General features: G+C 33.1%; 1 pseudogene; it reads right to left on the bottom strand.

The window, feature by feature from the left end:
* Nucleotides 1-26,049: 26,049 nt before the first annotated feature.
* Nucleotides 26,050-49,255, bottom strand: LOC149535760 (floricaula/leafy-like protein; annotated as a pseudogene).
* Nucleotides 49,256-72,089: the final 22,834 nt, after the last annotated feature.

The raw sequence follows: 72,089 nt of genomic DNA, 5'->3' as shown, positions 1-72,089 counted from the left end.
CGAGATGTGTATGAACCATCAAAATAAAGCTTCCATGGGGGTTGTTCTTCAATTAGGCAGATATGCTCATCTCAAAATTCTGTGATCAAAGGATATGCATCTATTAGAGGTGCATCAGCTAGGTGATCTGCTATAGCTTGCCCTTTGATTGCCTTTCTATCCACATACTAGATGTCAAATTCGCTAAGGAACATAACCCATTTGGCCAAATGGCCTGTAAGTGTTGTTCTGTTGTGTTGTCTTATGCTAATCCTCTTCTGCAATCTTGATTTGATTATACCCAAAAAATCCATCCATGAGAGACAAAATTTCACGTCCAACTATAAGATCTACAATCATATCTATGTTGGGCAAGGGAAAATCATCTTTTGGACAAGCTTTGTTAAGATCTCTGAAATCAGTGCAGATTTTGATGTCACCAGAAGGCTTAGTGATGGGGACCATGTTGGAGATCCACTCTGAATAGTCGATAGGTCAGATAACCTTAGCAACTAACGTTCTTTCTAACTCAGCTTTGACCAGTAATGCCACCTTGGGGTGCATTTTTCTAAGCTTTTTTCTGACGGGCTTGATCTGTGGATTGACTGCAAGATGATGAACTACAAGCTTTGGATCAAGCCCTGGCATGTCCTGGTATGACCATGCAAATCAGCCAATGTTCTCTCTTAAGACCTCAAAGAGGAGATCAGCTTGGTCTTGTGATAGGGATGTAGCAATGTGAACAAGCCTAGGGATCTCTAAAGAATCGATGTTGACTTCCCTAGTATCCTCAATTATAATAGAAGATATCTCTGGTCGATTATATTGAGGAGGTATTGCTAAATCCTCATGTTCTGCATGTGGCTCTGGATGTTCTTGCTGAGGGGTTCTCTTCACTGCCTTAGCTAGTCTCAGATTCACCTTAGTTCCAGTTTTGGGTGTATCGAAACTAGGTTGGGGATTTTCTCCAAAATACCCCTTGGGATCTAGCTTGTAGATATAGGCAGAATCTAGCTTTGTTTTCTTATGAGGAGTTTCGGCTCCCATAAATCTCAGAAGTGCTTCCTCTAATGTGAACTCATCAATGTGTATGATGCTTGGTTGGTCCCAATCTATAAGTTGTGGATGGGCGAGTGGTAGGTCAATGAGGTGGATGGATAGTTCTTGGAGAACAGAGTCTCTGAGGGAGATTTGGTCTGGGATATCATTGTAGGCTCTCTTTTCAACTTCCTCAGGAATGTCTTCAATTTTGACAAGGTCGTTGTGACCATCTGTATTGGTGCCCTCACTTGTGGGTATGCCAAAGCCAAGACCTGACTTTGATTCCCACTTGTGTGCATTGATGGGGCACTGCATGCTTCTTTCTTCTGGTCCTAGACCACCACCTTGATAGTTCCATTTGTTAGTGATGAGCTTATGTTCTTGGGGATACTTCTAGCTGAAGTGATCAAGGCGTGCCTGATTCCTTTGAGGTGCATCCTTATGTAACCAATTGTTGATATCTGGAGTGAGCTCCTCATGAAGAGGGATTTTCGAGGATACAAAGGTTGTTGGGCCAAACTATTTTTATTGAGGAGGTAGAATCTCCTTAGCTTTGTGATATGTCAGTTGTCCATGGGCATGTGGATCAAGTGGGAGTGCCCCAAAAGCAAATGCATCCGACAGACTATACTCTCCACAGCCCTTGTTATTGATCTTCACGGTAGATAGGGTAGAGGCGAGGATGGTTTTTGGGTCATTACAAGTGTGGGATGATCTGGCAATGGATGTGCCGATATCAATTCCAGGGAAATGGTTTGTATATGAAGCTTCAACCGCATTGTAGTAAGAAAAGGGTTCTGGATTGGCATGGATTGTTACCTCAGTTCCTTGATGTGGAAATTTGATGCACTGATGGTAAGTGGATGGAACGGCTTTCATGGCATGAATCCATGGGCAACCAAGGAGGATGTTAAATGGTAGGTTTAGATCAATAACATGGCAGAGTGTCTCATGGATGACTGACCCAACCTTGATTGGTAGAAAAATAGTTCCTTCTGTGGTTCTTTCCAAGTTGTCATAAGCTTTGATGGTGATAACCTCATTGATGATATCTGCTTCAGTATACCCAGCTTGTTTTATAAATTTTAGGGTGCAAATATTCAAGGCTGATCCATTATCTATCATTACTCTTTTCATGGCAAAATTGGATACCATGATGCCTATGCGAAGTGGAAGGGTGTGATCTAGCTCGACCACAGGTATGTCGATGGGTTTGAATGATAGGGCACATGAGGAGGATAGGTGTCCAACGAGATTACAAAAATCATTAGTGTTGATATCTGAAGGGACACGAGATTCTATGAGAGCACTATCAAGGATTTTTTTGTACACAGGACTAGTGAAAAGAAGTTCTAAAATGAAGATTTGGGCTGGCATGTTCCCTAGGTGTTCCAAGATATTGTACTAGCTTTTTGAAGGAGCTGATGGTGCTAGTGAAACTGGTGGGCCTGCGATGTTAAATTGTGCTCTTCGAGTGGTGATTGCACGCTCATTGTTTGGTCCTTAGATATTGATAACATTGACAAAAGGCTCTTTCTTGGATATACAACTTATGAGGCTACCATAGTCTATGTAGGATGAAATGTGGTCATTGTTCTTCCCATGCTATTGGTTTGGCTGGCGGTTGTTGGTGTTATTGTTCTTGGCTTGGATAGGTGCTTTTCCAAGATTTTGGTTGTTGTGAGGAGGAAAAGCATTTTGATAGATCTATAAGCCTCCATTGGGAGAGGTTTGGGCACCAATGGTGATTTCTTTCCGATCAATGAGGTCCTGCACATAATCTTTCAGTTTCATGCATCTGAGGGTAGTGTGACCTTTTACCCTATGAAATTTGCAGTACTCATTGTCTTTGTACCATGCAGCTTTGGATTGGCTTGGGTCAATTTGCTAGGTAGGAGGAAATTTGATGAGGTTTTCCTTGACTAATTTCTCAAAAATGACATCCAAAGGTTCACCAAGGGGTGTATAGTTTCTAGGTGCAGGTTGGAATTTGGACTTTTGTCCTGTAGCTACATCGATGGCATTAGCTTGATTGCTAGACCCTTGAAAGTTGGGTCTTGGATTGTGGTTTTGATAGCTTTGGTTATTCTACTATTGGTAGTTGATAGCTTGCTGATTGTTTAGTTGATATGGTGGGTTGGATTGGTTTTGAGAAGGACCAACAATATTCACATGTCTGGTGTCAGTGACGCCATCTGTTGCAACATGCTTGTTTTTGTTCCAATGCCTAGACTTGTCATTGGAATGTGATTAATTTTGGTTAGCTTCCTTGTAAATCTTCACCACACCATCTTTAATGAGTCCTTTCTCAAGGATCGTTCCTTTCTCTTTGATATCTTTGTAGGTTTGCAAACAGTTCATTGTCATGTGGTGAGCCAAGCTAGGATGGGCATTATCAATAAACATTTTCACCAAATGGTGCTCTAGAAAGGTGCAAGATATGCGGGTGGTAAGGGTTTTCCATCTTTGCAGATATTTGGGAAGGCTTTCTCCACCTTTTTGCTTAGTGTGGACAAGATAACCTACTGATAGCTCTGTTTCAACAAGATGGGCATATTGGGCTACAAATGCCTTAGATAATTCAGTAAAAATTTTAATTGTGCCATAGGGGATTCTATAAAACCATTCAAGAGCTGGTCTGGCCAAGCTTTTGGGAAAGAGATGCAAGAGGAAGATGTCATCGTATGCCATTTCTTGGCAGTGCATGTAAAATTCTTTGATATGCATGACAGGGTCTCCTTTTCCTCTGAATTTGTCAAACTTTGGTGTCTCAAAATGCTTGGGAAATGATGTCATTGTAATGGCTCTGTCAAATGGGTAAGGACACACATTCTCAAACTTGAAGGTTTTTGGATCATTTCCCTCTTGGATGTTCTTCAAAGCTATTTTCATGGCTTCCCATTCTGAATTAATGGGTGACATCTGGGGTGCCCCCGCTGTAGGAGTGCCCTGAGGTAGGTATGTGCTAGATGGGGCAATGGAATATGGATGGCTTTGAGGTATGGGCTGGTAGGGATTGTACATGGCTTGGGAAACTGAATGGTGGATGATGGGTTGCTGAGGTGGAGATGGCACATATTGCTGCATATGTTGCGAGGCTTGCTGCTGATATTGGATTTGAGGTTGGGATTGAGAAACATAAGCTGGTTGTGGGATAAATGGATTGCTTTGTGGAGGTAAGGTATAAGATGGGTGTGAAGCTTGGGGAAAGGATCGGGGAGCTTGTGGAACTTGACTTTGGATTTGAGGAGTTTGACCAATATACGTGGGTTGTGCCCCTATTTGGGACGGTGTCTGCATGGCAAAAGAAGCCAAGTAATTGGTGGTTGGTGGTGGTGGATTTCCTCCTAGAAGTGGCATAGAAAAATAGTTGGTAATAGGAGGTAATGGATTGGTTGGTGGTGGAGGTGGTGAGAATTGAAAGCTTGGAAATGGAATTGATGGGGTTTGATAGCTTGGTGGCTGGATTTGAAAGCTTGGTAGAGTGGTGGCAGGAGCTTGGGTCACTTGAGAGCTTGGCAGAACATTAGTAGTAGCTTGTGGGGTTTGATAGCTTTGTGGAGTGAGGGTAGTAGCTTGTGGATTTTTGGCTAATGGCATTGAGCTCCAAGGACCTAGTGGAAATGATGGAATTGTGTTTTGAGCTAAGGTAAACAAGTTGGGGGTGATGAAGGGTTGGTTACTTGGCCCCATTGGTGGCATCCCAGTTGTATATTGCTGAGGTTGGCCAAGGATGCTAGCACTAATTTGGGAGATGGGTGGATTTGGAAGGCTGGGTTGGGGAGAAGCAACAACAATAGTGATAGGGCATGAACGGTGAGGTGTTTTGGGTAAAGGGGGTATGGAGCAAAGAGGTATGAACCAAGGATGGAGTGGTGGTGGTTGGGTTGGCTTGTGGCATCGAGATTTCAACTTGGGTGGATGATGGTATGTTTGGGTCTGTTGGATCATATGGATTGGCTGGAGGCTCTTCTTTTGGCATATATTGAGGATAATTTGGATCATAAGAGCCTATGGGTGGTGGTAGCTGCCCAAACAATGGGTGAGATGCATCTAATAATGGAGGGGGTCTTCCAAAGTCAAAAGTTCCTACATTGTCCCTTCGAAAATTAGCCATGATTGTCTCTTTGTTCTTGTCTATAATGGTATTTATCAATACTGCATTTCCTGGTTGGTTCATGAAAGCTTCAATGTCAGTAGATGATGGCATAGCTTTCTCTGGGCTGAAGGATGGCTGAGTGCTCAAGGGGGGTGAGGTTGTTCGATCCAAATGATAGGGCTCCATTGTTTCTTTCTTCTTGGCTAAGTGAGTGACGAGTGGCATGAAAAATGCTCCTAGGGATGAGATGCAACAAATGCTGGTGGATGCAAAAGGGAGGAAGGCTTTTCTATGCAAATGATTTCCTAGGTTGAGGCAAAGCTATATGACAAAACCTAAGGAGGATTGGGTTGGGGATTCTAACTTCAAAGATATGTTTCCAAAGCACAGAAGGTCTTCTTTCCTATGTGCAAGCTTGGTGGTGATTGTGTCAACTTAAGGATAGACTGATGATCCTTTAGGAAGAACACGAGATTGACCACTTATGGATCCCAACCTTTAGCTCAAGATGATGAGGGATAACAAGTGGCAAAGCTAGATTACCCTAGACAAAGCTTTATCAAAGGGATAACCTTGGTGAGATTGATGGTTTTGAAAGATTTTAGGAATGGCAAACTTTTAGCAAGGTGACAACAAATTTTGAAGGCTTGGATGTGAAGATTTTGGATTGCTGGCTAGATGGTTTGGTCCTAAATGAGATGGATGAGCTAATAATTCTTAAGGGGATAACCTAAGATGGCTGACTTTTCTACAAAGATGACTCCAAGGTGAAGCTTATCCAAGAAGGTGTGGAGAAACAAGGGTGTCTAATCATAGAAATCATGCCTAGTTGGTAAGGAATAAGCAGGATTAACTCCTGGATGTTGGCTAAATTTGATGGTGCGCTCTAACCAGGCCTCTTGAAGTGCTTCATCGACAACTTTATCCTCTGCTTTGTGGAGTTTGGCAATTCGAGGACTTGGTGTTAGTTCCTTTCTCTTGGCTAAAAGTTCTTGGTATGCCTGAGATGGCTTGAGTTTGACTTTGTGAAACTTCTGTTTGGGTTTGGGTTTCTCTGACATCAATTCCTGAATCTACTTAGCTTTGAGAGATCTTGGTTGTTTTTCTTCAACTTGTTCAACTTCTAGAATAGGAAGTGACTACGCTAAGTATTCCCTAAGCTAGGATTAACCAAGTTTGTCAAACATGCATTCAATAAGTAAAAGACCAAGCAATAGATAGAAACAACCAGATAGAAGTTTTGATTCCCAGAATGTGATACTTGTGCCAAGGAGTGTGTATGTTTTACAAATGTTTCGATCAGTCACTTCAAACACATTAACATCTTAGATGGTTGTCTACAAGGCTAACAGTTGGTTTAGCTAGTAAGTCCTCGATATACCCAAGGTACGTGAGGCCCAAATTTTTAGATGAAATAAAAAAGATGTCACACAGCTGAGAGGAGCGGTAACCCACTTCTCCTCTTTCACTTCTCAAGGGTATAAAGTTCCTTGATGCTTAGCACGAGTGACAAAATCTTGATCCCAAGAGAGGTGTCTTTCGATTCACCTCCCGGTTCTTATACTCTGTCGGAATGCTGGAGTTGAGGTCATCCAAGAGGTGATGAAATCCCCAAGAAGGCCTCCTAAAAAGAAACAAGGTTTTGGATCCTAATCTTATGCACCCAAGATGGCCTCGAAAGACACCAAGGGGAGAGAAGACTTGGATGACCTTGGGCTAAAAAACATGCTTGTTCTTTTTACCAACTGACTCTTATGTGTGCTACTCTAGACTTTGCAAGCACTCATGTTTAAGAGACAATGTTCAATTCCAACTTTAAAATGCACCAACAAAGAAAAATCGAGTGAAGAATGAATACAAGAAGAAGAGTTAGGGTCAACAAAAAAGTAAACCCGCGCGCCCGGATGCCCTCCACGTCAAGTATCAATTAATTTTCTTTAAGGCTTTCAAGAGTTGGTGTGATTTTTTTTTAAGCCCAAAACAAAGATGTGTGAGATTCAATTTCAAGCACGCGCCCAGAGGCCCTCCACGTCAATAGTTGTTCAATTTCAGTGCCCAAACTTGAAGTGTGATCGATTTAGTCTAGAGTTTTGTTCATTTAAGGATTTTGATAAAGTTAAAGCAAACGTTCAAAGACCAAGTGAGTGAGTTAGATTGTGGAACATTTAACACCTTTTTCAAGTAGACCCATCCCCATAGATGGCGCTAAGATTGCAACCAATGGTTGAATTGACGGGTGATTAGAAAAGAGGTGAGTCCAAGGAACTACTCAAATTGATTTTTGCAAATTTGTATTTAACTTAACGAAGTTTCTTAAATGTCCAAAAATCAAACTTTGCATGTGGAAAAGAGATTTGTTTTGTTCAATTTTAAAAGCTCCAAATGAAGTGTTTGATATTGTAATGGTTAATTGATCCTTGGCATTCAAGATTGGATTTTTTGTTTTAATCATGCATTCAAGGAAAATTTGATTTTAATCCATGGCATTCAAGAGTGTGTTTAGCAACATGCATTCAAAGACAAGTGATTAAACATTCAAGTTTTTTCCTTTGAGCATTCAAGATTGAGATTTTGTGTGTTGTTTTAAGAACTTTGAAGTGATTTGTTTTAACCTTAGATCATTCAAGATTGTTTTGCACTCAAAAGTGAAAATGACACTTTGGACTTTGGTTTTCATTTAAGATTTTGTGTTCTAGTTTGCATATTTTAAGCCCAAAAATGATATTCCTAGATTGTTTTGATGCATGAAAAACCTAAGAAACATTCAAGATTTTGCAACAAGACATTTGTTTGGAACAAATAACAAAGCTTTTAGGACAATTTTTGGAAACTATTTAGGACTCTTAGTTTTCATGAGATTTTTAAAATATTTGCAAATGAGGTTCATTTTATCCTTGATTGATGCTTTGAGTTTGATTTAGATTTTAGTGTGTACTTAATGTTGATTTTGAACCTTTTGAAATGGAAACTTGAAGTTCTTTTTAAATTTCAAGAAATGAAGTGTTCCTAACTTTGCATGAATGCATCTAAAACCTTGATGTTGCAAGGATGCAAATGATTGAATTGGTTTAGTTTCACTTGTTAAAAGGATTTTTATTTTTTATTTTTTTCGCAAATTTTTAGTTTTTAATGGATTTAAGTATGATTTAGGGGTTCATTTTAAGCACTAAAAAGAAGTGTGTATGATATTTCTTCCTTAAAAAAAAATGGCCAAGATCTCTCGCAAGAAGAAGAAGAAGAAGTAGATGGAATAAGAAGAATATAGACAAGAAGAGGAAGAAGAATTCCAAGTGCTTTGTCCACCTATAAGTTTGAAAAATCTGCAAATACTATGAGATAGACTATGAGTTCCTTTGTCTTCTTCATGCTCATGTGGACCTACAAAACCAATTTATGCAATCCTATCAATCACAAAAACAAGCAAAATTAGCCAAAATTAGCAAATGAAATACAAAACTTGACTAAAAAAGCTAATGAAGATGACCCATGCGGGGTCCCACCGGGCGTGCCAAAATGTATATGAGCAATGTTAATATGCTAATAGAAACCAAATTTAAATAAAGCTTCTACAAACTAAAAAAAATTCATAAACCTCAAGATAGACTAAGATGAGCTCTCAATTGAGAATATGAGCCATTAATGGGCTCTCTCAATGAGAAGCTCTCTTGTTGAGTAGCTTTGTCTAAATAGATAGTATGTATGCTCAAGCTTTATGCTTCAAAAAGGGCTTCAAATGGAGTTAGAATTTGGGTGTGAGTGTATGGTTTTGATGCAAAATGACATTATGACTTTACTTCATGGATTGTGTTAAAATGGCTTGGGAGAGGATTCCTTAAATAGGCAAAGGGCTTGAGGGATCAAGAGCTAGGATGCAAGGATGGGAAAAAGCTTATGGAAGGCTCAGATTGCATGAGAGGAGAGCACATGGATTGTGCTTCCTTACAGCCAATCAGGGAGTGACACATGTCACAGGGTAGAGAGGATGGAGGAAAGGGGAAGGATGAGTCAACAAAGGAGGCTCAAGGGATAAAATCTTCATAAAGACCCTCATAATGGCTTGTAAGAGAAATAAAAGGGCTTGGAAGAGTCATTTATGGCCTAGTGGGCTTCACAAAGTTTTATGGTTGAGATATTTTGAGGGAGATGAGAGAAATTTCGACTTGGGCTTGATTAGGATGGTTTTAAGCTTGCTTAGGATTGTGCAAATGATTAGAGGATGGATTAGGATGGTTTAGGATTAGCTTAGGGATAGGCAAGTGGATGGCATTTAATGAGGGTGGGTGAAGGAGGAGATATTTGTTAACTTTTGCTTGGGTTAGTAAGTCTTAACCCATTTTTAGGGAATGTGACAAGGTTAGGAGGGGATTAGGATTAGGTTTAAAGACATCTTCTAGAAGAGTCTAGACTTTGGATGAGGATAAAGACTTTCTAGAATAGTCTAGAACTTCCTAGGATGAGGATGAAGACTTTCTAGAAGAGTCTAGAACTTCTTAGGATGAGGATAAATTAGATGTTAGGAAATAAATAAAGTTTTATTTATTTCAAGGGTTTGGGTTGAGGAGATATTTATTAAAATTTTTTTAATAAACATGAGGATTAATATTTAATCTTAATTAAATATTTTGAGTTGGGATTAGGGGTAGGAAATGATGGGATTAGCCTTTAATCAAAATTAAAGAAGGATTAGGAGATTTTGGAAGAGGTTAATGATCTTAAGGAAATTGGCCAAGTTTTGGGCAAAAAAAATTTTATTTATTTATTTTGGGTTTTTTGGTCAATTTATTAATTAAATAATTAATAAATAAGGAAATAATGTTTAAATAAGATTTAAACATTTTTGGAAGGGATTCCTTAATTAAATATTTTTAATTAAGATAAAGGGATTTAATGGCATAAAAATAAATTAATTAATTAATTAATAAATGATGATGTCATCAAGGACTTTTTTCAGAAAATAAAAATATTATTTTCTAAAGGATTTTTAGGTGTCTATAGTAGCATCCTTGTCAATCTCATCTACCAATAATATAGTAATGGTTGTTGAAGTCTTATGAACATTTATCTCATATGGTAATTGTCTCAACCATCTAACCCTTAGAATGGCTGCTTGAACATAAGTATAGTCAACATCTACTAGGAAACAAACATCATTATAATGTTTCTCCTCTAGAGATATAGGAATTATTAACCTCTGCTTCATAGATTTCTTGAAATATTCAAATTAACTAGTCATAATTGAATCAATTTTTCTTCTAATTGCTCAATTAATTCACCTATTTGCTAGCTAACAGACTGACTAGACTTCCAAACCACCTTGCCAAATCTAGGAAATGTGTTTTGCATATAAAAGAATGTACAGATAAGGAGTGAACCAAACTTACATGAAGAACTCTTTTCCTTTCTAGTAACCTCTAGGTTTTTAGATAGTTTTTGAAGTTGTAGCTCAGCTAGGTCATAGGAATGATATTTCTTGATGATCTTGTAACCTAGGTCAATGGCAATGCATGGAAGACTATTGAGTTAGCTCGACTAGTAGAATATATGTGCTATCACTCTCACTATGAATACAATAATATGGCCTTCAATTGTATCAATTTATAGTTCCCTCTTGTTCCATATGACTCCAATATTTTTCTCAATTACTTCTTTTGCATTGCTCCTCAATGTCTTCAGCTTGTTTAGGGTAGAATACCTTTTTCACTATGTGAAGGATCCTCTTTGATATTCTTATAGGTCCATTCTCTAACCCATAGCTTATTGTCATGTATTTAGATTAATATGATCTTTATCCATTCTATTTTTTAAACTTGTGGAAAATCTAGGGCATGTGTTAACTATTTTTGCTCTACGATTTTGTTTTATTGTTTAAAAACATTATTCTCACACAACTTCTAATAAGTCTCTTTGATTTCTAAATCTTCAACTTCTCCAACCTTTCATGTGTAACAACACCATACATCCTAAATCATTAAAACCTTGGGTAGAATAGTCAATAATGCACCAAATGGATCTCCTTTGTATATAATCTTTGGAATAGTGTAAAATCATGGTTGTCAAACATCATTACTAATCAATTGCACATTGGTAACCTCTTTACCTTCCCTTCTTACTCCCGTTGATAAACTTGCTTTCATATTTCACTTGGTAGGGTCTGCAAAATGTAAAACTTGGCATAAGTGAAATACCTTTCAAATCAATGTAAAATATAGTGTAACAGTTGAATATGGTATGCAATTACTAGAATCTCTTTCTCAAGTTGCCTTTGTGCTCTTCAATCTTTTGGTAAATGCAAATGCCTCAAAAAATTGAGTATATAGCCTTCAAAACCTTTCAATTAATGCATAGTGCAAATACACTTGCAAGCTCAATCACTATAGGGTTTTCAATTCACTCAACTATCATAGCTAGCTCTACAATCACTACAATACCTTATTACTCGACACTTACTGCAATACTTCTAATACTTGAGAACAACACAAAATATAAAATAATGATAGAATATCTCTTTGCTCTAATCATGTCGTTGCATCTTGATATATGCTGATAGATCCTTTTCATTACTTGAATTCTTGGAACTGATGTAAAATATATCATTTCAAATGTCAGTTCCGCACATACCTTTGGTTTCCTAGTTGGGGGTGATGTGATCACCTGATCCATTGGATGAAGTGACCTCATCTTGGCTTGATGTGCTACAATCTTATTTATTTCTCCATATCATGTTCATCATCTTGGCTTGATGTTCTAGAATCTTATTTATTTCTCCATATCTTGTTCATCTGCATATTTGTCTTTTCAACATGTACCTTTGGTTTTCCTTTTCTCGATGAAGGTGACCGAGTTGGGCAGTTTCTGCTTACATGAGTGGTCTTAAAACAACTAGAGCATACACAATCATTCAACCATCTATTTTAATTATGTGTGAAATGTGTCCTAATGTAATTTATAGCAACATGACCATACTCACAAAAATAATGATACATATACCTTGTATTGTAATCCCAATCATAAGAATTCCCATGATGATGTACCTTAGTTTGTGTGTTTGATGTCCACTTGGGTTTGGATCTATATTCATATTCCTTGTGTCCAAAATTTTGATAGTTGTAATAGTATCCGTCAAATCTCAAAGTATTGGTGGTCTTTATCCTACATTCATGTGCTTGATGTCCGTGCTTCTTGTAGTTATGGAAATGTCTATTGAATTTTTTCTTAGGGCTTTGACTTCTAGTGTTTCTCCTGCAGACATTGTTGTGTGACCCAATTTTACATGGTGATGACAAGTGGGATTTTTTTTCCCTTATTTTCCCTTTATTCAACACTTCTAGATGATAATGCTTTCTCAATGGTAGAATATCTCAATCTAGTAATGTCATTGTTTGAGCTTGGTGCTTCCATCCATTTTTCAAAATACTTTATGGCTTCACTAGACTTGTTAATATTTTCCTTTTCTATCTTCAATTCATTTTGTAGTGGGACATTCTATGTTTCCAAATTTGTAATCTCAATGTCATTCCTATTCAGTTCTTGATTTGCAAACATCATTTGATTCATTATATCCAATTGAATGCTTGATAACTTTTACACATCTGATGACTTCTCCTCAAGTGTATTAGCTAGTAGTCTTTTGTCTTATTCAATCATGACTATATCTTTTTCAACTTTATTTTTCAATTTAGTTGTCTCATATAACAATACTAACTAAGTTTCTTGTTCCCTTTTCATATTCCTAACTTTTTCATTTAGGGCACTATTCTTTTCCATCAGATTTGCAATTGCTACATCAAATTCATTTGAGTTATTTCAACAATATAGTAGTGTCTTCATCTTTGTGTTGAGTGTCAATTTGTTGAATGGCCAATTCCTTTCTTTTCTTCAATAACTTGTGCAATTCATCTCTTGCCTCCTTAAGTTGATATAGGGAAAGCTCTATTTCAATCTTCTGGTTCTCAATAATATTTCCCAATTTGTAGACTTCCATCTTCAAGATCTTACCTGCAAAGCTATCAAGCTTTCCTATCTAGATAAAAAAGCTCTAATACTTATTTTGGGAATAAAAAATGGAAAAGTAAGTTCTAAGAGGGGGGTAGGGGGGGCAATTCAACACTTAATTTTTTTACCTCTAAAACATTTCACCATACATCCATCTCATAACTTAAAATGTAAACTAAAATAAGTAACAAATCATCACATCCAAAGCATGAAATAAATCAACACATAACACATAAGATTTTGGTTACCAAAAAACCCTCCAAAGAGAAGGTAAAATTGGGTTGGGGGAGACACCCACAAATCTTCAATACTGTAGTTGTAAAGCATGGCCTATTATGGCTACAAAGTTTTGACCATAATCTATGATCTACCTTGTGAAAGGTCTGCCCTATTAAAGGCTTACAAGACTATTAGATCTCACCTTATTAGGATATTTACAAAATCGTATTAGGACTACTTTATTAAGAGATTTACTCTGTATCACCTGTTAGAACATTGTTTCTTGATGTCAGACCTCCCCTTCACTGGTTATATCTTGATCCTCCTAATCTAATCTATTTTCTCTATCATTTTATTGTCTATCTTTGTTCTTCTTAAATGGATTTTGCATTATAGTTCCATAACTTAGCCATAATTTCCACCATGAAATGCTCTCTATACTTTTAGTATTCCTCTCCTTCTGCATGTAATGCTTCTATTCAAAACTTCTTTGCATTCATACTCTATAATTTTCTAAGGGACCACTCCTAAAGTTTCCTATACTAATCTAGGGGGTGCCGCATGCACAACTAGAATAATATCCTAACATTCCAATGTCCTTTCCTACCCATTCGAATAGTAGGGCCATCGGCCCTATAGAATAGTAGGCATCGACAACAAACTTTGAGAGCGATCTCCCTTTACAGTTTACCTCATTAAGTAGGCATTATGGAGATGGGTAAGGTTAAAATCAGCATATGTGGTCGATACTTATTGATGCCTAAGTCTTCCCTTTATCTAATTGGTTGCATGTACTTGCATAGGGATTTGTAATATGAATAGATGCTTATTTCTTATTATTGAAAATTCATGTTCATGTCGGCCAAAAATGGTTTACATAGAATTTTGTGCCATAAAAAATTTCTATGTCAAAGATTAGTAACTCGACATCAATAAACTCTAATGCTTGGCCTTCACTTTGCTCTTTATATTGATACCCAGTTTCTAAATAACTCAACACTCACTCATTCTTGACACCTAAATCACTTAGCAAATATTGTTTGCTTGACTCCTTCTATTTTCTTGGTACTTAAGTAACTCAACAAACATTGATTGCTCAACACATACTAGTGCTTGGCACTGACTGTCATATTACTTGACATGTATTGTCTGGAAACTTATGCTAGGCATACATTGTGCTTGGACTATTCTTTACTAAATAATGACTAAGTGTTTTGTCACTACTTTTTCAAAACCAAAATGAGATTAATGATAATTAGATTCAACACAAGTCACAAATTGTAGATCTCAAAAATAAATCTAATTAGATACCTAACAAGCAAGGTAATACTATTAATTGGGATTACAACACAAACATTACCTACATTGCATGTAGAAGGTATGGTAAATGTTGAAATCAATTATTAAATTGTATATAGCCATTAGTGTGGCACAAATGTCACATTCTATTACTAGTAGTAACCTAGCTTAGAAAACTTTAGTATTAGCTTAGCAAGATTCAAAAGGTACCAAGTTTAGAGAACAAGTGTAAACCAAGATAGGTTAGTCAATGAAAGATTCTTGTGTTAACCAAGTCAAGTTGGTCACCAAAAGGACTCAGTGTTAACTGAGTCACTCACTTTAAGTGTTCCCTGAGTAACAACAAAATAATTTTGTCAGTTATGTAATTATTTTTATTCAACCTAGTGGATGTTAATTGTTTATTTGAAAGGATATTCAAGACAAGTCAACATTGGGTTTCATATATATGAAATTTCAAGTTGTGGATTAAAATATGAAAGTATGAAGCAGATAATAAGATGCAAATTAAAAGGGATATATGATTAAGGGAAGAATATCCAAGGAGCTACAAAGGATATTTTGATCTAGCAGGATCCAAAGGATAAGCCATAATAGTGATCTAAATCTACAAATTAGTTGCTTCATCAATCAAGACAATCATTATTACTCTCTAACATTTGTAGTAGTGATGATATCTCTTAATATAGTTGACTTAACAATCATTTTGTAAATCCTCTAACAAGGTGGCATTTCTAGATTGAAGTGTCTTAAGACCTCTAACAAGGAAACACCTAAAATGTGATTCAAATCCTTTAACAGGGTCACACCTAACATTGTGTTTTGTAACCTTTATTAGGTTTGGCTCCTAACAGGGCTCACTTCAAAAGAGTGAAAACTTGTAACTAGTTGCATTGGTGGTTTTCCCAAATTTGGTTTCAACATTAAATATTAGTGTATCATGTCTTCATGTTATTTTCTTATTGCTTTATCTTTCTACAACTAAGTTACTAAAGGTTAATATAGATTCAATATCTTAAGATTACTTTGTTAACCAAGTTATAGTATATATCTAGTTTTAACTGAGAAGTGCAAGGTTTTTTCTTTAAAAGAAGTTTGTATTGAAATCTAAGGGATTTCAAATTATTTTAGTGGTAAAACATTAACCCCTCCCCTCTTAGTTACTCCTCTTATATTTCCAGCAACTGGAATCAGAGCCTTTGATGCTTGCAAGAAAGTTTGCAAAGACATAAGCTAAAGATCATGATGTCTTACAAAAGAGAGATCCCCAAGCTTAACAAAGCTAACCTTGTAGCATGGAAGGAACTGATGAAGCTACATCTAGGAACCATTGGAGATATAGATCTACAATTCCTAGAGAATTAGAATGTGGCACCTCCAAAGTCTTTAACTTTAGGTTAGATGGTGGACATGAAGAATCACAACACAATATTGATTAATATTGTTTCTGATCTCAACTATTCCAAATTTGATGAAGTCAAAGATTGTCCTACTACATATGATATGTGGAACAAGCTTGAAAAAATATGAGGAGATTAAAATATTAAAAGAACCAAAGCGAAGAGTCTAAGAGGCCAGTTTGATTAGATAAAGATGAAAGAACATGAAAACATTGCAAAATATAGTAAAGGAATCAAAAGAAAAGTATCTTCACCAAGTACACCTCAGTAGAATGACATAGAAAAAAGAAGAAATAGATCTATCATGGATTTTGCAAGAACACTAATCATTGAGAAAAATGTTGCACCAAATACTAGAAAAAAGTAATCAGCACAACAACTCATACCTTGAATCTAGTTGAACTGAAGAAAGGTACATATCAAACACCTTGTAAATTATAGCATGGATATAAACCTAATGTCTTTTATTTCAACATATTTGGAAGGAAATGTTATATCTTGAAAGAGGCAAGGAAAGCAAATTTTGATGCAAAAGGTGATGAAGGCATATTCCTAGGCTACACAAACAAGAGAAAAGCATATAAATATTTGGACCTTGCTGTTCACAATGTTATAGAAATTTTACATGTAAAAATTGATGAGATTTCATAAAAGAGTGAAGAAAAAAGGAACCTAAAGACTACAAAAACTTTGTTTACTTTAAGCTTGATACTTTACCAAAGGTACAAGAAAATGTGATTGGGAAACAACATATATCACCAACCAAGTCACCTAAGTCTATAGTGAAACTTGAGTTGCAACCAAAGAAAATTGAGCAATACTAAGTGCAACCCTAGTAGTAACCAGTAGTAGAGGAATCCAAATCACAATAAAAGGAAACTGAGTCTCAGATAGTGGGACCTTAGCAGAGTTTGTAATTTCATAGAACCTTTGAGTGTGATGAACCAAGTGGAACAAGTTCAAAATCTAGAAGAAAGAAACTTGTACTTGTTGAGTATGTCAAAAGCTATCATGCACCTAATCAAATAATTGGAGATTAGATAGGAGGCATAATGACAAGGAACAAACTAAAAGGTACATGTTTTCTTACTAAATTTGAACCTAGAATTGTAAAAGATTATTTGAATAATGAAATTTGGATAGAAGCAAGGAATGAAGAGATTGAGCAAATTGAAAGGAACAAGACCTAGACTCTTGTTCCTAGACCCAAGGACAGAAATGTAATTAGTACAAAGTGGGTATTTAGAAATAAATTGAATAAAAATGGTGAAGTATCAAGGAATAAGGAAAGACTAGTGTATAAAGGATATGCTCAAGATGAAAGCATAGACTATGGAGAAACATTTTCTCCTGTTGCTAGACTTGAAGGAGTCAGAACACAACTTGCATATGTTGCATATAAAGGATTCAAAGTGTATCAAATAGATGTAAAATTAGTTGTCTTGAATGGAAATATAGAGGAATAAGTTTACATTGATCAGCCTAAACGTTCCAATGATCCAAACAAATGAGACATGGTTTAAAAGTTACACAAAGCATTATATGGTCTAAAATAAGCTGCTAGAGCATGGTATGAGAGGCTACATGTATATCTAGTAAGGATTGGTTTTCAAAGAAAAAATGATAATAGGAGTTTTTATATTAAACAAGGACCACAAAATAAGATATTAATTAACAAAAATATTTGTGGATGATATATTATTTATAGGTAAGGATGATTTGTGTAAATCATTATCTAAAGAAATGAGGAAAGTAGTTGAAATGTCAATGTTCATAGAGGTAAAATTCGTTATTGGTTGTAAGTTCATCAATTGAAGGATTGAATATACCTTACTCAATCAAAATATATCAAGGAGGTACTAAAGACCTTTGGAATGGAGGATTCTAAACTAGTTGGAACACCTATGTCTACTAGACATAAGCTATCTCAGAATGATGATTAAAAAGAGGTAAATTAGACTACCTATATATCCATGATTGGGAAACTTTAGTATGTGGTTCACACAAGGCATGACATTGCATTAGTAGTTGGTATAGTTGCAAGGTTTTTTGCAAATCCTAGTGAAAATTTAATGATGGCAGTCAAACGAATCATGAGATATCTAAAAGGCACGTAAGACTATGGTCTATGGTACAAGAAAGGAGTAAACTTTGAGCTGAAATCTTTTACTAGTGCAGATTGGGCTGGAAGCATTAATGATGGGAAAAGCACTAGTGGAGGGGTATTCTTTCTTGGAAAGAGGTTAATATCATGGACAAGTAAGAAGTAGAGTTGCATCTCTTAGTCTATAGTAGAGGCATAATATGATGCTCCAATAGTTAATTGTTCTAACATAGTCTAGATCAAGAAACTATTATCAGGACTGAAGGAATTATAATACATTTTCATCACTAAATAATAATTTAATGAAATTCTAAAATGACTTAAAGGTATTAAATTTGAAGGTGGAGGTGGTGCTCCTACACCATACTCCTAAGTTTTAAAATTTTCCATGTACCATGGAAATGCTATGGTGAGATTTATGAAACAATATTCTACCTCTATGTCTTCTCTTGATCAATGCCTCCACTGCTTCTATTCTTTCTTTCAATTGTGACTCCTATCAATGGAGTTATGATGTTGCCCTCAATGGTGCTTCCTCTTTCCACAGTCCACTCCTTTGTGCTACATCACAACCACTATCCCTCACCTGGGAGTCCCTCATGCCTCTCTCCCTAGTCTACTGGTGGCACACAAGACCATCCATAGGTCTTTAGTAGATCTTCTTGTCAACCCACTCACAACTGAATGAACTAGCACCAAATCTATGGCCATAAAACTCATAACAAGAGCAAAAATGACAACCACAATACCACCTGTGTAGATCCAATCTACATGCTTAGAATCTTCTGAGATCTAATAATAATCTAATGTGGAGGAAATTGATGATCTTCTTCATATCTACATGTTCTCCTTTCATTCTTTCAAATTATCTAGTTAGAGGGTCAAACACTTTCACATTTTCCAAATACGATGCCACCAATTTCACATTATAAAGTTTCTACTTGATATACTAATGTCCACTTTAATATAAATCTCACCAACCTCCATTTTAGCTCCCCATGGACTGAGATTGAACTCATTGTTCCACTAAATCATACTCACCAATGGTTGTCTTATTTATTGTGTGTCATGGCCATGATTACACTCACCACCTTGCGGGATAAGCCTTGTTTCCACCCACACCATTGTGAGAGAGTCATCAAACTCCTTACATGCATTGAGTCCCCATTTGTATAACAAGATGGTCTAACAAACCTGCCATCTTTTTCTACCTCCATAGTACTCAGCTTGCTATAGAACTTGAGTCACTTTCCATCCTTAGAAATAGTTTCCTTGGGCCTTTATGCCAATGTGGGTGTTCTTGTACTTGGTGATTTTTATTTTACACTCCCTTCATGAACAAAAATTCTATCAAGACCAACAAGAATCAATTAGATTCACCACCTTCCTCTAACATGAATGATTCAGTGACAAACCAAGCTCACCACCTTTTCAATATCAATGATGAACTTTGGTATTATCTCCAATGTATATAACAGTTCTAAGAAACCGTTATGGACTTTAAATCCATTCAAGCACTAATGCTCAGTTGCCCTGATACAAACATTCACACCATCCAAATCAAGATTTTTTTAAAGACAACCCAATACATAACTAACAAGGCATTTAATATTAGTTCCTTGATGATTCTAAAAACCTGATTCATAACCCTCTAGCATTCTTCCATAAAAGGAACCAAAACATGAGCATATAAAACTGCCTTAACAATCAACTTACAATAATAAAATGTAGGGGAGTGACACAAACTGATATGGATAAGGTTTAGTAAATTGAAACATCATTAAACATAAATGTATATATTTCCATTAATAAATCATCTGTAGATTACAAAATTTTGGCTCTCTAGCAAACTATTCTCTCCCTATCGACCTATACTTTACATTATGAGATGTCTTATTTAAAGATCATCTTAACAATTACAAATCATTTAACTACCCTAACACTAGTAAATTTTGACCCATTTTTTGACAAAAAATGGTCAAAATTTTAACCCATGTTGCTCAAATTTGCAACCAAGTTGTGTGTCACTATTTTTATCATTGAAATTTTGATGAACCCTCCAATTGATTGTAATTTTTACCAAGTATTTTGTCAAAATAGCCTACATTTGGTGTGAGCATTATTGGTGACCATTGGTCAAAATTTTGACCAATCTTTTTCAAAAGTTCCACCAAAAAATGGTCAAACTACTGGTCTAATTTTTGACCAATCTTGGTCAAAATGGCCACCAAACAATGGTCCAACTATTAGTCAAAATTTTGACCAATATTAGTTGAAATGGTCACCAAATTATGGTCAAAATTTCAATCAATTCTAGTCTATCAACAACTAGGATGTCATACTCACGATCAAAGCATTGGTCAAAATTTCAACCAATATTTGGTGGAAATTTCAACCAAGATTGGTTGAAATTTGAACCAATCTAATTTCTTTATAAAAAAATTTAGTGTCAGATAAATTTCTAAAGTAATCACCAATCTGGTTAGTGATTAGTTTGGATATTTATCTTCAAGTCTTTGGTGGGTCCACCACCACCTTGAGATGAGATTTCACAAACCTATATTGATGGAACTACAAGTGGCTACAGATGGATGAGGTTCTAATAGTGCCTACATATACAAGTCCAAATGTGATTGTATCTTGATAATTGTTTGCATATGGAGTTGGGGGTGGAGTTCTTAATCAAAGATGCATGAGGTTAGGAGTTTGCAATGAGGGTAGTCTATAATAAGACAACCTTCCTTCTAAAAATATAAAAAAGAATTAGAATTTTTTACATATATTATCCGTTAATGGACCCATAACTAGGGCTTAAAATCTTGATGGACTCAAGATGTAGTTGGGTCAAATCCATTTCAATATAGACTATGGGGTGAACTTTCAAGCTAGCCCATTTGTTAGATTTATTGCTGCACCAAGTGACTTTTTAGATGTGAAACAACGTTATGAAGAAAGGGGCGAAATATTGGTTTAAATAGTGGTAAAATGCCCACATGAGATATTTAATTTAAAAACTCCTTCTAGATGGAAATTATCATGAGTCTTTGAAGATAACAAATCTGCCCAAAAATCATACCTATATTGTTGACTACATGTAAATATTAAATCAACAAAAAACATCATAAGATCTCTATTAGGCTACTACTAGCTTATTATGTGCAAAAAACTAGTATGTTAAAAGGGAAGTAAAATTATATGGATCCAAACAAAAGGTCAATTAATTTAAGGTAGAGATTCTCAATCATAAAGATTGTACTCATAAGCTTAGTCAGTATCATTTAAGACATAATGAAGAAACTAAATATGCTCTATAAATGATATAACTACTAGCTCTACCACACTAGCACATTCATGTACTCATGGCCTAAGGCTCTATAACTTCTATTAGTCTAACCACCCTTCTACTCTACTCCTGGTACTACTACTTTTCTCATATTCATATAGATAGAGACATTTTCATCAATTTAGATGATAATCATTAAAGTAGTCAATATAAAATTAATAATAGAAAAATCTAACCACTATGGGACTACCAACTTTGTATCTGTGAAGACTTTCTAACATCCACACATGTTTAATGCAAATTCTATTAAATAGTTTCCTACTTTCATGAGGCTTGATATCATTTCCTACTTTCATGAAGCACGACATTTCAGTCTTTTATGATAAAATTTGTGGTTTTTCACAATGAATGTTCTTGTTTCATCCAAGTGTCTACAAGATGTCTGTATTGACAAGGACTCTTTTATAAAGGAACCTCCAGAGTAGTTTCTTGGAAGCTCTCTCTTTATGGCTTTTCCCCTAAATTGGTTCCTCCTACCGGTAGTAAAATTCAATCAACCCTTAAAAAATATCATTACAATATAAACATTAACTTCTAATTACAAAGAGTTAGTAATTACCAATCAAGTGACCAATCACACCCATATCCTAAACCTTTTTTAAAGAAAAACTAAGATCAAAAATTAGTATAACACTTTTCATTTTACATTGTTTATGTCTGGGGCCTTCTTTCCATGTATCTTGATTGTAATCTAATGCTAGATTTAATTTAATGGAATCTACCTGCTCTCAAAATCTTCCTTCTTTAAAATGGTTTATATTTATATTTTTAATATTCAAAGTTGGTATAATGTCACTATACCTGATTTCTATATAGTAACTGATAAGATCCATTGTTTATAGTAATGTTTAAATAGGTCAAGTCATTTTTTCCAAAATTCTTTAACTACTCCAGCAGGGACACTTCGAGTGAAGTTTACCAATGACCAATGTGAAATTTTGGTGCCCTTAAATAGTATCAGCAACATAAACAATAAGCCAAGTTGGAAATGAGTTACGAATAATAGAGTTCACTTACACGAGCAAAGCCACAAATCAATACTAGAATCTAAAGTATTTTGTCATTTCAATTTACATTAGAAAACACTTCTTATCAAAAATACGTTAAGAATATTGTAAAGAAATGCATAATTTATAACTTAAAAAGTGTAATCTTCCTCAACTTTAATGATATCAAAGACAAATTCCAAAATTAGATTTTTGAAACTTGATTCTCATATTTTCAAAATAGGTTATCTTCACCTCCTTTAATTTTATGCAATATTTATAAATATTTATCACTCTTTATGCTTGAACATAAAAAAACATAAAGACCTAAAAAGTATTTTTCTAGGGTAAATATATAAATACTTGCACAAAGTCTAAATACATGTGATATTTTCACTCCATCGCCTCATTGCAAATGGACAACCATGGGAAACCTTTTTGTTTGGTAGTTTTGTGGTTTTCCTAGGTATGTCTTGGCTTACCAATATTTTTGCAAGTCTCAGGTAAGAAAACACAAGCAACATAGAGGTTGGAGGGGATGAGATGTGAAGCATTTGAGTAGTAAAAGAATGAAAGTGTAAGGATTCTCTTAATCAACAAGTCAAACTCCTAGCACTTGTGGAATATCGATCACCTTATCTCCATCATTCTCACAAAATGAAAACTTCAAGCCTTCATCTTTAAAAAAATATATGCAACATCATGTTGACAACCAATTCTTAGATGATAACTCTGAGAAATCATGGGTGGTTGGACATTAGATAGTGAGTGTGAATCTTAGTTTCACATGCAAAGAATAAAGTGCTATGTTGAGGAAGGGAATGAGGATTGAAATGAGTGTGAAGAAGTGAATCACTCTCATGAATTATAGATATTAGAGAAGAAAAGTATTCCATTAAAATAGTACCCCCAACAAATCAATGAAATGTTGTTGCAACCCTTTGGTATTTGTTTATAATCAAGAGAAAATTTGTAGCAAGCTATTTAACCTATTACATTGGAAAATAGGAACTCATGTAAGAGGATCATAGAAAAGACATGGAGGAGTTCACAACTAAATTATATTGTTGTGAGGGTGAAATATAGAGAAAATCAAGGTATGATGATATGAAATTAGTTTAAGGGCAACTTCAAAAAGAATCATTCAATCCAATGAACAAGAAGATTGCCAAAAGCTAGTTAAGTCTAACAAAATTTAAGCATCTACCTAAAACAAAAGAACCATTTGAGACTAAGAGCACAAATAGTCAAATGACTTATTGACTAAAAATTTTAATATCATGAGCATTTGCATCTTAATCTATTACTACTAAACCTAATCATAAGAAGACATAAAGCACCTAGAGCATACCAACAACAAAATTCATAAAGCATAACAAACTTAATTAGTATCTATGTGTGCAATAGTCTTAGTGGATAAGTGAAGACTAAAGAGATAATCCTATGGTTGTTAACAAATTTTTGAGGTGATGCATAACAATAGTAGTAGAAGATCAAAAGCATACCATTACATGAAATTAGAGTCTAAGGGCAGATTCAAAAGGAAGAATTAAGTCTAATGAAAAAGAAAATAGTGTGAAAAGCTATTCAAAGCCTAATAGTTTAAGCATCTAGCTAGATGAAAGCATTGTTATAGATATATTAAGATCACAATGGAATTAAGCATGATAGACTTAATTTACTATGATAGTTTACACATCTATCTAAATTAAAGACCTGTTACAGATGACACATTAAGAGCATAGTTATGGTGTTTTGCATGAAATATTTAATACTATGACCATTTTCTAATTAATCTATTCAGACTCTGATTATTGGATCTAAAAAAATCTTAAAGAAACTAGAGCATGTTAGCAAGAGCAGTTATTAAGCATGACAAAATTAATTTTTATGTGTGTGCTATACAAGTCACATTTGATAAATAAAGAGATAGTCCCATGACTATCAATAAATTTTTTAATTTATGCATATTACTAGTAGTTTAAGGTCAAAAGGGAGGGCAACTTGAAAAGGAAGAGTTCAATCCAATGTAGAAGAAAACTGCCAAAAGACAATCAGACTCATAATTTAAGCATCTCCCTATAATAAAAGAACTATTGTAGATATATTAAGAGAAAAATTAGTAAATGACCTTTAACTTGAAACATTTAATACCATGACCATTTGCTTCTTAATCCATTCAGAATGTAATAACCTATTGAACCTTTTTGCAACTACTATAAACAATATTCAATCATAGTGAATAAGTAAAGAGTAAAGTGATAGTCCTATGGATGTTGACAATATTTTCAAGTGATGCATAACAATAGTGGTAGAAGATAAAAAAGGTATGATGATATGAAATTAGTCTAAGGGTAGCTTCAAAAAGAAGAATTCAATCCAATGAACAAGAAGAATGCCAAAAGCTAGTTAATGGCCTCTATGAAAACTCATCTTCTCTGATGAATTCTATTGTGTTTTCTTCATTTGTTGTGACAGCCATTCTTTTTAACATCTATATATGAGCTTCATTTATAGAGTTTAAGAATTTCCCTTTGCAATCTTAAGGTAAGTGATCTTAATTTATAGGTTTTGCAAGAAAATTATAATAGGTCTTCCATCTAATAATTGAGAAGGTCTCTAAACTCTTGGATATATGCATGTATTGGTCAAAAACATTTTGATTTCTCATGACATATCTAACAAGATTTTTCTATCATGTTTAAAAGTTCTCCAAAATAGGTCCATGTACCATTTGGAATGGTAAATGTATGGAAGTAAACTAGTTTTCAAATAAACTATCACAAATAATTAGCCAAAATAAATCACAAATTAAAAATTTGGCATACTTATAAACAAAGTATGTGGTTTAAATTCATTGTAGGAATAAATACCTTGTACGGTTCTTTTCTTGTGCTCACTACATCGTTTTCATTAAAAATTGGAACTACATGTCTATCAAAGAACCTATAGTTTCACTCAATTGTTTTCTAAACTCTGAATCCTTGAATTCATTATCAGTTAGAAGAGATTTGGATGATGTAACATCTAGTTGTATCATAGCAAGACATACTTTAATTTGTGTAATGTATTGAAATAAGTTCTCTTTCCTATTTATCTCCTAAGAAAGTATATTGAGCATTACAAATATGGCAATCATAAATAAGATTAAGGCTATTGTAAACCTAACTAAATAGACTATCATATAGAGCCATGAGATCACTTTTCACAATAGTAGCACATGGTTTTCCATCAAGTTCCATCTATGGTTTTTGGAGATCTACAAAACTATTCAATATTGTAGACATCAATGTCAATATAATAGAGTATTATGAAGTCATAGGTAATAGGGATTGCAAAACAACCACACTAAATATGAATATGAGCATTATAAAAGAAAGTAAAGCATGTTGAACAAGGTCAGCCATGCATTTCAACACACATTTAAACATTTATCTAAACATGTAAGAAGAGTTATTGCACTATTTATTGAAACACTATTTCAAACAAGTAAATACACTTTGATCCATGTCACAAACAATATCAATTTCTCTTGATAAGTTATCTAATCTTATTTAAATAAAAGAACCAAGATTTGATTTTAAATCCTATGCACTATCTTTTTGAGGAGATTGTAAAGAATTATAAATAAATACCTTTGTAGGAAATTTCTCCCCTCTTTCCTTAGCGATGTGTTGAACATCCTGAAAAAGCTTATTATACTACTCATAGAGATCAAATAGTCAAGCCCATTCATTTTTTCCTCTTGCAAGTTCTCTTGGTTCAATTACAATAAAAGGGTATTCTCTTTGGCTATCTTCTCCATCTTCTTCAAACTCTTTTGAGTGCCTTCTCCTCTGCTTTTTGCAAGCGTTGAGTTTCTAATCACTACAATAGTTGTTATTATTAGGTAGTGTCATTAGCCCACTCATTGTAGCATTCAAATAACCATTATTTTGTAGCAGTAACACATGATCATTGCCTATATTTAAGTTCAATGGATAGTTATTTTGTGAAAGAATCATAGTGTTATCACCATTAGGTTCTTCCACTAATAGTCCTATATCAACAACCCAACTAAGTTATCATCATATGATCTAATAGACCCTTATAATCCATCTATAGTCCTTCTCTTAACCAAATATTAGAAAGAACCAATAAATTAAAGAATACATTTCATATAGAAATGATGAATCTTAGAAACTATCGAATCTCGCCCCCTTCACCATTAATCATTATTCATGTCACATATGTATCATATTTAATTACTAAAGTGTATTATATTTCCACAATCTATACTAGATAATTATTTTCTCTTATTGAATAGATTGTGAGATAGTCTTTAGTATCAATGCTTATAGAGTACATTATTCATAATCATAATGCATTTTCTCATGATGTATAAGACATCCCATGATCTAAAACCTCAATGCTAAAAACTATCACAAAATTGATCCTAGAAGAGAAAATTACCATATTTGACATTATCAAAGAACACAAGTTTTAAAACCCATTAGAGAGTTGAAGCATAAAAAATAATTGCATCTTTACAAATGATGCAACAATGGTACTTAGAGTTATATGAACAATGAAATAGTTATAGCTTTAGAGGCTACCTACTAATATGATCTAATTTATGTGACTTTTTGAGGAGAATATCTAGAGGAAAACATTAGGAAAATTTGGACACTGGAGTACAAAATAGTGTTCTTAGAAGAAAAAACTATAACTATCATGTGCAACTATATAATTGATTAATTTCTCAAGAACATATATGTTCCCCAAAGGAAAACAAGGACAAAATAGAGTAAGGAAGCATCTATATGTGCACACAAAAACCAAGTATAATGATAACTCTTCCATTCAAATATATGTAGAAATGGGTAGGCACAAATTACCTTCTTGAGATAGTGTGTCTAAGCCATTCTCATCACTCTTGCATTAGTTTCCATCCATGACAACAAAGAGTTCCATATATGCTTCTTCCTCTCTACTTCATCTATTGGTGTAAATACATAGTTACTATTTACACTTTACTTAAGTTTGCTTAGGCTAATACATTATTTTATTATTTATTATGTGGGACACTTAGGAGTTTGCATAATTTTATGAGTTGTCATGTTGATAACACAGAAGTAAGCAACTCTAATTCAGCACATGGTGTCTACAACATTATTTTGCATGCTACACCTTGTAGGCTTATCCTGTCATCATCACACTTACTCATGTGCTTAATGGAGGATAACCCACACCTAGTGGACATGTGACTGGTTGTATGACTTATCATGTTGCTGATTCCTATGCATTCTAGAGGCATTTATATATAGGCACTCCTAGTGTACTGTTACATTGAATCGAATACATATTGATATTCTAATCATACTCTTTTTGGTCTACTATATTGTTTGTGCTTGAGTTCTTTGATCTTGGGTGAATTTTTCTCCAAGGAAAATTCTTACATGGTATCAAAGCTTGGAGAATTTCTCTTCACATAGTCACTTGAGACCATTGTCTCTTCAACACCTCAAAATAGATCTAGAGTATCATAATCATTAGGAGCATCTAGAGCTGAATGGACCTCAACATTGCATCTAAAATGTCAATTCAATGAAAATCAGCTATAAATTTGCCTACCCTAGGCTAAAGTCAGTTTTGAGGAAATTTTTTTTTGCAAATTAGCACTCAAAGGTCTAATTTGCAAATTCGAGTATGATCTTTTTTTAGATCTGCAATTTATTTTTTAGATCTATTTTTTTCTCTACAATTATGGATGGATTTTTTGAAAATTTTTAGTAGCCAATCAGCTCGGCCAATTTGGTGATATTTACTCCACATTCTGGCTAGCATCATTTTATACATTATAGTGACCTTGCCCACCACAGCTAATAACATCCATATATATGGTCGGCCTTGCTTTATAATGATATAGACAGAGCTTTTTTTTATAGAGTAACAACTCTAATCCCACATATTAAACCAAGTTTCCTGGCCACCGTAAAACATTCATCGGTAGATGTATTTAATTCTCGATGCTACTCTTGTGAGTCTCGCCCTTTCAAATACCTCTCTAGCAGCACCAAGGAAAATTTGACAGTGTCTCTTTCTGGCATGTGTCTGTTTCTGATGTTTAAAACACATTTCATTGCCATTAAAGATTTCCTAGCCCCTTTTGTTCTCATCTACATGGTGCACCACAGACACTACCACACAGACACCCACCAGCTTGCATCCAAATTTGACACCTTTCTACCACATAGAAAAACTATACATGTCAAATGTATATTGGAGAGCTCGACTGCCACCTCAACTAGCAGCAACCCCATCCATGCAGACCTCCACGTAGACTCGGACACATCATCAATGTCGAGTTAGTAATGACATGTAGGATTCCATGTGTCAATACACATCATATTTTTCCAAAAAAATTCGTATGACCATATTACCATGTGTCAATATTCTATACAGTCATACACCCTATTAGCTTGCCACATCAGCAGAGGAGGCTAATTTTTTCTTGTGTCAGCATTCCACAAGACTAAATTTGATGACTATTTGATCATCAGTCCCATGAATTTTTAAACTATTGTGATGGTCATTTGATAGTCAAATTTAAGCATGCACTTTTCTATCCAGACCTCTCACCACATGCAGTTTTGATTTCACAGTCTGACTTTGGGAGGCCATAACTCGATCATCCTCCAAATCAGGTGCAATTTTGTTTGATTTTGGGTAGAATTTCCTAAACTATTTAGTGGTTTCATTCTTTTCTAGTTTTGGTACAAGGATTTGTCAAAAATTGCATTTTTTGGTGACTATACCTATCTAATCCTGCATTTTACAACTTGAAATGCTTTGTATGGGCTCATTTGGACACATTTTTAGGTTCCATTTTTTTTGAAAGAGCATTATTTTTTGTCTAGTTTCTAGATGTGCAATCAGATTATAGGTTTGGTGGACAAAAATATCACTTTCAGACTTGGGGCCTTTTCTGCATTATATTACTTTGATTACTTTTTAGAATTGTTGTACATTTGAGCTACAGTGCTTAGTGACAGATTTGGGCCTCACAAGGTAGTTGTATATAGCAAAATTAGAAGTCCACTTTGTACATTTTTATAAGTGGCCTATTGTACACGCACTACATATAAAGTGCCCAAAAACATCTTCTTCTTCTTCTTTTTTTGGGGGGGGGAGGGAGGGTCTTTTGATTAAGTGAAAAATGGGGGTGTGTATTGTGTTTTTGTGTCTCTCTCTTATGCTCTTTCCATTTTTTGCATAATGGGTTCACCTAAAGGTCCACTTCTAACTTCACACAGTTATTCTACATGGAAAGATATTGCATAGAATAGAATAATTGAAAAAGGTCTAATTCTTTATGTTGATGGAATAATTCTGAAACCAACTAATGCTACATTACTCATTGATTGGAAAACTAAAAACCAATAGGCTTTAGCAATTATAAGGAGTTACGTACATAGAGATCTCTTCTTCCACATTTCCAATTTCAAGGAATCCAAACCTATATGGGACAAACTTGAAGCATTGTATGGTAAGGTGGATGAAGAAAAGGGATACCAAAAGAAAAAAAAATTCAAGTTCCAAATGCTTCCAAGGATTCAACTCCAACTACTTCAAAGGGAAAAGGGCAAGCACTTATGGAAAATAAAAGTTCTTCTTCAAAATGGATTCTTGACTCAGGTGCCTCATATCATATGGGTTCTTCAAAGGGAGACTTTTCTTCATTAAAGTAGTCACAAGTACCGCACATCTTTGTGGGAGATGATACTAAAATGGAAGTTGAAGAGAAAGGACATGTGGAGATGGAAAATGGGGAAATCAAAGATGTTCTCTATGTTCCAAACCTTAGTTCCAATCTCCTCTCAATTTACCAAATCACTCACCTTGGAGATGGAAATAAAGTTGAGTTCCTTCTAGATTCAGTAATGGTGTGAAGTTTTGATATGGCTATCAGGATTTAACTGTGTGATTTTGAGTCAAACTCATTGACCCATGTTTCATGAGTAGTGATTGAACATGAATCCATTAGATTTAGTGGGGAAAGTCAATCATAACAAGAGGCTTTATCCTTTCTCCCACTTTGTGCCTAAGTCTCCTTCACATGCCTTGTTAATTCAATCTAATTCACAAATCAAATTATGGCATGAGCGGTATGGTCATCTTGCCTTCTACTATCTTCAACAACTTTTCTCTAAAAACATGGTCAAAGGTCTACCTAACATCAACTTTTCTAAGGGTGAATGTTCATCATGTTCAGTGGCTATGCATCTCAAGGAAAAGTATGATAAAGGGAAGTCTTCAAGAGCACCCATTTTTCTTTAGTTGGTTCACATGGTTTTAACAAGTCCTTTTGTAGTGACATTAATCAGCTAGGGTTGTTACACCCTTATTTTCATTGATGACTTTTCATGCTACACATGGGTCTACTTTCTTCATCACCAGAATGAAGTGTTGGGCAAGCTTCAAGCCTTCAAGATTCATGTTGAATAGAAATCAAAGAAACCCATCAAGGTTCTATGGATGGACAATGAAAGTAGATATGGGGATAGAAGACTTAAAGAATTTTGCAAACTTGATGGAATTGATCTTCAGAATCCACTATCATTTGGTCTACACAAGATAGATGTTGCAGCACTAAGGATATGAAACCTTAAGTCCATGGAAAGTTGCATGATACAAGTCAAGTCTCTTGATCCTACACTTGAAGTAAAAGCTATTAGTAGTGCCACTCAGATACTTAATAGGTCTCCTCATAATGCTTTAGATGGTAAGACTCCTTTTGAGGCATGGTATGATATAAAACCAGTTGTTAGTCAATTCAGAGTCTTCAGTTGTCTAGCATGGGCAAACATATCTTCTAAGGGATGCAAGGCACGATAGCCTAGGCCTTGTGCTTTCATCAGATATGAAGACAGTGTTAAGGCATACAAACTTATGGATCTTGAGACTTGTGACATCTTTGTTGAGAAGGATGTTCACTCTGAGAAAAGTTCACACAACTTATCCTCTACTCCTCTTCACACTTCATACACAATGGAAACTAATAGTGACACCATCAATAGTGATTCAATAGATTCAGATACATGGGGTTCTATCGATAGTTGTAGTGAACGGTCATAGTATCAACATAGTCCACATGCCTACATTGCCACAATGAGAGGTCCAATACAATAGGGTACACTTTGTCTTCTAACTCCAGTAATAGGGGATGACTACATAGAAAACATTTCAGGTTTTTTTGTGGATTCATACATAGTAGACTTGGGGGACATCATTGATGATATACATCTTCTCTTTGATGAGGCATATCCTTCTTCAGTTGTTGCAAGGGCTCACTCTGACCCTCATGTCCATTCTCCACATTATCAATCTTTATAAGTTGATATGATTGTGGATCATTATGTACAACAGTTACAGGAGGTCTTTTTATCCTTTGAGGAGATAGTTATTTCTTTTGGAAAAGTTCTACATCCATCCTTGTCAGATCTGCACTCATTCTTTTCAGCACCCTTGGAAGAGAGGATAGTCAATATCAACATAGGGATAGTTGAGAAAGTTTCAAAGACAACATTCATCATTGGGATTCTTTCTATATATAGGGGAAGCATCTCATTCATACCTTTTCCATTACTTCTTCCAAAGGGGAGGAATATTATTTAGCACTCAAGGACCAACTTCTTCCTTGGAGAAACTATCACTAATTAGCACTCTTCATTTGGGGTGGGGGGGACTACCTTGTCTCTCTTCCTCTTCTCTTATAGGTGGGACTTTATCCTCTTATGGGGTTTTGTTCTTCTCATTCTTTACTATTGTATATACTTGATGTATGTCATAATTGAGGGGTCTTGATTACTCCATCCATCCATGCATCTTGTCTTTTTATCTCTCTTTTTGGGGGAAGGTTTTTCCCATGAGGTTTTCCCTCTTTCTCTTCTTTATGAGAGATTGCATTTCATTATGTACATGGGTACCTAACATGGCCTAGTAGCTAGGACCCATCTTGCATTTCATCCTAGTTTTCATAAGCTTAAGGGCATTCCCCTAAGTTGCACTTAAGGGGGGGTGTTGGTGTAAATACATATTTACTATTTACACTTTACTTAAGTTTACTTAGGCTAATGCATTATTTTATTATATTGAATGATTTTATTATTCATTAGGTGAGAGACTTAGAAGTTTGTGTACTTTTATGAGTTGTCATGTTGACAACATAGAAGTAAGCAACTCTAATTCAGCACATGTGTCTACAACATTATTTTTCATTCTACACCTTTGTAGGCTTATCCTCTCATCATCATTGCACTTACTCATATGCTTAATGGAGGATAACCCACATCTGGTGGACATGTGCCTAGTTGTATGACTTATCATGTTGTTGATTCTTATGCATTCTAGAAGCATTCCAGAGGCTTTTATATACATGCACTCCTAGTGTACTTTCACATTGAATTGAATACATATCAATATTCTGATCATACTCTTTCTGGTCTACTATTGTGCTTGTGCTTGAGTTCTTTGATCTTAGGTGAATTTTTCCCTAAAGAAAATTCTTACATCATCAAACCTTATCTCTTCTACCCTAATTGAAAATCTATTTCCATAATTCTCCCCAATAAGAAGATCAAGGCCATATATTTCATCCATGATCCTAACAACATCATTCAACTCTTGCTCAGTCAGATTGACCAACGTGTTGGCAATGAAACCCATCTCAACTATCTTGCTTAATGTTATTCATCTCAATTGATTGACTTGCCCCAAAGACTCAATGATAATCTATTGTTATCAATCTCTACTAGAACTAAGAGATGATGGAAAACCATAAATGTAAATTATTTTGATAATAGAGGGGTTGACAAATTTTGGTGTGAAATGTTCTTTTGTTGTAGAGACAAGAATAGAATTATTTGATACCATTTATTTACTATTCCATGCATATGTTAGTTACTTTATTTCTAATTAAGGGCCACACCACCCTTAGCAACCCACAACTAGAATCACAACAATATGGAGACAAAGAAAAGACAAAATTCTTAACAAAGCATGCTTTTATTATACTTGAAAATCATTACAACATCAACAATATGACATCATAGATATTACTTCTTCCAAAAGACATTTACAAATGCTTCAACATAAGAGAACTCCTAAATAAGAGCTTCCACAAGAAGAGTCTTCATACCAAGAGCTTCACCAATAGCTTCCACCAACAAAACTTCCACAAAGAAGAGCTTCACCAAAAAGAAACTTCCTCTCAAGATCTTTCACCTCCAAGCTTTCATACAAGAGATTGCACCATGAGAGCTTCACTACAACAACTTATACTTGAATAGCTTATAGTTAAAGAGATTATAGTTGAAGATGTTATACTTGAAGAACTTGATTAAAAATAATCATAAGCATTGCTTATATAGGCACTTACCACCCAAGATATTACAAACACAACCAATGTGGGATAAAAGGTAAATACAACTACCTTAAAACAAATATTAAATTCCCACCCAAATACATCTACACACCACCATGTGGCCCAATTATAAAATTATATTTCCTTTGTGGATCACAAAAAATATTAAATGCATGATTTAAGGAACTTTGTACAAACTTCTAAGATGCCACCTACACACCTCGATAAATGGAATGAGAACTATTTTTCTTAATTTTCTATTTACACCACCTACGCACATTGAAAATAGATATTTCTTTACATCAATTTCTTATGGGTTAGATTATAAATTTGAAGACAAATGGAGCTTTGTTTCTCTTTTCAATTTAATGAACTAGCAAAGTAATTAGAGAATTACTAAATTTTGAAGGAATATTTCTATCGTGACTTCGTATCATTTCATTCTATATTTTATTCATACTACAAGTTTTCATAACTGCATAATCAATTATGTGGATTCATAAGATGTGCAAATTTTCAAAGTTGATCTCATTTCAAGACCAACACATTGCCTGAGTTATTCCTGCCTAGGTCAAACTTGGTTTACCTCTTCTATTCTCTAGTCAAGAATACATCATAGTAGGATTAGAAACAAACAAATTCTTTGAAAATCACCTACAAGGAAGTTGTACCTATAATTCATAGGGAAATTAGTTATTAAGTATCACTTTCCCAACTATTGTATTCAGTTGTTCTTCAAACATTTGGGCATTTTGAGACTTGTTAAAGGAAGAACAATATGTTTACCACCATGATTGTAATATGTTTGGTAGGCTTGGAAATAACCTAGTTATAGAGTTGGGTAATAAGAATGTATTAACACCTCCTCCTTGCATCAAATGTAAAGGCAGGTTAAAAAGTAGTTACCAAAAAAATATGTTTCTTTTACTAAAAAAAAATGACTCTTAAGAGATTGTAACTTTACTTTCCAAGTCTTGAGTCTACAAATTTTTGGGGTCACCATCTCCAAGAGTGTAATACAATAAATTGTCACTAAGTTCCTTAATACATATTTGCAATGATTATTAGTTAGTTTCCTAGCTCTCACAAGCATCAAAATATTAAAATTTTGTGCTTGGGAAAAAAAGGGATTTCTCAACAAAAATAAAAATCAGGTTAAAAAGTGGTTACCAAAAAAATTTGTTTCTTTTACTAAAAAAATATGACTCTTAAGAGATTGTAACTTTACTTTCCAAGTCTTGAGTCTACAAATTTTTGGGGTCACCATCTCCAAGAGTGTAATACAAGACATTGTCACTAAGTTCCTTAATGCATATTTGCAGTGCTTATTAGTTAGTTTCCTAGCTCTCACAAGCATCAAAATATCAAAATTTTGTGCTTGGGAAAAAAAGGGATTTCTCAACAAAAATAAAAATCTTACCAAAGTTTTCTTGTATGTATGAAGTTGGTATAGAAGCCAATACATTGTATAGATAGACTCAATCCACCAACAAAAAACGGTTGCCCACCTCCTTGTAGGAAGGTTGGTGTAAGCATATGTTGGACATGATTTTTTTTTATAACAAAAATATTGGAATTTTTAAATTTAATACTATAATGAAGTCAATGTTGTAATGAATCCTAGAGAAAAATAGTGGAGAATCACCAAATAATCTCAATAACAATTGATTTCAATATACTGTCTTGACCCATATCCTCCCTCATTCTAGTTCAAACCACTTTGCAGTTCAACTAAATATCATTGAGGATTCACTCCCAAAATAATGTCCTTTCAAGTTTGAAAAAATGTGGGTGAGGGATAAAAACCTAATGAATATAATAGAATAGCAGTTGAAGGAAGTAGAGGTATCAAGATCAAAATTATATCACTTGGTAACTAAGCTAAAGAAGATCAAGAATAAATTGCTACTTTGGTAATAGTTTTGAAGAAAAAGAATAAATAGAGTAGGAAATTGAGGAGCCCAAAAGGGTAGTGATTGATAAAGGAATGGACATGAAACTCTATCTCAAAGAAAAGAAACTATTAGTTGGTTAGGAAGATATCCTTGGTATGTTAGTTTGAGCTTCACTTGGTTTCAAGAATACTTTAATATTCTCTACTTAACAAGGCCAACCATGTAAAGGTGAAAGCTCATCTGGCCTCACCCCCCTCCCCCTAACATCAATATAAATTCCCCATTATCATCTAATTACATACTTCATTCATTCATTCATCCATTTATGAACTATAACATTATATCAATACAATCACATAACATTCATTAATATGATATAAAATTCATCAAGACACAATACAAGTCAAGACTTCATTAACATGAAATAAAAATAAATATTAATTTGCAATATTCATAGATAATTACTTAAAATAACATTCTTTCATTATCCAACAAAGTTTACTAAAGAGCATTTTTAAAAAATCATTTCTTCTTTTTGTTTTTCTTATCTCTCTTAAGAAAAAAGCTAGTAGGAGCATCATATCTTCCTCATTCTCCTCCTCTTATGGTACATGTAATCTCAAATTATGATGCCTCCTATTTTGAGGAGCAGGAGGCTATTGCACTAATGGGGGCTATATTGCAAGAACAAGTAAATGAGTTAAATTGACATACTCTTTTTATTTTCTTAACTACTACAAGTATTTAATTAACCAATACAACATAACATGCACTTTTCTTACCTGACAATGCCACATTCTATACATTAACATTTTGATCCACTACCACATCAACATGCTAAACACTTGGAACATGCTTCACTCCTTCACCATGATGTCCAACATGCTCTAAAATATTCAAAAAAAAGTTACACATCAAATTACAATTGAAGATGTTAAATTTTGTTCATAATTGTGTAATTAATTTCCAATGGTAAATTAATACCTCCACCACTATGATGCACATCATGGCCTTCATCACACCCAGGTTCTGTGATAGGATACGAAGGCTACAGTGAAATGTTATGCAGTCAATTTATGTTCAAAACTAATGCCAAAAAATAAATTTCTCAACTATTCAATTTGATTTACTTTTGATTTGACCAATTTACCCATGTCTCATTCGATGCACCAGATTCTTGGCATAGGCGTGTAGCCATGACTTTATATCCTTCCTTCAAGGCAATCTTTTTATCTTCATCCATAGGCTCTACATTGAATTATGTGTCCTATATTTTTTTTCATAATATCATTAGTTTTGCATGTATGATTTGATTAAAAACAATTGTTTGCAACATTATATTAAAAAAATTATATGAAATTCCATTGTTGCTACTTACAAGTTGAGACTGAAGATACATATAGCGACCAGAGCCTAGTTTGTGTTGGCCAACCTTTTCTACTCTCTCTTTTGTAGCCACTGATTTTTTTTGTAGTGTATGAATAGTTTTAAACACGTTAGATTATATATTTACAAAGATCACTAATTAGTGCATGATTATATTCTACTTAATAATATCATGACATGCCTTCCTTTTCCCTCTTCTAGTTCATTTCCTTTATCACGTAACCTTTTCTCTTTTGAATCTTCTATTATTTCATTCCACTCCATTGGTGGAATCATAAGAGGATGGTCATACTTTGTGTTCTCCTTTAAATCCCTTCTATATTGGTCCCTCATAGTCTTTATATGTTTTGATGCTCTTTTGAGAATTAGGGCAATGTCAAAAATGTTTTTTTTCCAAAAAGGTCCTCAAAAGATGTAATGAGCTGATTTTTTAATTCAAGACCCTAGTCATTCAACCTTAAAAAAAAAATTAAAGTTGTTAGATAAATAACTTTAATATAGTATAATAAATGGAAGAAAAGAAAAATATTGTAGCAATGATATGAAACTAGATTCCTTTTATGTATGGTGGGTCCAAATAGCCTTAATGTTATATCAAAAAGATGATCAAAGAAAACATTATTTCCTACAAAAACATCATGAGATTATCAATCCAAAATGATAAGTAAACTTAAATTACATTGTAAATAATAACAATTTTAAAGCACCTGGAAGCTTTCATAATTTTAATAGAAATATAGTTTTCTTGTTCAGCAACAATTTCCCCACAAAAGAACTAGTACTAGTCACATGGCCTGCTCCAAGAAATGGATTAGCTTCTATAGTACTAGTCTCTATTGTTGTATCAATTGAAGGTCTATCTATATGTGCACAAAATAGGTACATGAGTATAAAATCCACCCAAATTAAAAATAATGCATGATTCACACATTACAAAATATAGAAAAACAAGGTTTTACAAGTTGTACTTGGCATAGTTGAGGATGTTTGCATGCTCCTTGTTGCCGACAATGCACTTGACAATATCAGAGCAATGACTGAAGGAGGTGTTTGTACTTCATCATGAGATGAAGGATACAATATTGTTAGCAAAGACATTTGCATTGGATAAAGATAAAATGGGATACTAGCTATAAACATCCAAAAATAAAAGTTAAGTGTTCTAATGTTGATGAAAACAAACAATGTTGGACTAGTTTCACTTTCGACATTAGATGTCCTATTTCAACACTGAGTAGGACGAGCTAAAAAATAAAACAAGTATACCCATAATAGTCATAAGGTTACTAACACAAGGACCAAGTTGGGTAAGATGGCCAAGTAAAATCTATGTGTCATTCTTCTCTACATACCTTTCATTTGTGAAATGGCTATTCATTTCTTACACACTCAATTTAAACATTTCTTGTATCTACTTAGTACATAACAAGTTATGCTTAAGCGAATGATAAATTAGTAATTACCCAATATTAAAAGATTTAATTTTAAAAGTCATATTTCATTTGAATACATTAAGCATAGAATTAATCATTTTTTTAAACGGGGTGGAGAAGCAAAATTTGTTAACTTGTAGTGTAATCTTGTTGTTAATCTATCAAAAAAGGAACCAAATGTACTAGTTAGTAGTAGAGGAAACATAAAATTAACATCAATTTATTTTCCACTGCATTCAAAATGGTCCATGCCAACACACATAATCAACCTTGCTCATGTACCCAACTTTCGAAACATATTAGTGCATTAAATAACTTTTGTTGGTCTTAATATATTGTTGGTACCTACCTCTAATGTTACTTTTCTATTAGAATTTTAAACTTTTATGAGACATCTTATACCTCTAATATTACTTCTATATTAGAATTAAAAACTTTTATGAGACATCTTAAACCTCTATTTCTTTACTTCTGGTCACTTACAATATTGTTGAAAGCATATTGGATATATTCAAATTCTAATGAATACAAATTTAGGGCACTTGGTTAACTCTATTAATTTTAAATCTAAATGAATTATTTTATTAAAATTAATAGAATAGGTGAAATGGTATTTTCAAAAAAAAATTAAAAAATCATTGATTGTTCATGCAACAACAATCTAGATGTATCTAGAATTGGTTAACATGTGTACATTATTCTTGTGACTTTTGAAGAATATTCTAAAGAGGGTTGAAAGAAGATAATGTGTGATATGATATGAATTTCACTAGTCTGACATCTATTTTAAAATAGTGGAAGTTTTCAATCAGTGAATTCTAAATTAAGATAATTATATTATTTCGAAAAAGGAGGATTCAAATAGTGATTTTTTAATCCTCTTTTTATCCCATTTGAATCTTGTGTTGTCATATTTTAGGAAATCAAACAAACCATGAATTAGCAACCATGAATATCTAATTAAATAATGGACTTTGCTAAGGAACTAGAATGTGCAAGGCATATTACAATGTTTGGAAATCCTATGTCTAATTTAGTATATTACCATTGATTTATCTAGTGTAATCTTGATGTTACATGGATCTATTTATAGTCAATAAGTTCTTAGTTGAACTTGTTGGTCACAACACTCTCATCTTTTGTAGTCAAGCACAACCTAAACTAGTTCAAATAGAGACCCACATATGGAATAGCACTCAATCATAATTGAATCTTCCTTAAATAAACTCAACGGTGTAATAATACTATAATTTTTAGTAATGTTGTAAAGAGAAAGTGATACTTACATGAAGGTTGTGCACTGCAACCCTCACCATGTTCACCATGTAGTCTTGCAGGTGTCAAAAATCATTGTAGAAGAACACATTATTGGAATATTCAAATAGGAATAATGCTTCTGAGAGGGGGGGTGAACCAGAAGTATTGTACTTTGACCATTAAATTTTTTTAACTGAAAGTAGATTGCATGCATATAAACATATCAAACAATTATGAGAAACACATAAGCATAACCACATAACACTTGAGATTTTGGTAACCCAGAAACCTCTAGAAATAAGAAGGTAAAACTAGGGTGGGGATGATACCCACAAAATTACTGTAGCATTAATATTTGACCACTTCTGATGGTCTACCATGTTAAAGGCCTGCCTTATTAAAGGCTTTACACTGTATCAATAGTGACCTAGTTAAAGGATTTACAATCACTTTACATGAAGTGTTACCCTGTTAAAGGATTTAATCACCTATTTAAAGGATCAACAAAATAGCTGTTAAACTAACCTGTCACCATAGGATTTCCTTTCTAATACAATTGCTAGAGAGTATTAGGTCTAATAAACCTGATAGCTTACAATCCTTTGATTGCTAAATACAGACACTTAATCTACTTTTTTCTGATCTTGATCCTCTGAGATCTGATACTTTCCACTCGGAAATAGTTTCCCTTACACACCCTCATCCATTCACTTATACAATAAGATTTAGTCTTCCTTATAAAGACATTCAAAGACTTAGGGTTAGATATGGATCTACGATCCATATTGAATCTCTGTTTCCCCCTCATTCCTTGCACTTTTATTATTGGTTGCATGCCTTCTCCATTTTTCTTATTGGTTGCATGTAGATTGCATAGGAAATAAAAAAGATTCAATCTTATTATTTTAATCATTCAAGATTCATCATGTGTTGGCCATGAAAATGGTTTACTTCTGAATTAGTGAAGTTACAAACTCATATGTGTATTCTGTGTTACTTGGCACTTATTGATTCTAAATGCTCGACACTTACAACAAACTAGCTTACTCAGCTCCTGTTGCATTTTTGTATTGCTCGGCATCGTTTGTGACTTGGCACTCAAATATCACTTGGCACTTGTATCATGCTTGAAACCTGAATTCATTCATCACTTGATCTTCACTTAGCACCTAAAGATCACTCGACACCTGTTGGATTTCCTGACTCAGCTCATGTTGTGGCTCGACATACATAGTGTGCTCGGATCCAATGTAGAAAATCGTTAAGTGTGTTGGCACTCAAATGTCAAAACCATTCTGAGACTAACACACATAATATTTTAGATCATCATCCATAAGATACTATAAAATATAAACATCTATTAACCTTCTATTATTGCTTGAGATTAATTATTTCTTACGTTCAAAGAATTGACTCTATTTATCAATTATTTGTTCAGTGCCTCTGTCTCCTCACTTGTCTCACCTTCAAGGATAATGTTAAGAATTTCATATTTGTGTCTTTGTATGAGTTGGTGGGCCATGAATATGGGGTCAACACTAAGAGAAATGTCATCTAGAAATGATGCCCATGTTTTAAATCACATTTGATCTGCCAATTTTTTAGCTTTCCCTATCAATAAGTATCAAGTTGTGACATCAATATTAGTAAAATTCCATCAAAATAACTCCAAAGCCATAAAGAAAAGAACATAATAATACAATATTTGTTTCTATATAATTTGAACACTTACAATAATTAAGGTTTACCTTCATTGAAGAAGGTGTGTGAGATGGTGCATCCATACCTTTAGGTGGTGGTCTATTCATGTCACCCTATGAAAATTATTAGTAATTCTTAGCAATCAGCAATGAAATTAAAGTAATAGACTTACCAAAAAAATTATTAATAAAATAGTAGGTTATATATTGGAGTCAATATTAATTAGAGGCAATTGGTTTAAGTGTTATACTTACAAGTCCCATGATAGGGAAAAAAAATTATATCTATACAATTCAAATTGTAATCTATCAGAAGCTCTTCCCATGTACTTATTGATTTTATCACACATATAAAAACATGATTTCCCTTGCTACCTCGAATATAAAATTTGACTACTTATTAGTTGACATGGGTTGAGAACTATTTATAAATCCTACAATATTTCCTATTTATTTTTGCCTTCCATCAATATACATAGAGAACCTTTTACTTTGATCATTTTCTTTGCATTGTATATAAGTTGGTGACAATGCATACCTAAAAATACTTTTTTTTAATGCACAATCTGCATTCAATTATTGTAATTGTAACAAGGTCCTACATACTCCATTAATTCAATGACTTTATTGTAGTAGACTTTTATACCATCCATGGAAAATAGGCCCAAACCATGTAATAAAGATGGAGTTATGCGATATATGCTTTCATTAATAGAAAAATAAGTGTTAACTAGAGGTAGTTCCTTGGGTACCCATTCTTTCTGAAGATGTGTGTACCTCAAGGGAACCTTCCTATCACTCTCCTTATCATAAGAACATGATCCCACTTTAGCAATAAAACATTGCATTCATTTATTGAATTTTCTTCGAGTCTTTTGACCTCTAGTTGATCTCCCTATTTTAGACATATTAGACGTCCCACTTTTGTCTTCTATTCCTGCATTTTCCTCACTCGAGGAAGACAAATTATACAATACATATTTGGTGATACCTACAATCCATAAAATGAGAGACAAACTAGGACTAAAGTTGATGTTGACAGTAAAGAGAAGATATGAAAATAAAAAATTGTATCTATAGGGTCTATTGACTTATACTTGTTGATCCATGTGACTATGCAAGATCCTAGTCAAAGGTGTTGAATAGCCTGCATATGTAAATTATTTATCTTAAGTTAGCCAAACATTTGATCTAATTAATGTGTATATCTACAAAAATATTGGACATGTTGTACTTAAATTTTATATCTATACATATAGTTTTGAAAAAAAAGTTTGGTCACCTACCTCATCATATTCACCCATATTATAATGAATGAAAAGTTATCTATTTACAATGCTCTATATACTACAAATTACATAGAAGACAAAAATTACATAATTCATTCATTAAAATAATTGTATATTTTATAATTCCTTATCTCTACTTTATGTGTGGTAGCTATGCAATATCATTGTATATCCTCCATGACAGTAGAGTTCAAAACATAATAACTTAATTATAAAAACATACAAGTCAAACAAATTTCTATAAATAAATCATGACCCCATCATACTTGAAATTGATCATACATTGACAGATATTTCATTGATCGTCATCTTCATCCATTTCATCATCACCATCATCATACTTGTCATTTTGAAAATCATAATCACCACCACTGTCTTCATCACCATCATCATCATCTTCATCACCATTATCATGACCATCATCACCTTGATCATCACCATCCTCATCAACATGATTATGATCATGATCATGATCACTATTATCATCAACATCACCAAATCATCATTATCATTGTGTAATAGTTATTCATGATCATCATTTACTTCATCTTCTAATTCTTCAGTATCTTCTTCTTCCATCACATTATACTTTACTGGCCTTCCTCTTGGATCATGTCAAACAAAAAATGACTACCCCAGTTTGTGTAGAATGAAAAATTAAAACACTTGCTCAAATTGGCTTGGAAGAACATAGGGCACATCTCTAGCTAGCTCAAATGACCTTGTATTAATCATTGTAAACTCACTATCATGTTCAATAATAGTCCTATCAAAATCATTTTGATTCAGTCATAGCCTATACCATTTGACAAAAAATAAATCTAATTTGAATGAATTAAATTTGTACTCAAGTATATCATCCAAAATGGCATAGTATCAATTTTTAGATTGTTGAGGATGTATGTCATTACTAGATGAAATATTGGTGACCTTGAAGACTACACTTATCTTGAAATCACAAGTTTTCTTCATTTTTTCTGAATTTTGTCAAAAATTGGTTATATTTAGTGATGTAATTATTATCATTAATGGCAACACATGATTTACATACTTGTGGTAAACCTTGAAAATAAAGATACTTTTCTTTTGGTACTCAAAAAATTGTCTAAGTATGAAATTGGTTTACAACAGTACATTATTTTATATGTAGAATATTTCTAATGTCATATTATGACTAGAAAAGTTAGATGGAGATAGTATACATGTTGATGATGATGTGTATAACCTTGGACATCGGTACTAACATTACAAAAAAGAGATATTCATGTTTTATGAGTGAAACAGAACAACTGAATTAAAGGTAAAGGAATTGTTTTGTTTTGTTTATAAAATAATTACTTGACCAATTAGGGATGACATCAAAGATGTTTACTCTAAGTTGGAAAAGAATATTATGATCTTATCTGACCTAGCAGCAATTTGTGAAAAGGAATGGTATTTATGCAAAGGACATCTTGTGAAAAGAAGTGTGTAATTGTATTGTAATAAGTGATATGTGAATCTTCTACAAAGCAATATATGTGAAGTTGTTGAGAGCTTGATTTTGTGATCCAAGATTGAGTTGAGGTCAGAGATTAGTCAAGAAAGAAGTTACAACACCTATATACTTGAGGAATAATTACTTGTTTGAGTAGTGAGCTCTTCTCGCATCTATTATACTAGAACTCCTAACAAGGTTGGAATCTCCTAATAGGGATTCAAAGTCTCCTAACAGGGACTCTCTATACTAAATTTTCTCTTTGACTTCTAATAGGGTCCATCCTCTTACAAGGAACATATATATATATATTATCTAGTGGGTATCATCACCACAAGGGTATTCCCTTGGCTAGAGTTTTCCTAGTTAACAAAATATGGTGTTATGAGTTCTTTTTATGCATGGTTATTATTTATGTTCAACATTACTTATTTACTTTCTTATGCATGGTAAAAAGTAATTAATAATATCCAGTTGGCAAAAAAAGTTTGTAGAATATTGTTTCACCCCCCCCTCTTAGTATTCCATATTTCTAACAACATTTTTATGTGAAGTTTATGAACATGGTAGTACATAGCTTTGTAGTGTTTGATCTACAATTATTCAAACATGTCAAGATTATTTGTATTGATCTTTGAGTTGATATTAAACTTATAGGTTATTATTAGAAATCTTCTACGTATCTTTCTTTCTTAAGTCATATGCTAGATCAAGTACTATTAGCATAAGATTGGGATCTCCATTACGATGAGCTTTTTTAACCAACAATGCAACACCATCCCATGTTATAAGTGACCATTTTCTTAAGACTATTGAATCCATATTGTCATCCAATCAAGTTTATAATATACAAATGTAGTACATCCCACTCATGACTAACTATAAAGAAAATAACTAGAGTAATTAGAAATAGCTTATATTAATGATGGATAAGAATTAATTAACTAAAATAAACATCTTATAATTACCTCTCACTCTTTAATTTACCTTTCCCCGTCATGTATTCCCCTTCAATTTTTTTAATAGAGTTGGGATCCCGAATGTGATATACATGGATATTTGCTACAAACATTGAAAGATATTCACTAACATGGTCTAGTATACCATAGAACCCTTAGGATGTGCTCTTTGTCAAACCAAGCCCTTCTTAAATTTCAAGTGCCTCTCAACCATCCACATTGACCTAGTTTTTATAGGTCCACACAATTAAATCTTCTCAACTTGATGTATGAGGTAGTGTTCTTGAGCATTGAAAAGTAATTGAAGGTAGACACTTTTGCATTTCACACATAAGCTATGATATTTTTCTCTTCCAATATTTTAAATCTTTTTTATCAATTTATTTAGATGATAACTACCTAAAAGAGGTTCAACACACAAGAACATATAAATGAGATTTTGGATAAAATTATGCAATAGATTAAATAAAAAGTAAAGCAAGTCATAAATATAATATATGTGCAACAAATCTAAGAAATAACACTTTTAACCTCATGTATTTTCCAAAATCATATATAACTTGTTTAATACTGTTGTCAAACTAGTGTGGGAGGGATAGAGGTAGGACATATTACAATCACTAAAAATGATCATTTTAATATATTATGAAATAATACAATAGGTAGTACATGAAATTTTACAACTATATTGTAAATAGAAAACATGACTTACCTTAACAAAGGTATGCCAATCATGTGTTTTCAAACTTGGCCCAAAATCACCTTTCTTTGATATAAGAGTGCTTATATTTGCAGCAAATCCTGTGAAATTTTTTTTTTTATGACTTCTTTTAATGCATCACTTTATTGCTCTATTAATAACCCAGGAAGGACACTCATTTTTATGAGATCTCCATTGATATTTGATTAAATGAAATCTTTTAGTGCATGATTGGATTCATGAATGTCGGTACAAATTTTGGCACTTTTTTTCTCTATCACACCTTTCATCCAATATTTTCCATAGTGTCTCTATTACATTCTTTCCAATATGCATAGCATCAAATAAATGCATGATTGGAAAATCCTTGTAGTATGGAAATCTACTAAATTGAGTAGGATAACTTTTTATTCCTCTAGAAAGTTGTTGATTGACGCCTTGACAACCTTCATAAGCATCAACTACATCATTAATAAATAAAAGATAATATTAAAATATAAATTCTAAACTTTACACGACAAACTGGACATTACCTCGACAATTTAGTCTATAATGGGTAGAAGCAAGGAGTTGGGTCTTAATGCCGCAGAAGTATACGGATTGAGATCATGCTCTTTTAGAAATGGGTACCCATTTTTAAAAAATGGATACCTATTTTAGGTTCAGGCATCCAATCCAAAATTAAAAAAATGGGCACCCATTTTTTTAAAAATCAGGTACCCATTTTTTATTTTCAAAAAATAGGTACCCATTTTTGAAAACACAAAAAAAATTTAAAAAAATAGAAACGAGTACCGATTTTTGAAAAGTAAAAAATGTGTTCGTACTTTTTACTTTTAAAAAATGGGTACCTGTTTCTAAAAATTTAAAATTTTACTTTTTAGGGGGATTTTATATGTTGATTTGACTTTTTCAAAGCAAATACCTATTTTTTGAATTTCAAATAAAGGGTACCCATTTCTTACAACATTGGGTGAGATTTTTTTCTCCTACCTCAAATTTTGGTTTGGGATAGGCTAGGTGAGACCAAGCCTATGCCTTGACCTCTCAAGATTTGGCTAAGGCATTGAACTGACAAATTCACACCTTGCCATAATTTTTATGAAACAAAAACCCATTAAAGCTCTCACTATCTTGATTTCATAAATGTAAATTTAATAGTGCTATAATTTTATTTACTATTTTTGCATTATTTTTTAATGAAAGCTAGAACCTAAATGTAAAATAGTGAAGTTCACTAAAACTTTAATAACTTTTTAATTTTATAATTTTTCTTAAATTAATTTATATGTCATCAATCTACATACAATTCTTTTGAGTTTAAAAAAATATTTTTTGAAAAAAGTGAAATTTTGATTAAATTATGGTGTTCGTACATGAGAAGTTTTAAAAATTACCTTTATAGCCAAGTAATAATTAATAATAATAAAATTATTCAATAAAAAATTAAGAAAAAATATTGTCATCAATCTTAGGTGTATTAGGTAACTCCCTTTAAAAAGACTTACAAAAATTCATTTATTTGTGTCCAATTATGGTGTTCGTACATGAGTGTGGTATGGTCCTGAAACAACCATTTTGAAAAGGTGGTTTTTAAATATCCATACCAAAAACAAAATCTATCATATGGGTACACAAATAAATTACATATTCAAAAATTAGATTCTAAACACTAAATTTTTTATTTCTAAATTTTTTTATATTTAATTTCTAAATGCCTCAAATTTTGGCATCATTTAACAAGAAAATTTTAAAATAGGAAAAACACTTCCACTTTTTGCTTAAAAGTGAGACCCAACTTCTTGCACTTACCCCTATCATATTACAACTTCCATAGATGAGGTTTCATTCTTTGTGGCCTTGTTCTTGTCTCTTCTTTCCCATTAAAAAGGATTTTTTAGTAATACGATATTTATGATTATTGTGGAGAAAGTTCCTAAACTCATCAAACACCTGCTTTCCTAAACTTCTTGAATGGTGAGATTTCATCATCAGACCACAAAGTGGACATGCAAATTTTTATTTTGTCTAAAGACCTAAAAGATCATGTACAATTATCATGCACAACTTAAGCATATAGAAAAAATGTGTAAGCACTATAACAGACCAAAAATATGTGACCTTGACAATATAACATACTGCAAAAATGAGTTTGGCTAGGGGCATCATGTATTGTCCATAAAAGTATTGCATGGAATTGAAATTTCTTTTGTCCTATTGCATTAGAGATGTTATATTTAGTGATCCCATTCCATAACTTCAACAACTCATCAATAAGGAGCTCAATATGCATGTTCATATCTTTAACTTGGTACTTACCTAGTAATTGGATGAACAGAGACACTACATAATTATTATGAATATTTTCATGTATTATTTATAAATTAATTTAGATAAATATTAAATAAAAATATATCTAGTACAATTATTTACAACATTATGTGCTCCCTCTTTATGGACATCCAAGGAGGAATGTTATTGTTAATAACAAAGATAGGCCACACTAAGTAAACAAGATCTCATATCTCTAACAATTTTAACATCATCTGTTGCTAATTAAAGTTGAGATTGTGAAGTTCTTCTTTAAAGTGTGGCCATGTTTCTTCTATCTCTTTACATACAAAACCATTTGTAGGCATTTGCATAATGGCATCTTGACTTCTGTTGTTTGCATGGTAATCCATAAATTGTGGCAAGCTAGTGCACCTGAATAATTGTTGAAGACGTGGAATAATGGGAATGTATTAAAGAACCTTTTGAGACACCTTTTTTGTTATTTGATCTACCTGATATCTACTAGTATGAAAATCAAGGCATTCTATTGCAAATTCATGTTGTTTATGATATAGAATGTGATCATTTTGATATGCATGTATTGTCTGATACTTCATTCCAATTTGATTCATAATGGTAGATAATTCTCAGTATAAACAAGGAAAAATGTTTGATGGTGGTAAAAAAAACTCACCTATCAATCAAATATAAATTGTTAATATAATGAATAGTGATGGTATGCTAACATTGAAGATGACAAAAATGGCATACCTTAGCATTGCTACAATGGATAAACCATTCATAACATTCAAATTCACCAACAACACAATATCAAAGAGAATACTTGTTTGGGAGCCTTCATATAGGGGCTTGTGTGCCTTCTCAAGTATAAGCATATCAAGACCATCTTCATCATCATTTTTAGATGTGCTAGTACCATCATTATGAGCATCTTCATTAGCTATGCCAATACTATCTTCTTCAATCATATCCTCAGGCATATTATCATCTTCTTCCATGGGAGTATTATCCTTAGCTTGGATATTTACACCTCCATGTTCCTCTTGTTGGAAATCCACATTCAGTAGTCAACAAAAATCATGGCCCCCTTCAACATGAGCATGTTTCCTACAATGACATTGGGTTGTTTTGATTAGAATTATTTAATTCTTTAAGCCCTTACACTTTTTGCAAGGACAATTAAATTTATCAACTTTTCTTTGGAACTTAGACCACAATCTAGCAATTCTCTCATTATTTTGTTTTGGGTTCATATTGTCAAGTGTGGTTTTTCTTCACAATAAAATATATCTGCAAAATTATTGGACATGTACTTAATGTTTATATCTACACATGGTTTTGAAAGAAAAATTTGGTGTAATTAATATGTTGGTATAATATATGTGTATAATTAATGTGTATATTTACAAAAATATAGTTTTGAAAGAAAAAGTTGGTATAATTAATGTGTATATTTACAAAAATATTGGACATGTTGTACTTAAATTTTATATCTGCATATATGATTTTGAAAGAAAAATTTGGTCACCTCACTCAAATTCACCCATATTATAATATCAACAACTTTCATTGACATAATTTCAATAGCTTTCATTGAGCCTTTCTATTACTCCTTATTTTTCATGAGTTGGGATCATTTAATAGAGAAATTTTGTATTTAGTGTAGAGTATGCACATATCAAGGTTGTGACTATTTATTTCAGTAGTTTAGTATGATTCATTGTGGCAATTGTTTGGCTTTCCTTGTGTACATGTATAGCTTCATGTTTAGGCACCCATAGATAGATATTAACCCAAACATTATTATTATATTGAAAAAATGTGGTGGTGTCAATTTGTACATAAAATATGGACAAATTAGGTGTTTTCTCCTATGTTTTAGATAGTGTGTATCATGAAATGCATATATGTTGTGGTGGTAATTTTGGGACAATAAACAACTCCACATTGCATTAACCTACTCCTCATAAATCCAAGCAATAGGAGTAAAGAATAGCGAACTTAAGGAAAGCCTTCTCATAGAAGAATTGTATAGTGCACATGGAAGATGTGACCTTCAAAACAATAAAAGGAACATTGTCAGTGTCCCAGGCTATAAATATGATGTACAACAAGATTGTGCCCTCTAGAGGATAAATAATAAGAGATATTGACATCAAATTAGTCATAACTTCCCACACAAATTCAAAATGCATTAATCCTTTTACATGGCTTCCATAGATGTCTATCATATTTTACAAATTGGATTCAGGAGATCAAACTACTTATCGTATAGTAGATGTGTATTTTACCCAAGGGATTCTTCCTAGCTATACTAGACATATCTGTGAAGATTTCTAAAATCTTCAAAAAAATTGCTCACAAAATCAACATTAAATGCACGTGTATAATCATTTTATAGAGAAATTTTTGATAGATATATTCTCCAAAGACTTAGGTATTCCTTTCCATTTTTTAAGTTGGGTGCATAGACCAATGTTTTTGTGGCAATTCTAACCATTATTGTATGACCAGGAAAAATTACATTTTTTAACTAGGTAATAGTTGATAATGATTGTGAGTCTGATCTTCAACATCTTTTGAATCCTTAAACAATTACACATAATATTTTTCATTAGTTTAGCAAGATGCTTGAAACCTACTTGTTTGCTAGATATCTCTCTTTTTTTTAATCTTATGATAGAAAGTTTATTTTACCATTTTAGCACAATGTCATAGACCACATTTTGTAATTGATTTTGTTCAAACTTCTATGATTTCTTCATTTTCTTCATTTTCCTTTTCATAATTGATACGAGAAGACACCTTACTTTTTATTGATCTAATGGTGTTTCTCACTTCAAGGAGAAAATGGAGATTGAGTTTTAGTTGTTTCATAGATTAACTATTCCAATTTGCAAGTTTGCAAGTTCATGGATTTACAAACCTAAAACAAATTCACAAGTCCTCCTATTGCTATAACTTTCATTTTCAATTTAGATTCCATCATAAAGCACCTTTTACCTAATCTAGTTGTGTCATCCCCTATTTGATTTGTTAACATAAAGACATAAATTGTATGAAAAAATAACTTATTTACTATTATTTTACTCTTGTTTATATACATGTCAAATATCTACTCACTACTACATACTACCCAACCAAAAATGATATAGGGACTTCAATACTAGTTTTCATAGGCAAGTGAAATAGGGAGAAGTTGAATTCTAGAATATGTTGCTCTATCTTAAACTTATAAGGAATCTTAAATAAAATATTTCATTTTTAGAACAAGGAAAAGAATTGAAAACTTTGAATACGGTGACTATAGGTTGATGAAGAAGTGATTAACAAATAAGTCTAGAGTTAGAACACCCCCACCTTGTCCAACATCCTGCAAACATAAGGTTACATATATTATCCATTATTCCTATAAGATGTGTCATAAAACAAATAAAACCAGTTTGACAAGATTGTAATGTTGACATTATGGTCAAGTTTGTTTATTAGTGACTCACACTTAGGCAATTTGTTAGCAACTACTGAGCTTATCTTGTATTTTACAGTTTTACTCAAGCAATCCATCCACTATCAAGTTCTACAGTTGCTACCAAGTTTCAAAATATACATTCCATTCAAGCTGAGCAATATCTACCGAGTTCATCAATGATAGTGCAAATAGAGCTTTACAATACTAACCAAGTTGTACAGTATCAACCATGTTCTCCAGCATCTACCATGTTCATAGTGTTAGTGATGTGAGTCTAGTGTTGACTGAACTAAAGAGTGTCAACCAAGTGATTTAGTTTATATATTGAGTTTCGTAGTGTTCATTGAGTCACTTGTGTTGACCAAGTTTAGACTACTTGAAAGTGATTAGTATGAACCAAGCTTCTACATCTACTGAGAGCATGATGATGTTGAGTGTTGGTAATGGTTGTTGTGTAAATGAACCTCACTAATTTTTTCTTCAAACCTCGAGTGCCAACAGTCGAGCTGACTTTGTGTATTTTGGTGAAACTTGTGTTGTAGCCAAATTTTTTGAATTGTATTTTGGATTGGTATATATGTAATGTATTGTATCACGTCCAAATATGAGAATGTTGATGAAAAGAAAGCATATGAGAAGAAGTGTGAATTAAGAAGGCTATAAGTAGTATAAGGGACAAGATTTTTCTATCATAGCAACATGATCTTTACATTTCAAAAGAATCTCAACCAACAAATTAGAGTTGTAGATTAGAGATCAGCCACTGGTTGATCCTAACAGGTGTATTAGCTAAATCCTTTCACAAGGTAGACCTAACAATCTTTTGAAAATCTCTTTACCCAATGCATACTTAATTGTATGTTTTGTAAATCCTTCCACAAGGTGGACCTAGTAGTCCTTATTGTTCCTAACAGGCTAGATCATCATAAGTGATCAATTATAAGCCTTAACCAGGTAACTTTATATTGCAGTACTAAAGCTTGTGGGTATCAACCCCACCCTAGTTTTACTTTCTATTTGAAAGGTTTTTGGGTCACTATATCTTGTGTCAAAGTGTTATGAATGTTTTAATGCTTTCATTCTTTCATGCATGCTATTAAATTAGAATATTATATGAAGGATTAATTGATGAAATAAATTGAAGTTTTATTGGTTCCTGATTCACCCCCCTCTTAGTAACCTTGCCTATCTCATATTTCCAACAATTGGTATTAGATCTTTGTGTTTCTTAGAGAAATATTTTAGCAGCTTAAGCAAAGATTAGAGGCAATGGAGGTATACAAGCTAGATAAAACTACTAGCAATGAAAATTTGGATTTGGAATTAGCCATTGATCATATAAAGAAAGCAATGGAGCAACTCTCACAATCATTGAAAAGAAGAACAAATCTTGCAGGAAAAATGAATAATAATCTCTACAGTAAAGAAAGAATTGAAGATATCTATACATAAATAAATTCATATAAAGCTGGTGAGGCAGTAAAAGATCTATTAGAAAACAATTTCAATCTTCATGAAGAAGTTAGAAAGCTAAAAAGAGAACAAGAAATCTAGTTAGTAAGACTATGTGAAGTCATGAAGGAAAAATACAAAGCCAACGAAGAGATAGAAGGAAAGAATTATGAAATTCAACATCTACCCCTTCAGCAAACAGACTTCATAGATCAACTTACTCATGCAAATGAAGAAATCATGAATCTTAGATCAGAGAATGAAAGAATGTAGAATGATCTAAATACTAAAATATAAACCAATGAAAGAATGTTGAAATCTCAAGTAGACATGAATTAGTTGAATGAGAAAAGTCAGTACATACACAAAGGAAAAGTTGGAATAGGATACACAAAAGAAGGTAAATCATCCAAGCAAGGAGCTCAAAAGAATCAAAGGCCTACTTGCAATCATTGTGGTAAGTTAGATCACACATCAAAAAAATGTTGGAATAATGGTAAAGCAAAATTCAATGGAAAGTGTTACAATTTAAATAAGCATGGTCATAGAGCAAGTGGATGTAAAAGGAAACCTATGTTTGAAGGTAAATGTCACACGTACAATAAATAAGAACACAAATCTTTTGAATGCGAAACCAAGATATTGAAACCAAAAAAATAGATTTTGAAAGCTACATTTGGATGGAACTACAACATATGGTGTAGATTCCATTACTGTGAAGAATTTGGGCACACTGGAGAAAATTGTGCTAAATGTCACATGAGAAAAAGAGACACCGCTAGAAGATTTTTTGTTTGTAGAGAACTTGGACACCTTTCCAAGAACTATATGAATACTGGAAGAATTGAAGATGAAAAGAAATTTAGAGATGACAATATCAAAAAGCAAATAAAGTAGCAATGGATTCCAAAATCTTTTGAGAATGCAAGTTTGAGTCATGAAGCAGATGTCACTTAAGAGTTGGGTGACTCAAGTATTTCAACTTGAATTCCCATGGGAATAACTAGAACTGAGACTCTAAAGTAGACATCTTACATCAGTTCCCCATCTAGCAAGAAAAAATAGATCCATTTCAACATTCAAGATGCAAAGGGATCTCCAAGTGATTACAAAAATTTGAGACATGATCGAGCTAGGTCAAGTTGCAACACCCTCCCAAGCTAGGTTATGATACACTGAATCATTGTATGGACACCGAGCTATGAATGAATTTGTCAAGCGTTAAGGTTGAACTGAGTCAAAGATAGTCTATCATCGAATGAGTAATCATACCAAGCATTAATGGTGCTAAAAAAACTAAAAGTTTGTTAAAAGGAAGGAAATCTAATTCATTTTTCACCGTGAATTTTTTGAAGAGCTATTTTCAAAGAGTGATTTCTATGATTCCAAGTGATCTATGTATTTGTTGCTGAAGATTTTTTGTGTTTTCATAAATATTGTTGAGCTAATGCTGAATCAGTTCAACAAGAACATGGAGAGCATTAGGACTTCAAAGAATAATCTGTGTAAGTTTGGTTCACTCTTGAATTTTTTATTATTCTTTGTGCAAAAAAATTTCCCTTCTAAAGGTTTAGTTGTATGGAGAAAATCTATACCAATATTATATCAGATTAATTAATATATAGCAGAGATGAGTGAGAATTTTGTCAGTTTCATGGACAATTATTTTGATTCATTTAAGGAAAAGATGAATAAAAAATATAGAATTCCAAATAAACATGTAGAAGATTACAAGGATGATGTTTGTTTCATGGTAGACTATGACAAAGTGTACATTCAAGTAGTCAAACCTAGAGTGGTGTGGGCTAAGTCTCTATGCTATGAGTTTAACATTGATGACACCAAGGATATCATTAAGGAACTATTGAATGAACCTCTAGATCCCAAGGCCACATATTTTGGTACTTATGATGAAGACAAAGCTAGAATGGAACTTGAAATCAAGCTTCCTCAAGTAGCCAACAAAGGAAAGAAGAGGATAGCAAAGCTAATGCAAGAAAGTCTTACTCTCCAGTTGACTAAAGGAAAAGGAGATGATATAGAAGAAGATGAAACAAAGCATGAAATAGAAGAAATAAAGTCTGAAGAAGAAGAGCCAATCAGAAAGAAAGATAAGGTTATCATAACTAGACCTACCAAGTCATCTACTGTAGTATTCACTAGAAGAGCATCAAGGTCTCAAAATAAATTGAAGTTGGGTGAGGAGACTGCAAAGGAAATTAGTTTCAAAAATCCTCCACCTACATTCCAAGAAAAGTTAAATGAAATAGAAAGAGCAGCTAGAATGGAAAACTTCAAGGTACTCATATATGAAACCAGGATTGCAAATGAGAAAAAGAAAGTTGAAGACATGATGATGAAAAAGTTGGGTAAATGGAAATACTCTTCTAATCAACTTGTACAACAAATTCCAAATGAGCTTATGTAAGCAATCAAGCTAAGATGAGAAAATGCTAAGAAAATTGCAAAAGACATCTATGCATAGACTCTGAGGCAACTCATGCCAATTATCAATAACAAAGAGGTAAAAGATTCCATCAAGAAAAATGCGGAGAAGATCACTCTGAAATTCAATACATGTCTTGTGCTGATAAAAGACATAGAATCCATAGTGAAGACAACTACTAGCACATGGAAGAACATTTACAACCTTCATCAACTCAGTGACTTTGTTGTTCATGTCAGTGATAAAGAGGATGAAAATAATAAGGAAGATAATGACATTGATGATAAAGAAGATATAGAAATTAAGGATGATATAAATCTGGATGATGAGGAGCACCCAACTATTCCTTGCACCTATTCAGCTAAGTACCATATTGATTGAAGTGATTAGCACTTCATCTACTAAGTAGCACTAGATTTGGCTATCCAACAATAAGGTATTTCTATTATTAGTGCAATATCTAATTTTGTTGTTAGCCCCTCTATTTTTACTATTGTTACAATTCCAACAAGGAGAGTTGAGAGAAAGCCTCAACTGAGTACTAATGTTTCTACAAAGAAGAAGACATTGATCTAGACAAGGATATAGTTATCCCAAATTTGGATATCTCTACTCTAATCTTGATCAAATGAACATCATAGGTGAATTATTTCCAAAGAAAGCTAAGTAGTAGAAGCTTAGAGAATAAAAGAGCAAAGAAAACTGAGTTCTTAAAGATGTGAAGAACATACTTGTAGATGCACTAAGCACTGTGGTTTATAGTACACAACCTATTTTGGTTTAGTTAGCAGAATTTGTCTAGAAATTTAATGAAGATCTGAATGGACAAGAAAAGTTGCTACAAAGAGCAGAGAGGAAATTTGAGAACAAAGTATTGGAGTAAGTTGCACAGAAAATTGCAATAAATCAAGTAGAATTGTCTACTATTCTCAGCTCATTGGAAATCTTTGCAAATAATGTTAATCCATTATTCAGCAAGTTATGTGATACATCTATCTTCACTCAAGAGATCAAAAATAAACTATCTAAGAGTGATACATCTATCTTCACTCAAGAGATCAAAAATAAACTATATAAGATAGATGAATACTTGAAGGAAAGTGCACACTAGTTCTCACTTGACCCAAGCTACAATTCTACTCACTATTCAAAAATTAGATATCTGACGAATTTGCAAGAAAAATTACTAAAGGAAGAAGCAAGGATAAGGGCCACACTTGCAAACATATAAGGAATGATTCTCCCAAACATGGATGCATTGTAGAAACACATTGCACATTCCAAAACTCTCATCCATGACAATAACTTCTCCATAGCTGATCACATGATGGAGTTATCAACAAAAGTATAGATTGCATTTCATGCAAGCAAGGTGTTACAAGAAAATTGGGACAAGACAATCAAACTAATTTTGAAGGTACATTTTGACTTCTTGCAATATTTTGGAATTGCCATGTAGTATACACCTTTGGCATTTATGTCAAAAATAGGGAGAAGATGTTGATAGACAAAAGGGGGAGAAGATAAGAGAAGTGTGTGTGTGTGTGTGTGTGTGTGTCTATATATATATATATATATATATATATATATATATATATATATAGAGAGAGAGAGAGAGAGAAGTATAATATGTGTATATATGTATGGGGGAGCACCATAATATAATACATATACATGTACAAATAATCAAAAAACATTCCTTACAAAAACAATTTTGAAAAAATTCAAAAATAGAGTATGTTACTGAGTTTGAAGACACGAGATCAAGATAAAAGAAATGTTTTGACCTGAAAATTTTGAGTATTCAATTTTGATTTGATAAGTTTTTTTGTCATTAATGCCAAATGGGGACATTATTTACATTATAGTCAAGTTTTTTTATTAGTGTTGATCGAGCCTTGCAATGTGAACCAAGTGATTTAGTTTATGTGTCAAGTTTCACAAGGTTCACCGAGCCACTAGTGCTAATTGAGTTCAAACTACTTGGAAGTGATTAGTATGAACCAAGCTTCTATATCTACCGAGAGCATGATGATTCTAAGTGTTGACAATGGTTTTTATGTATTAAAACCTCATTGAGTTTGTCTTTAGGAACCTGAGTGCTAGCAGTTGAGTCAACTTTGTGTATTTTGGTGAAACTTGTGTTGTAGCTAACTATATTTTGGATTGGTATATATGTAATGTATTATATCACATCCAAATATTAGAATGTAGTTGAAAAGAAAGCATGTGATCATAAGTGAAAATTAAGAAGGATACAAGCAATATAAGGGATGATAAAGATTTATCTATCATAGCAACATGATCTTTACATTTCAAACAATTCTCAATCAGCAAATCAAAGTTATAGATTAGAGATCAACGACTAGTTCATCCTAATAGGTATATCAACTAAATCCTTTCACAAGGTAGACTTAATAGTCTTTTGCAAATCTCTTTAATGAGTGCATACTTCATTTTATGTTGTGTAAATCCTTACACAAGATGGACCTAGTAGTCCTTATTTCTCCTAACAGGGAAAATCATCAGAAGTGATCAATCATAAGCCTTAACCAACTAAATTTATACCCTATTACTAAAGCTTATGGGTATCATCCTCACCCCAGTTTTACTTTCTATTTGGAAGGTTTTTGGGTCACTATATTTTTTGTCAAATTGTTATGAATATTTTAACACTTTCATTCTTTCATGCATGTAATTAGATATGAAGAATTAATTGATGAAATAATTTGAAGTTTTATTGGTTCTTGACTCACCACCAACACCCCCTCCCCAAGTAACCTTGCCTACCTCATATTTCCTACATGTAAGTACAATTTTCATAGAACAAATTGACAAAATAACAAAATATGATTTTCAAGTACCTCAATCTTCAATAGAGATGTTGTTGTTCGAATTATAGATGGAGTAACTAAGAGGGGGGGTGAATCAGTTACCACAAAAACAAATCCATAGATCCCTTAGTTGTCTTAAATAATTAGTTACTGCTGTCACTCGGTAGCCACATAGAAAAATACTATAACTTGGTAAATGAACTAATCTTTAAGCATTCACAAGTATTAACATGCATGCAAAAGAAAATAAAATGAACACAAGAGACACCAAATTTAACGTAGAAACTCAATATGGTAAAAACCACAGAGTAGCTAGCTACCAATTTTCACTCTTCTGAAGTGAGACCTGTTAGGAGCCAACCCTATTAAAGGTTACAAAACACACTGTTAGGTGTGACCTTGTTAGAGGATTTAAACACCCTACTAGGAGTGGTCTTGATAGAGGGCTTTAGAACAATTCAATAGAATTGTCCACCTTGTTAGAGGATTTACAAAATGGTTGTTAAACCAACTCTATTAGGAGATTTACAAATCACTGCTAGAATGATGCAAAAGTAACAATGAAGTGACCTGAATGAGATGCAACTGAACTTTCTTGATACAGATCTTTTTTTTGCTTCAGTGGATCCTCTTTGATCAAATACAACTTTGTTGTTCCTCAAGGATATCTAATCCTTCTTCAAAATTTTCTCACACTTATACAATTAACTCACTTGCATGCTCGCTCATTCATTCATACATTAGAATTCACAACTTGACCTTTTATTTATACATTACAAATTATGAAGTCAACACATTTACAAGTTACATTTATGAATAAACAATACATCAGTCAGCTACAAACATGACATGAAACAATTAAACTTTATTTCCCATAATAATGAAATCCTTCATTAGCCAACCCTACTCAGTAACACTACTCCAGAAATGATTTCTAGTGTTAACCAAGTGAAGCTCGATAAACACTACAAACTCTACAAAATCCTTTGGAGAGTGAGTGAACTCGGTAAGAACTGGTTTTCCTTCACTGACCTTGTGAGCTTGATAGAAACTAACTTCTATCACAGAATCCTTCAGCACCTAAGTGAGCTCGATAGAAACTATCTTCACAGTGTTACTTCTAGAAATGCTCAGTAGACTCTATAATTCACTTTGCTGACCATCTGAGCTCGGTAGACTCTATCTTTTTTTTGTTGATCAACTAAGCTTGGTAGACTCTATCTGATAACTAATATGACATTTGTCTAACATCAAAGATAATACACAATTGAATAATTTTATCCAAATATCTCCCTCTTTGGCATTGATGGCAACACAACATGTCATAGCAGAATGAAACTTGAGAACAAGTTTGTTTTAGATAGAATATTTCTCCCTCTTAGATTTCATTCCACAAACTTCTCAAATACAATAATCTCCCTCTTTGAAGGAATTACATATCTTCTTTTGAAACATCAAACTTTTCACAAACAAATTCAAATTTTAGAAAGATATGATAGTATACTCTCCCTCTTTGACAACACATGCCAAAGACAACACAAACCAAATGAAGAACAATGTACCTTATGTATTGATTCATATACAATATTCTCATGACTATACTGCATCAACTAAAAGATCTTCAACTTGGTACCTGTTGATGCAATACTAAAACTTCATTTTAATGAGCTTCAGATAGGGGGAATGACCCCTAACTTACCTCTTAGATAGAATAATGCATCCTTAGGTAAAGGCTTGGTGAATATGTCAGCAATTTATTCCTTTGTACAGACATATTCCAATTTGATCTCCTTATCCTGCACCAATTCTCTAACAAAATGATATTTTATTACAATGTGCTAGTTTTTTAATGCATCACTAGATTTTTAGATATGTTAATTACACTTGTATTGTCACAAAACATAACAATAGGCTCTTTGATTTCCTCCTTCATTCCTTCTAATAATTGTTTGAACCAAAAAATATTAGAATAGTTTACTAATATAGCAACATACTCTACTTCTACTGTGGATTGGGATGTACAATTTTTCTTTTTACTTGTCTAAGAAACCAACCTCTTTTCAATAAAGAAAGCTCCTCCACTTGTACTCTTTTTGTCATCAATGTTTCCTACCCAATCTGCATCAATAAACACTTTCAAATCTAGATTACCTCCAAATTTGTACCATAATCCATAATCTTCAATGCTTGTCAAGTATCTCATGATCCTTTTGATTGACATCATGTGATTTTCTCTTGGTTTTGCTGAAAATCTTGCTACAATACCAACTGCAAGAGCAATATCTAGCCTTGTATGAACTACATACTGCAACTTTCCAATCATAGATCTATACAATGTCTGATCTACCTCCGTTGATTCATCATCCTTGGTAAGCTTTAGACAAGTGCACATAGGAGTCCCAACAGGTTTACAGTCTTCCATACTAAAAAATTTCAATATCTCCTTGATGTATTTAGACTGGGTGATGTAGATGCCATTCTTACTCTATTGAATTTGAAGACCAACAAAGAATTTGATCTCTCCAAATATTGACATCTCAAATTCCTTATTCATTTTCTCTAAAGATTCTTTGCAAAGATCATCATTCCCTATGAACAAGGTATCATCCACAAATATTTCTACCAAAACAATCTTATTATCTGGTCCTTCCTTAATATATAAGCTACTGTTATCATTAGTTCTCTGAAAACCAATCTGAATAAGATAGTTATGCAATCTTTCATACCATGCTCTAGGGGCTTGTTTCAAACCATACAATGCTTTGTGTAATATGCAAACCATGTCTTGCTTGTCTAGATCAACAAAACCTTCAGGTTGCTCAATGTAAACTTCTTCATCCAATATACCATTGAGAAATGCTAACTTGACATCCATCCAATAAACCTTAAATCCTTTGTATGTAGCATATGCAAGTAGGGTCCTGACACCTTCTAATCTTGCAACAGAAGAAAAAGTCTCTCCATAGTCTATTCCTTCTTCTTGAGAGTCTCCTTTACATACCAGTCTAACTTTGTTCCTTGACACTTTACCATCTTCATTCAACTTATTTTTGAATACCCACTTAGTTCCAATCACATTTTTATCTTTAGGCCTAGGTACAAGAGTCCATGTTTTGTTTTTCTCTATTTACTATATCTCTTCATTCATAGCCTCAATCCAACTTTCATTTCCTAATGCATCTTTGACACTTTTAGGTTCAAAATCAGCAAGTAAACAAGTACCTTTCAACTTACTCCTTGTCATAGTTCCTTCAAATTTGTCTCTAATGATCTAATCTAGTGTATGATGTCTTCTGACATATTTGGCTAATATAGGTTCCTTGCCTTTTGAATGCATTGCATTCTCATCCTCTTGCACTTCAACTTTAGGCTTTGGCTATTTTGTCTACTGCTCGAGTCCTTTAGACTTTGTAGGCATTGGCTCGGTACCATTAGAATGTGACTTGGGTTCCTATAGCTCAATTTGAACTTCCTAAAACTCGGTTACTAAAGACTTAGGAGTAGAAGTTTCCTGATTGACAAGTGTATCTGGTACTGTATCAAGTCCAATGAAAAAAAATTGTATGTAATCTTCTAGTTCCTTTTTGCTTTCTTCTTCAGTCCTTTCTGCAAACTCATCAACTTTCACATGTGCACTTTCTATGACTTTGTGAGTAGACAAATTCAAACATCTATATGCTTTACTCTTGCAAGAATATCCCAAAAATATTCCATCATCACCCTTCACATGAAATTTAAATTCTCTAGCTTCTTTCAAAATGTAACATTTGCTTCCAAATACTTTTAGGTAACTTACATTGGGTTTATAGCCATACCATAACTCATAGGGGGTTTTGAATGAGTCCTTCTTCAATTGTACTCGATTCAAGGTATGAACTGCAGTGCTAATAGCTTCCTTCTTGTATTTGATAGCAATGTTCTTTTCAATCATTAAGGTTCTTGCATAGTCCATGATAGATCTGTTCCTCCTTTCAACTATTCCATTTTGCTTAGGAGTTCCAGGGGCTGATACCTATCTTTTGATCCCTCTTTCAATGAAAAATTTATTGAACTCATGGGAGATGAATTCACCACCTCTATCTAACCTCAAACATTTCAGTCTTTTGCCTATTTCCTTTTCTACTCTGGCCAAATACCATTTGAACTTTTCAAATGCTTATGATTTCTCTCTTAGGTACATGATAGTCATCATTCTTGATTAATCATCAACAAAAAGAATGAAGAACTTTTCTCTAGTATAGCTTTCAATTCAAATAGGTCCACACAAATCAGTATGCACAATTTCTAAAACTTCTTTAGACTGATAGTTCTTACTTTAAAAGCTAGTCTTTCCCATCTTACCAATCTGACAATTCTTGCATAGACCAACCTCAGGTTTCTTTATACTAGGAATGCCTCTTACTTTTTTGAATTTTCTTATTTTCACCAAGTTATCAAAGTTCACATGACACAACCTTCTATTCCATAACCAACTTTCTTCAACTTGAGCAATAAAACATGAACATTCACCAAGTTTAAGATAGAATAAGTTACCTTTTGTTTGAATACCAAATCCAATCAGCTTTCCTTTGTGATCGAATAGTCTTGCTTTTCCATGCATGAATCCCACTTTGAATCCATTATTGAGTGGTTGTGCCACACTTAACATATTATGTGTTAGCCCTTCTACCCAATATGCATTATCACATACAAGCTCTTTGGTTAGCAAAATTTTTCCTCTTCGTTTTATACAACAAGGTTCCTTATTACCAAACCTCACACTACCACCATCATAGTCTTCAAAATGTTCAAACTTAGTTTTAACACCAGTCATATGAAAAGAGAAACCACTATCTATAATCCATGTATTATTTTTTCTCACATGAGAGATAAGTTCCATTTACTCATCATTATCAGATTCATCTTTCACAGCAATGTAAACAATCTCACCTTCTTCATCATCAAAATCATTAGAATCCTTAGCCATGAAACATGTTTTCTTACCTTTGTCCTTGAATTATTTGAAATCTTTCTTTCCATTACACTTGTGACATTTCTTCTCGTCCTTATTTTTCTTGTTCGGGCACCTGGCAACCATATGTCCAATTTCCCCACATGAAAAATAGATTAGAGGAACCTTACCTTTGTATTTTCCTCTACCTCTAGAATATTTCCTTGCTAGTAGAGCTTCAACCACCTCAAGATCATTGTCAGAACTCTATTCTAATTCTTCTTCACTTTCTAACTGAGAATCCTTTATCTTCTTGCCTTTTCTTTGAGTGAAATCTTAGCTTCAAATGTTGATTCAATGTTCTTGGAAGCTAGAACACAGTTGTCATAGTTATCTAGCTCAAATGTAGTCAATCTTCGAACTATGGCCTCTAAATTTATTTTATGATTTTCTTCACATCTTCTTTCTTGAATTGCAAAAACTTTAATTGCATAAATGGGAAGTAATGTTCTAAGAACTTTACTTTCAACTGTTTCCTCCTTAATGTCTCCTCCAGAAGCCTCGATAGCACTGACAACTACTTTGACTCTTTCAACATATTCTACAATGTTTTCATCTTCTCTCATCCTCATCTGATCAAATTGTCCTCGTAGACTTTCTACTTTGGCTCTTCTCACATTATCATCACCTCCATAGAATTCTTTTAGCTTGTTCCACATTTCAAAGGCAATTTTGTAGTCCTTGACATAATCAAATTCCTCATAGCTTAGGGCAGATGCAATATCTATCATCATGGTGTTATGAGTCTTTTTCTCAGCAATTTCATTAGTAAATAATGTACCAGAAGGAGTTACATATGCTTCATCCAGATATTTCAATCCTGTATCTCCAATGGAAGCCAGATGGAGTCTCATGAGACCTTGCCATGCTGAAAAGTTATCCCTATTAAGCCTTGGAATTTCCCTCTTGTAAGACATCCTTATCTTTAGCTTAGATCCTTGAAATCCTTCCTGCAAGTAGCAAAAGCTCTGATACCAATTTTTGGAATTATAGATGGAGTAACTAAGAGGGGGGGGGCGGAGGGTGTGAATTAGTTACCACAAAAACAAATACACAAATCCCTTAGATTTCTTAAATAACTAGTTACCACTGTCACTAGGTAGCCACACAAAAATATGTTGTAACTTAGTAGATGAATTGATCTTTAATCATTCACAATTATTAACATGCATTCAAAAGGAAATAACATGAACACAAGAGACACCAAATTTAACATGAAAACCCAATATGGGAAAAACCATCAAGTAACGGGCTACCAATTTTCACCCTTCTAAAGTGAGTCCTGTTAGGAGCCAACCCTGTTAAAGGTTACAAAACACATTGTTAGGTGTGACCTTGTTAGAGGATTTAAACACCCTACTAGGAGTGGCCTTGCTAGAGGACTTCAGAAAAATTCAATAGAACTATCCACCTTGTTAGAGGATTTACAAAATGGCTGTTAAACCAACTCTATTAGGAGATTTACAAATCACTACTACAATGATGCAAAAGTAACAATGAAGTGACCTGAATGAAATGCAACTAAACTTTGTTGATACAAATCTTTTTTCTACTTCACTAGATCCTCTTTGATCAAATACAACTTTGCTACTCCTCAAGGATATCTGATCCTTCTTCAAAATTTGGTCACACTTACTCAATTCACAACTTGACCTTTTATTTATACATTACAAATTGTCAAGTTGGCTCATTTACGAGTTACATTTACCAATAAAAAATACATCAGTCATCTACAAACATTACATGAAATAATTAAAAAAAAATTCCCATAACAATGAAATCCTTCATTGGTCAACCTTGCTCACTAAAAATTGCTCCAGAAATGATTTCCAGTGTTAACCAAGTGAAGCTCGGTAAACACTGCAAACTCTACAAAATCATTTGGAGACCAAGTAAGAACTAATTTTCCTTCATTCACCTTGTGAGCTTGGTAGAAACTAACTTCTGTCACAGAATCCTTCAGTGCCCAAGTGAGCTCGGTAGAAACTGTCCTCATAGTGTGACTTCAAAAAATGCTCAGTAGACTCTGTAATTCACTTTGCTGACCATCTGAGCTTGGTAGACTCTATCTTTTTCTTTGCTGACCAACTAAACTTTGTAGACTCTATCTGATAACTGATATGGCATTTGTGTACCATCAAAGACAACACACAATTGAATAATTGTATCCAACAGTTGTGGGTGCATATATATCAACTACATTTCAATCGTTGTCAACCAAAAACTTAGTCAAGATTACCATCTTTTTGTCATTGATTATAATATGGTTAAAAATATTTAAACTCATTAACCTATGTTTTTCAATTAGTGATTCAGAAATAATATTTGTCAAACTATGATTTTAGTAATTGTGATGTTGAGGCAAGAGGGAAAAAAGTTTCAAAACTTCATTCTAAAGATTCTACTATTTCTATCAGATATATTGATTCATGTTTTATAAATTATGATTCAGAAAAACTTGTTGACCTATATTTAATAAATTGTGAAATGTAAAAACTCATCTCTCATTATTGCAGTAATATTCATAAAGATTAGTTTTTTTTAAACCTCATTTTAAAGATTGTACCATTGCTATCACAATTCAATGTGTAGTTCTCATACAAAATCATTGATCTATATAAATTGTGAGTATCATGATCTTAGATAAGGAAATCTGGTAAGATGCTCAAAAATTTTGATTATCAACTTGAAGAACTCATAGAGCTTAATTTCTAATAAATACAAGTGAACTATTTTCTTGAGCTCTCTCACACTATCTAATCAAGTTCGAATATGTTCAATCAACACTTATGCACCATGTGAATTTCATGTCTTTATAGGTAGAAGCATATGTTATTTTCTATTTTCTATTTGAATTAATCCTAAATATGATAAGAGGAGAACTGTTATCTTTTTTTGCACTCAGGGACTCTAGCAATGAGAAACAACAAGTGAGAGAGAATTGCTACTTCAAAATGCTTTATTATTTAATTTTTATGTGTTATATGATAATAAGTGGTAAAAAACACTAGCTATTATAATGAATTAGTTTCTCTTCGCTCATTCTAAATACCAGATCCTTTTAGTTTGAGCCAAACAATAATTGACATTCCTAGTAGAGAAAAAGCTCAAGAAACCACAAAATGTGTAAATTTATCATGGCAGAAAATGAGTCATTATTCTTCCCTTGTACAATTTAATTTCTAGTCATAATAGGTAATATGGTCTACTACTACTCATGTTTCTTTCCAAACAGAAGACATTGTTTAAGACATTGTTTATATCGTATAATGTTGACATATAAGACGATAATAGATATAGTAGTAGGTGTAGCATGTAAATTACATGGAAAAGTGTACATTGATGTTTACTGATTACTTGATGCCATCTTCCATTTCAACATTGATTAATAAGGTTAAAGAAAGGAATCATACAATAAAGAGTTTGGTTAATGTGCATATTTATGTTGGATTAATTGATGAGTTAATATGAGTTGATTTTATGGACTAACTATTTTCCTAATACAACTCTCTAAATTCAATATGATGACAAAAAGAGAAATAGTAAAACAACTTTAGCTATCCTAAAAATTAGAATTTTCTGTCCTAAAACATCTTTAGCTTTAGTTGTCCTAACATGGAAGAACTAGATTCCTTTTTAAAATGGAAGAAATAGATCCATATTTATCAAGAGTGGACTAGCCTAACTTGAGGTTTTTGAATTGGCATTTGCAGCCCTTGATGGTTTCCTTGGTCCGACAATATTAATGGAGCATATTTGTAAACATGTGAGATTAACAACCACTTTTTGTCATAGTTAAATCATATGAATAACAACTCTTGTTGCACCTTATAATGGAACCATATTGATGAAGGTCCTAAAACTTATTATGAACAACCTAAGTGTACTACACAATGTCAAGGGCCCAACCTTTAATAAAAGGGTGAAAACCTTTAAGAGTATGTGATTCTTAAATATGCATATAAACGTTCATTGCATGTATTGCAGTCTATATCATTAAGTATGGTGTTCTTCCTTGTCTATTCTAACAAAAGTGAGATTAAATTTAATTCTTATTAACCAAGTAGAGTATTCTATACACTGTCAACCCATGTTAATGTAGAAGTTGTAATAAACAAGTAGCATTTTTTATACAAGGGAATTATCTTCAAGCACCAATAATGTTAAAGAATAGAGTTTGGGATTTAGCAAGAATTATGGGTATTAATAATGAGAAAGTACATAAAAATCTTAAACATAATCATGTAAATCCATCTAGTATTCATTGTACACCACAAGCTCAGGAGAAGAGGTTAAAATGATAATCATACCTAAACAAGAGCTATGTGCACTCAATTTTTCAAATCCTTTACATTGGTGTACAATCAAGTACTTAATTACAAAGAAAAATAGAAGCACAAGTTTTTCTAAATTGTATAAAGTGATATTTGATGCATTATTTTTTGTACATGAAGATGTTTAGATTTCATGGGAGGGAAGCCATGTTTTAATCTATAACCAATGTTATAAGTTTTTTTTTAACTTTACAGCATATGACCATAGCATAATCTATCAATGACCAATGAACAATTTATAAAATGACATCAACACTCATGCGAAAACATACCACAAAGGTATTAGTAGAAGAAAAATGTTCATCTATTGCATTTTAAGGAGTCAAAGATTGATAATTGGAATTCAAATTATTTCCCATAATAAAGATTTGAGTGAATGTGAGTTTAGTGACTAAATAGACATTGAACCATTTGCAATATGTCATGTACTATATTGTTCCATACTTCCTTAGTTTACAATTTAATTCTCAAAAAATAATTGTGCATAGTATACATTCCATATATTTTAAAACATTTTTATTTATCCAACCAATGCAAAGGGCTCAACAACCTAATCACATGTGCCAAAATATGAGGAATTGGCTCTACATTTCACACCATATATGATAGACACAAGTTCTCATATTATAAAAGAATTATTTACTACTGATTTTGTATTACTTCACATTGAAACAAGGAGAATTATTTAATAACTCTAACCATATTCAATGATATAGCCATTGTGAAGTAAAATAGCATTTAGTTAAATCACTTTCAAGATAGAAATCAATATTGTAATAATGGAAAACAAACACATACCTTCCAGCATTAGCAATCATATTAGTGATATAGGTATATTTGTAACTTGTACGCTCTTTGTATCATGTACAAGAAATAGTATTGTGGTTGGATTTTTTTAATATAGATCTTAGTTTCTATAATCATAATCATCTAAATCCATGCACAAAATATAAAAGCCATACCTCTCACCTACACAATGGAAAGAATTCCAAATTCAATTCTTTATTGATCTATAGAAGCTATACAAAAAAATTATTTAATACTAAAATTAGCCCAAGTACTTCTATCATATCTTAACAAAGGGTTTTTAAGTCATGACCGATATAGATGACTCTTCATAATTCAACAAAATCATAGCTCTTCAAAAATACAAAACCTCATAGATACCCTAGAGAAGGAAAAAATTAGCCATGAAGAAACATATTTATATAATACCCAAATCTTTTATTGGCAGAAAATCAACAGAGAAAAATCCATACAAAGAAATACATAAAATAGTACATTGCCCAATTCATCTAATTGCAAGAAAAAGTTAACTCCATACCAAGAAACTAGAACAATATCACGCTCACCCTATACGTATAGATCATATGGCCCTTAGAATAGTAGGGAACCCACTTAGCCCCCTAGGAAAAATCAAAAAATAACTATAGTTCATGTTAGACAAAGAAAAGCCTTCTATTGGACTCCTACCGCAAAGTAGTAAGATTCCCTACATGTAGAATTTCCCCGCTAATAATCAATCAATCCCCCTCCACCCGATGTTGCATGCATCTACATGTTGTTATGCTTCTCGCAAATAATAGTAGGGGCCTTCGTCCATCCTTCTTTGATCTTGCATCCATAAAATTATGGGGGATAGGCAAGCACAATAAAATAATAGGCAATAGTAGGGTATAAAGGTTGCCTAGCCTCCTCCCACCCCAACCTGGTTGGGAGAATAGAAAAGATGGTGAGCAATTGAATGATTCACAATCTGCATCATCTAGCACCTTGGCACCTATAAATTGGTCAAATATTATTTCTACAAAAGCTATCGACATAGACTAATCATATCTATATTCATTATAAATACATTGTGTTCACAATTTCTAGACTGGCTGAAACTCTTATCGAACCTCTCTACTATGAGGGGATGATGAGGGATAAAAAAATGCTATGAAATACCTAAGAAATAATGAATGTCACAATTTTTAAATTTTTATTATGTAACCTGAGTTGGTTGAAATTTGACCAACTTTGGAAACCCTAATTTTGTCAAAATTTTGACGAACTCGAGCATAGAAACTAAAAAAGGTATTGAACAACTCTTTTGAGGAGTTGGTCCAAAATTTAGGTCAAATTTTGACCACTAATGTACTAGTGTAAGATCCTTATTATTCTATATCTCTTTGTTATCCATTTGATCTTTTGATTACAAATATCAAATAAACCCATTTCATGTACATTTTAATACATTTTCATCACTAAACAATGATTTAATCAAATTCTAAAATGACTTAAAGGTATTAAATTTGAAGGTGGAGGTAATTCTCCTATACCATATTGCTAGCCAACCTAATGGATGTTAATTATTTATTTGAAAGGGTATTCAAGTCATTTTGACATTGGGTTTCATATATATGAAAGGTCAAGTTGCGGATTGAAATATGGAAGTATGAAGAAGATAACCAGATGCAAATTAAAAGAGATATCTGATTAAGGGAAGAATATCCAAGGAGTTGTAAAGAATATTCTAATTAAGGAGGATCTAGAGGATAAGATAGAACAATGATCTGAATCTACGAATCAGTTGCTTTAATAATCAAGTCAATCATTGTTACTCTCTAATAATTGTAGCAGTGAAGAAATTTCTCAATAGAGCTGACTTAACAGTCATTTTTTAAATCCTCTAAGAAGGTGGCATTTTTAGATTGAAGTTGTTGGCTCTTGACTTAACAGTGATTTTAACTATAAGGTAGACAAGATAGGATTGTATCTAATGGAAACTATCTCCTATGACTAACATAAATTGTCAAGAACCCAGGACAACAATAAGGCTAAACTACTTCTTCTACTTCAAGCCCTACAAAACCTAGGTGGGTAGACCTTCAGATTTAGTCATATGGTACTAGTTGCCAAAGCATGTATCTAAATCTATACAAAGAAGACTAAATCCTTATTTCTCCTATACTCATGTAATAATAAAGGTATGCATTAGCAAGTTACAAAACCTATGAAATCTAGAAGTTGAGTGAGGGTATCCTTTTGGCTTTGAAATAGAAAGGGAAAATGGATAATTGATTATTTGAATTTGAATCAAAAAAATCCCACATATGCAACGACAAGCTAAATTGATTATGTAGGTGATCAATGCCCTATCTATTGGGTATTTTATCAATCACAACATACATCCATGATATCAATGATATATCTCATACATCAAGAAATCAGATCTATCCTATCACTTTGTGCATCATACATTAATTTGTTCATATTGAACCTCATACTTATCAGACATACTTCTCATGAAATCTGCAACCCTATCAAAACATGTCAAGTATTTACTTGATTCTTTGAACCAAAATAAAAAAAGCATCAAGATATATAGCTCAAAATGAGATGCAATCATACCTATGTTCTTTGTCCAGACATCACAAAATTTTGTAAATAGTAGATGCAAGAGACATGAAAGATTCATAAAAACACCAACAAATTAGAACTATACTCTTTATTAATTCTATGTTGTTCATACAAGAGAAATGCTAAGGATAATGGTGGAATCACAAGTAAAGCTCAGCTGAATAGTTTGAAACCAGCAACATTCAACCTTTGTGGTATCATAGCAATAGAAAACTATCCCAAAAGTTTGGAGCCAATCCTATACAATGAAAGAAGAAAGAAAGATATAGATGATGGAGTCCCAGATCTAATCTGATAATGCAATTAGTCCACTTGAAATTATTCCATCTATTTAAGCCAAGCCTCTATCCTCTCTCTACAACTAAAACTGGATCAAATCCCATCATTCTGAATAACAAACTTTGAAAATTTCTCTCTAAAAGACAAGAAAAGTCCCTTTCTAATAAAATGTCTATATTTTTGACAAAATTTTCCAAAATCCTTACCAAACTGATTTGGAGGCAAAATACTACTACTAGAATGAATCTCTCCAAGTTTGGTGAATACCTATCTAACCAATTAGCCACAAACTGAATCTAAATTACTAACACCAAAATGTTGTTAAAAAAGAGCACCTTGGACAAAATTGATCACTATTGCTTACCACTAATACATGTACAAAATATGAAGGCATATCTAGAAAGGGGACATCAAAAGATTTTTTACAATATATGATAAGCCTATAGTAGCCTCCAAGAAATGCCTAAGGCGACCATTTAAAGTTGCAAGTTCAAACTGACTAATATGCTAGATTCTTGTAAATATTTAAATTTTATCCAAGTTTGAACTACATGATAAAATTAGACTTTATTTTAAAAACTTGAACATTCAAACTCATGAAAATGGATAAAAATTTACTTTTTGGA

This window comes from Cupressus sempervirens, chromosome 10, assembly GCF_028749045.1.
Source record: "Cupressus sempervirens isolate cs-2001-9-10 chromosome 10, ASM2874904v1, whole genome shotgun sequence".
NCBI lineage: Eukaryota > Viridiplantae > Streptophyta > Pinopsida > Cupressales > Cupressaceae > Cupressus > Cupressus sempervirens.
The sequence above is the reverse complement of the archived record's forward strand: the minus strand, read 5'-3'. Positions and strand labels throughout refer to the sequence as shown.